This window comes from Ursus arctos, unplaced genomic scaffold (genome assembly GCF_023065955.2).
Source record: "Ursus arctos isolate Adak ecotype North America unplaced genomic scaffold, UrsArc2.0 scaffold_12, whole genome shotgun sequence".
NCBI classification, from domain to species: domain Eukaryota; kingdom Metazoa; phylum Chordata; class Mammalia; order Carnivora; family Ursidae; genus Ursus; species Ursus arctos.
Window position 1 is genome coordinate 15657944 of NW_026622786.1, and position 69811 is coordinate 15727754.

Genomic DNA, 69811 nt, shown 5'->3' on the forward strand with positions numbered 1-69811 from the left:
TCTTTATGTCTCTCTGTCTCTCCCTCCCTTCCCCATCCCCTCTTCCTCCAAGGATGGCCTTTACTCTGCATCTCCCAGAACACTTCATAGTTCAAATATTTCGCTCCACAATCCCTACATTAGAATGTGCTAGAAATGCAAATATTTTGACGACCAAGCAACAGCTTCCGAAATACTTTTGTATCCCCCAAATAATAAAAACAGCAAACACTTGCCTAGTGCTATTTGCCAGGACAGTTTAGAGATAGGTACTATTGTCATCCCTGCTTTACAGATGAGGAAACTGAGGCACAGGGCTATTCGATGACTTGCCCGGGTCAGCAGATCTTGCGGACCAATTTCCAGCTCAGAAAATGTGGTCTCCACAGTCACCCATCCTGTCTCTTCCATTCCTCCCTGGCCTTGTCTGAAAGTTCTGCACATCTGCGTCATCATGGACAGATACGCCGTTATGGTCTGGTCCCTTTGAATACTCCACCACGTCTATCTTGTCCATAGCGGATGTTCAGTAAATAATTGTGGATTAGGTGAATCAGCTCAAAAAAATATAGAAGCTAAAAGAATAAAAGAATACCTGTAAAAGTTGTAATGATGTAGGAAACATTTCACGATTATAATATTAAGGATAAAATTGATATAACACAGAAGACACATTATGATATTAACTATATAAAAATATAAACATAGTACTAGTCCTCTACCGGAAGGAAATACAAAAGAATGTTGGCAGTAGTTGTCACAGAATGGTGTGGCTAAGAGTGTTTTTTTATTTTCTTATGTATACTTTTTGTCTTTTCCCGTTTATGTATAATCTTGGCTTATGCGAACTTCATAAACAGAAAAATGAAAGTTTTCAAATGTATCATCCACTTAGAGGAGAGCAAGAACAACGTGGCTGGCAGTTTGCCCTGGTGATCTGTGGTCTCCCTGGGGGGTTGAGTGGAATTTGGGTTGTGGTGTGGATTTCATAGCCTCTGTGTGTGTGTGTCTGTGACATCTGTGTCACAATCTGATGGTATACACACGAGGACATAGTGAAGTGATTACTTATGAATGAGAAAGTGAAAGATCTCTCCCTTTAATATAGTTCAAATGGCCCATAGGCTCTGGAGGAAACTGGTCCTAGAAGAGACTAGAGTGTCAGAGCTGGAAAAGGCCATAGAGATCCTAAAATCTAATCTCTTCCTCTTATACATCAGTATCCAATGCCTGCTTTGTTCAGGGAATTGATCTGGGTTAACCTAGACGGGAAGGAGAAGGTGGAAATCATACATGGAATTCTCCCTTCTTTCTCTGTCGGGTCACCCTGCAGCCTGGTCCTGCTGTCCTGGCCGAGGGCCGCTCAGGCTCACCTCCGACAGTGGGCTGCAGCACTGGTCCAGCCCTGCTCCAGGCACCTGTAGCTGCCCCCACTTATCTTTGCTGCTGGGGCCATCGTGATCGTGTCTCTGTGGCTGTGTGTGAGAGGGCTTGTGAGTAATTTGGAGGAGGGCCCAGGGCGGTGGGACCGGGCTCTCTGAAAACTCAGGCCCACCAGCCCAGCGGGCTAAGCTAAAGGACCAGGTCGGTTGGCCTTTCCGATGAGATGTTCTCTACTTTTCCTAGGCCCGTGCACACCAACCAGCAGACTGCTGTCTGTGACCAAAATGACCATTCAGAGACATCAAACAACCAGTCACCAGCCAGAAACTGACCAGTAATTTGTTCAACTGGTCAAACTGCTTTTGTTTGTTTAGACCTCGCCTCGGAAGGTAACAGTTTGTGGTCTGGTGAATGGCTTCAGGGAGATCACGACTTTGCACACGGACGTAGAAGTTCTACAAAAGTTTTTGAATTATTTTTTCTGAGTATAAAAGCCATATGAACATTTTATTGAAAATTAGAAAATGAAGAAAAAAGAGAGAAAAGAAATCCCCCATAATCCTACCCTTTACTAACAGCCTCTATTACCATAATACAGAGATATAGCATACTGTATGTATTTTTTACCCCTGCTTCTTTCCCTTAAAATGATATGATAAGCTTTTCTCCTATCACTCAATATTTTTTGAAAACTGTGATTTGCCAAGGACTGCATAAAATTCCACAGTAACAATGAACCACCATCATGTAACTATTCTCCGGGTATCAGACATTGAAGCTGTTTCTGCATTTTAAAAATAAAAATGTCATGGAAAGGGGCGTCTGGGTGGCACAGCGGTTAAGCGTCTGCCTTCAGCTCAGGGCGTGATCCCGGAGTTGTGGGATCAAGCCCCGCATCGGGCTCCTCTGCTGTGAGCCTGCTTCTTCCTCTCCCACTCCCCCCGCTTGTGTTCCCTCTCTCGCTGGCTGTCTCTATCTCTGTCGAATAAATAAATAAAATCTTTAAAAAAAAATGTCATGAAAAAAAAAGGAGACAGTCCGCCCTGGGTACTCCTGACCAAAGTCCACACCAGCAGCTGTGAAGGATGCTTGTCAAAAAAATTGGACGTGAATCTGATAGAGTCTGTAGATCTAACCTCCAATCTATATGAAATGAGTGACAGAGAAACACGTGAGTGACACTATGACACCACATTCAGAAACATCTGGATTCCGGGAAACTCTTAGGACAAATGAAGCAAATTTTTCAGGAAGGAAACTGCCAGGGTCGGGGGGAGAGATGAGGGAAGGGAAATCTATGACGGAAAGAGGCTTCAGAGACGTATCAACCGATTGCAGTGTATGAATGATATTTGGGTTTATATGCAAACGAACTCCAAAAAAATATTTATGAGACAGAAAATTGAAACGCTAACTTAGATATTTGATAGTATTAAGGAATTAATAATTTTTCAGAAGCAATGAGTCTTCGTGGTTATGTTTTAAAAACAAATCTTTACTTTTTAAAGACACATGCTAAATATTTCATATTTGAAGGATATATTTGGGATTTGCTTCCAAATAATGGGAAGGGGGCAGGGGATAGTGAGTCAGGATATAGGTGGGTCAAGCTTGGCCATAGTTGTTAAAGCTGAGCGATGGGCACGTTAAGGTTCATTTTACTATCTCTTTACTTGGGTGTATGTTTGATATTTTCTAGAACTAAAAGTTAGAAAAGGGACAAAGGGAAAGGAAGCGAGTATCTCTGATGGCCAAGTGCTGAGCTGAGCTCTGGAGGAAAGAGTCCTGTGCTTGAATAAGACAGACCTCATTTTAGTCCCACCTTTCCCACACTGGCTGTGTGTCCCTCGTAACCTCTCTGAGCCCCAGAGCCCTCACTTATAAAACTAATATTATAAAGTCTGCCTTATAAGGTTGTTGTGAGGAGGAAACATGATCGTATCTGGGAAAGTGCTTGGAAAACTAAATAACATTGAGTATTTTATCTCAAGGGATGAGTACAGCATGAGGTCCAGGAGCATCTGCCCCTTTCCCCTCCTCAGGGGGTAAAGGCTCCCCAGTTTTTCCTTGACAGCTGAGAGTGAGCCTTTCATAGAAAAACACTCAGGTACACCATTTTAATTTCCTTGTGGTTTCTTTTATTACATATTTTTGAATTATTTTCTTTTTGTTTTTGGGGGGGATTGAATTTTTGTTTTGTTTTGTTTTTCTTTTGTTTTTCTTTTGTGTGTGTGTGTGTGAGTGTGTTTTCAATTGTTTTCTTAGTGGTTGTCCTGGGGATTACCACTAGCATTTTAGAACAATCTGGCTTGGATTACACCAACTTAATTTTTGAAATATTTGTGATGTTTAATTTTTCTCAAGCATTGTGATGTGAACAGTGAATTGAGTGTACTATTTATATTAAAATATTGTTCTGGAAATTTTCAAAAATCTGCAAAAGCAGAGATTAGAGAAAAACCAACTCCCATACATCTATCGTTTTGCCTTGAAAATTGTCAGCTCATAGATGATTTGGGTTCTATTCCCATGGAATGAACCTGCAGCAGATTCCTGAGAGTGCACAATGGGTTTTTTTAAGATTTTATTTGTTTGTTTGTTTATTTATTTATTTAGAAAGCGAGTGGGGGAGGGGCAGAAGGAGAGGGAGAGAATCTTAAGCAGACTCTGTGTTGGGCGGGGATGCCCATGCCGGGCTGGAGCTCATGACCCTGAGATCATGACCTGAGCTGAAACCAAATACGGGAAGCTTAACCAACCGACCATGATGTTATCTGTGAATATTCTGGTATCTCTTAAAGACCCAACATGGAAGAGTTCCAGAGATTGAAAGAGACTTCATATACACAGGGCACCTGGGCAGCTCAGTGGGTTGACCGTCCAACTCTTGATTTCAGCTCAGCTCATGATCTCGGGGTGGTGAAATCAAGCCCCGTGTTGATTCTCTCTCTCCCTCTGCCCCTCCCCCCACTCATGCTCCCTCTCTCTCTCTCTTTCTCTCAAATAATAAATATATAAAATCTTAAAAAAAAAAGAAAGAAAAAAAGGGAGTTCACATACAGATCAACCAGTTGCAAATTATGGATCTTACAAAGATCTTGAATCCAGTGAAATGACAAACCAGGAAACAAACAAATGAGGCAATCAGGGAAATACACTAACTTATTTTGACAGTACACCAGAACTCTGCTCCTATATTGTTCCCATACTCCCCCTCCTTAATGCTGTTATATTCACAAATGACATCTTTACACATTTTTTGCCCATTGACATAGATCGATAATTATTGCTTTATGCAGTTTTCTTTTAAATCAGGTAGGAAAAAATTATGCTGTCTTTTGTATTTACCTACATGTTTACCTTTATACATTCTTTATTTCTTCATGTGGATTCAGGTTACTATGAAGTATATTTTCTTTTTTAAGATTTAATTCTTTATTAGAAAGAGGGAGAGACAGCCTGTATGGATGGGGGGAGGGGCAGAAGGAGAGGGAGAAACAGACTCCCTGCTGAGTGGGGAGCCTGCCGCAGGGCTAGATCCCAGGATTCCAGGATCATGACCTGAGCTGAAGGCAGACACTTAGCCAACGGAGCCACCCAGGTGCCCTACTATGTAGTATATTTTCATTTTAGCCCTAGAACTCCATTGGTATTTCTCATGGGTCATATCTGCTCAGTGACAAACTCTCAGTTCTCATTTATCTGGAAAAGTCTTAATTTCGCCTTTTGAAGGCTGCGTATAGAATTTTTGCTGGATATAGAATTCCTAGGATTATTGGTAGGCAGGTATTTTTCCCCTCTGCACTCTGTATACATCATCTCACTGCGCTCTAGCCTCCACGGTTTCCGATGAAAACTCAGCTGCTAACTTTATCGAGGGGTCCTTGCACTGTGTGAGTCGTTTCTCTCCTAACTGCTTTCCAAGGTCTCCTTGTCTTTTGAAAGTTTGATTATGATGCGTGTAGGTGTGGGTGTCTTTCAGTTTTCCTACTTGGAGTTCATTGAGCTTCTTGAATGTGTAGTTTAATGTTTTTCATTAAATTTGGAAAGTGTTAAACTATTTCTTCAAATATTCTTTCTACTGCTTTGTCTTTCCTCTCCTTTTTAAAAAAAGATTGTATTTACTTACTTGAAAGAGAGACAGAGAGTAGGAGTGGTGGCGGGGGTGGGGGGAGTGCAGAGGGAAAGAGAGAACCAGACTCCCTGCTAAGCTGGGAGTTCGACATGAGACTCGATCCCAGGACCCCAAGATCATGACCTGAGTGAAGTCAAATGCTTGACAGACTAAGTCACCCAGGCACCCCATCCTCTCCTTCTTGGACTCCTATGATGCATATGTTGGTGTGGCTTGTTGTTACCCTGTGGATCTCTGAGGTTCATTGGTTTTTCTCCATTCTTTCTGTTATTCAGGCAGGATCATCGCAATGGGTTTATCTTCAAATTCACTGATTCTTCCTCTGGCTGTTCAAGCCTACTGTTGAGTCTCTCTGGTGAAATTCTCCTTTCAGTTATTGTACTTTTCAACTCCGGAGTTTCTATTTGGGTCCTTTTTTATAATGTCTATATCTTTGTTGACAGTCTCTCTTTGGTGAGATATTATTCTCATATTTTCCTTTAGTTCTTTATCTTTTTTAGGAATTTCTTTTTAAGAAATCTCTATACCCAGCATGGGGCTCAAACTCACAACCCTGAGACCAAGAGTTGCATGTCCCACCAACTGAGCCAGCCAGGAACGCCTTTCTTTAGTTCTTTAGAACTGGTTTCCTGTAGTCTTTGAACACACTTACAATACTTGATTTAATGTCTTTGCCTAATAAGTCCAATGTCTGTGCTTCCTCGGGGACAATTTCTACTGATTGCTTTTTTTTGGTATGAACCAACTTTCTTGCATCTTTACACACCTTGTAATTTGCTGCTGTTGTTGTTAGAACCAGGTTTTCAAAGGAATATAATGCAACAATTCTGGAAATCAGATTTCTACTCCCTCCCCAGGGTTTGTTGTTGTCGCTGCTGTAGTTAAATACTCCACACAGCACAGGCCTTGGGCCAAATTCTCTTCAAGACTAAAGCTGTTCTTTGGGAGAGTGGAGAGAGCCTCTTGCATGTAGGCATGGAGCTCATCTGAGGAAAACCAACGTGGATTGAGTGTCCACAATGCACTCTGATAAGGATGCCTCTTTGAGGCCCCCCAGATACCGCAGGCAGACGGAGGGTTATGTCCTCAGCCTTTTCCCTGTCTCCCCAGAATGACTAGAGTGTGTCAAACCTGCAGGTGTCACACTCAGTGATTCTGATTCAGCCTTGCTCATGCAATCCCAGCCTATGACAACCTCCTTTGGAGATCTGGCTGGTTGTATGGTGAGTATATTTCCAGTCTCTTCTCCCAAGAAGATCATGATCAGGCAAAATAAGAATAATGTCAAAGCCTGTTGCCAGTTAAAGCGATCAGTGCCCGGATGTCACTTGGGCCAATAATTAGCCAGGGGCCTGCGCGATGCCCAAAGGGTGGGTGGGGAGAAAACACAAGGGTCACAAAGGATCCAGCCAAAGGAAGTCAGAGGAGGGGTTGGCAGTCAAGAAGGGCCTTTCCCAGAGGCTCAGGTGGGGGGCACATCACCCTGGAAGGCCCCTCCTCTTTTCCTGGTAGATGGAGGCTTAGCAGCGGGGCCAAATATGAATCTGAGTAGGAATCTGTCATTGGTACCCCTGCCCAGTGCCCGACGAAACAATCCTTCTGAGGGGAAGAAGAAGGAGGATGTTAAGACCCTGGGGACCCTCAAAGCCTGCCAGACGGGCATGAAGTGTCCATTTGTTGTGACAGATGTAAGAAGCATCTGGTAAACGCCTACTAGAGTGTGATCTGACAAGACTTGGAAAACAGGCAGGCTGGGGTTCCAAGCTAGGCTCCGCCACTTCCCACCTGCTGTGACCTTGGCCAAATTTAAAGTGTCGTTAAACTTTAGTTTCTACATCTATAAAAGAGCATTTGACCACCCACTCGTGGGGCTATAGTAGGGTGGAATGCATTGCATGTGTCTAGAGTGCCTCACTCACACCAGGCAATTAGTCAGTGCAAGTTGTTCATCTTGTCAGCAGTGGTGGATAAGGAAGAAGAAGAGACCACACTGCTTGAAACCCTCTATGGCTTCCTCTGCCTTGACTTTCCTGGAGGCCTGCTCGGCCCTGCGTCCTTGGTCGGGTCCTCTCTTATACGCTCTCCCAGCACCTGTGTCTTCCAACCTCCGTTTCAGTCTCCGGTTGGATACTTATTCATGTGTCTAATACTCGCCATTTTGTGCTCAGTGTCTAGCAATACATGGGGACGAATGAGTAGGTGAAGGTGAGGCTCTGGCCTCCACAGACCTCATTAGGCGCGCACACTTGAAGGGACCAAGAGCACAGTGGCTCGGGGCAGGTGTCCAGGACCTCAGAGCAGTGCTGGGACCTGGAGGCCAGAGCGGCTGGAGCCCAGCCTGGGGCTCTCACCCAGCTCTCCTCCAGGAGTTGTCTGGGCCATTCCCTTGCCCCAGTCTCCTCCATCTCCCCCGTCTGTAACCTCTCCTGCCCCGCTGCCCCCCCAGTCCCAGGGCTGCATCAGTGCGGACTCCGGACAGGGTCATGGGGGTCCACGTATGGGCCTTCCTGTGGTCTCAGACAGGGCCACAGCAGCCACAGTCCCTGCGGGCCTCAGAGTGAGCCTGTCTGTGGGTCAGTCACTTTGCCACGGGGATTTCCCGGCTGGTGTGGTCCACCTTGTTCCCTCAGCAGCCCCAGCATCCAGGCCCGCAGAGCCTGGTCATTCTCCCTTCCCAGAAGCTCAAGTGGGAAGCCAGGGCCAAATGTGCTGCTCCTGCAGGGGGGGATTCACTGGAGGAGGGGAAGGTGGGCTCTTTCCCCATGGCTGCCCAGCAGCTGACCTGGGCACTGCCCGTGCCTTAATCACCTTAGCACCTTGTTCAAGGGGTCGTCAGACGCCCAGCCAGACCCCAGGCCCCCACCAGCCCCTTCCTGACCAGGGCCCGCAGTCTGCACGAGGTTAACCTCAGGCTTCTTCCTGGTCATCGCTGATTCACTTTCCTGCCTCTGGCCGGATAATGGTTTGGGGTTTGGCTGGGCCCTGCTGCTGGCATGCTTGAAGACAGAGTTCCTGACCCTTCCTGCCGATGGGCACCCACTGCCTCCCAGGGCCACTTTCCCCTGGGTCTCCTACCTGCCTCCTGCCTCCGCTCAGAAATGCCTGAGCTCTGAAGTGTCTGAAGCCTCACCCAGTCGGGAAACACCCAGCTCTGCCACTTGCAGCTGAGACGAGACAGGCCGTGGCAGCCTCCCGGCTCCCCGGTACCTGCCCAGAAGGGAGCTGTGTTTAGCCCGGGCTCCACTTGGCAAGGGCAGACCAGAACCTGCTTTTTTGAGGGGCAGCCCTTTAGAGTCCACATGGTCCTTGCCGGTGTGTCCCCTCAGACACACAGGTAGACCTGGCCTGTATTCTGAAACCAGTTCTAAGGATGAGGAGAAACCTGAGGTTCAGGGAGGTTACTCGCCCAAGTCCACACCACTCAGCAGTCGGAGAGCCAAGCCAACTACCTACCTACATTCTCTTGCTCTGAATCCAAAGTAACTATCGTTCCATAGATACGACACTCCTCAAGCAGCTGCTTGCAACCTGGGGAACCCAGGAGAGGCCTGCTGAGATTCTCTGGTCTTTTTTTCTGGATGCCTCCTGAGGCTTCTGGAAAGGCAGGTGAGGGACGGGGGTGTTTTTTCTTGTTTGATTGGTTTTTTTCGTCAATCCTTGCTTTGAAATATCCAGTCCATCCATAGCCCAGTGATTAGTTAGGGTTCTAACCTAAGCCCATGTCCATCAGAAGTCAGCGAGAACCTTCCGCTGAATGTCCCTCCTCTGCTTGGTTAAAGAATGAACATAGTTATTCAATATGCATTCTATTGGTTAATACCAAGTAAGGCCCTAGAAAAGGACACCCACAAACTCTGGTCAGAGCTTGCATTGTAATGCCTTCGTCCACTCATTCCATATTAACCTTTTGACACGCATTTATTGAACACTTACTGTATGCTGGGTACTCTTAAGAACAGTTCCTGCTACAGTTCATGGCCCAGTGGGACAGACAGACAAATTAACGGACTCTCAGTCTGTGGGAGCACTGAGGAGAAAGGCACTAAGCCCATGTCAGGCTGGGAAGGCTTCTCAGAGGAGGTGACTTTTAAGTTGGGCCTTGAAGGAAAAACTGCAAGTAAGTTTCTTCAAAAATCTCTTCCGAGGGGCTTTTCATGAATGATGGGAAACGCTTAAGGGAATAGGATGGTAGTTGGGGGTTAAGGGTACAAAGAGGGATGACGGCGGTACCTGGGCCCTTAGTCCCTGGCCAGGTGTGTTTAGGGCCAGTCCTGGCCCTATAACCTTGGTCCCCTAAGTGCAGGGACCCAACCTTTTGAGTCAGCCCGGTCCAACGAGATTTCTGTGGTGGTGCGAATGTTCTGTTTCTGTGCCCTCCAACATGGTAGCCACACGGGTGGCTAGGGAGCCTTTGAAATGTGGCCAGCGTGACTGGATGTTGACTTTCATTTCGTTTTAATCCATTTCAGCTTAAATAGTCACCATGTCAGACAATGCCCGTCTATGTGCTTCTCACCCTGGATGGCATTGGAATCACTTAAGATGTCTTTTAAAATTTCCGATGCCTGGTGCCTGAGCCTTCCCCCTGAGATTCTGATTTTGTTGGTCTAGGGCGGGGCTTGGGTCTCAGTATGTTTTTAAACAACTCAAGTGATTTTCAGGTGAGCCGGTTGAGAACCACTGATCTGAATCTCTGTCCACCACACTCTCACGGGTGGGGAGGCCCTTGTTTCACAGGGCTGCTTGGGGTAAGTGTCTGGGCTGTGCTGGGCCTGTCGTCTCCCTGGCCTTCCCCAACACCTGTCTGCCCCTCCAGGCCACAATGGCCAGTGGGAGGATGAGGCCTAAAGGCCCTTCAGGAAGCCTGCTGGCTGTCCCCCTGCCAGCCTCACCCACTCCCCAGCCGAGGCAGCACTCATTCACCTGAGCCCTGCTAGGACGCAGCCACCTGCGCCCGCACAGCAGGGGACAGCTGGGGTCCGGGGCCAGGAGCCTGGTCCTTGCAGGCCTGGGGCCCTTGGACAGAGCCCAACCAGCCATTTTCCCAGGCTGGGCGAGGCTGGGCAGCAGCAGGGGCCACGGGCCAGGCCTGAGGTTTGGCTGGTTTCTGTCGACTTTCCCATTAGACAGATATGCCAGTGAATGTGTTTGGGACGGCAATGCTGCAGGAGGTTTTGGTAACAAGACTGGAACTTGGAGAGAACCCTCCTGCCCCATGTATCCCGGAAAAAGCTTTCTGAGCTGGGGCTCACCCAGGAGCTGCTGCCTGCCCACCCCCCTTTTTGCCCCCCGCGCCCCAAAAGCACTTTTCCCCAGACTCACACGTGGCACCTTGTGCACTTCTTTTATTATTAAATATATAAGGAGCTTCCTATTTTTTTAAATAGATATTTCAATGACTTTATATAAAATAATTCAACACTTCCAAGTATAAAAACAAAATCTCACAGTGTGTGAGCCAACGTTCCCTCTCAGCTTTCTCAACGAAGGGATTCCTGTGCAGGTAGCCGGGGAGCCACCCAGAGGTTTGGGGGCCCTCCCACACCTGTGTCACCAAGCGCCCACAAAGAGCTTCAGCAATGGGTTGGTTTTGCTTTCTTGACTTTTAAAATACTATACGTTTGGGGTGGGGGAGGAATGCCTTTTTTCTGGGTTTTTTTTCCCTTTCAAATACATATTTTCTAGCAACAAATAATAAAGTCTGTGACTAGGAGGTGCCCCCACAGGGCAAGTTGCCCACTGCCCTTCCTTCAGCTGACAGCAGCAGGGCAGGGGCGGCGGGAGCCAGGAGAGCCCCACTTTTGAGGGCAGGAAGAAAAGTTCATGGGCCCCGGCCCAGCAGCCAGGAAAGGTGGGAATCTCTCGGTGGAGGGCCCAGGGCTACAGGAGAGGAGGGGCACAACAGCACAAAGGGACCAAGGGGGGTCATCAATGGCCCCCCCAACACCTACTGCCAGCTCTCAGAGCAGCGGCCATGGGCTGGCCAGGAAGCTGAGGCCCTCAAGGCAGACTTGGAAGCGGATGCCTGGTCCCTCTCCCATCCTGGCTGGCCTGGTCAGAGAGATTGGGGGGGGGGGGGGGCGTGGGCGAGAGCTGGGGGGATCACTGCCTACCTGGGTGGAGGAAGAGAGGGTGGGAAGAGGATGGGAGCTGGGTGCCGTGCTGTGATGGGGCCGGGGCCTGGTAGGGGGAAGGAGACCAGGCTGCGGGGTGGGGGTGAAGATGCCCTCCCCCAACCTCGGGGGCATACCCATAATTGTGAAGGCCCAGTTTCAGTGGGAGCTCACCTTGCAGCCTCCCTCTGTGTCTGCCTCTGCCCTCCCCGCCCTCCCTCCCGCTAGTCACTTCCCTCTTGGGAATGTCAAAGTGCAAGATGCAGAAACCTGCGAACAACGGACGACCACGACGACACAGCCTAAAGACCAGCTCCGGCTGGCGGCCCAGGCGCTTCTCCCACCCCATCCGCCCTGGGGAGGCGAAGCCTGCGTCAGCAGAAGGTCAGGGCTTAGGGGCTCCCTCAGTCGACAGGCAAGGCGAGCTCGGGCTCTCGGCGCAGGACGCTGGCGAGAGGCTGGACGGGCGGAAGGATGGACAGACGTTCGCTCACAGGGACGGACGGGGCTGTTCAGCAGGCAGGTTCAGGATTCACAGTGCAATGGCCTCCTTCATGAGGGGAGCCTCTGTGCGGCCTCCCGGAGAAGCCCTGGCGAGCTGGAGGGAAGGGGGGGCAGACGCCAGAGCCGGCTCTTCCCCTTGGCATCGGAGCCAAGCCAGACAGGTCCTGAGGGCAGGGGTGACCTCCCCTCTCCGCCTGGCAACCCGCAGAGGGCACTTGGGCAGGCGGAGAGGGTGTCGGCCCGCTCCGGGCTGTCAGCGCCCACCCGCAGGCCCAGAGGCCTTCTCTTCCCGGCTTTCGGGCTGCACACCTTTACGGGAAATCCAGCCGACGCTGGCCTGCCCTGCAGATCTCAGGCTTCTCTCTCCGGAGACAAGTCCCTGCTTGTCGGTGTTGGGATCCCTTGGCACCAGGCGGTCCTCTGGGCACAAGGGCTCTTCCATTCCTCAGTGCCCATCCTACGCTCCCACATCCTACGGGCATCTGGGTCCCTGGCCCGGGTGTGGTGTGGAGGGGAGTGGGAGGAGGACATAGCCCCTGAGGCGCAGAGGGTCCTCAGCTGGGCTTCCCAGCCTTCCTCCAGTGGATGGGAGCCTCCAGGGCCCACGATAAATATCAGCAGCGTGTGGGGGCATCCTCCAGCCCTCTCCTAGTCAGTCCAGAGTCTGAGGGTCAAGGGCGGAGGGACCCCAGCCTCGCTGCTCTGGTCTAGTCCCGGCAGCCAGGAGCTCTGTGGTGGGCAGGTCACATTCCCAGGAGAACGGCTGGGGAGGGTGCTGGTGGACCCTCCCATCGTGTCTCCTCCCGTGGAGAGACTGTCCTGTGTGCCCAGCTGTAGGGGAGAGAACGAAAGGCTGGTCAGCCGAGTGGGAGTGGAGGGAGGGGTCGCTGAGGACATGAGTGGGGGAGGCATGGCGTTCCTGTGGGCTGTCGGTGGTGCTGCAGGCAGGACTTCCTCCCGTCCTCTCCCTCGCCTCCCCAGCCGCCCCAGACACCGCAAGGGACCAGGCGGCTTTTCCTGGCAGCGGCCCAGGCCTCTGGCCAGACTGGCCTCACCTCCTACCTCCTCCTGGGGAACTAGAGACCACAGGGGGTGGTAACGGGGCCTGGTAGAGGCCTAAGCAGGGCTGGGAGAGGGGGTTGGCCACTGCCCAAGTGGCAGAGTCTGATAGGGAGGGAAGGCGGCACTTGAGTGTCCTTAGACCCCTCCTCAGGTAAGACCATCTCACTGGCCTTGGGCCAATGAACCAAGGGTGATTCTTGCTAACTCTAGCAAAGAAGCATTTCTTATTCCCACCCCTACACCATTCATCACAGAGGGTCTTCACACATGATACTCGGGACAGCAGGTCATAGGTAACGAAGAGGAAGAATCAGAGGCAGTTCCGGAACAAGGAAACTCGTATCCTGCCACTTGGCGGGCTAACCCTTAAGCCACCCAGCCTCCTTCCCGATGGGCCAAGGGACTTGCCCCCCTGCATCAGCCACGGGAGTCAGGGCCCCGCTCTCTCCAACCCCACCCCCACCCTCATCCCTTGCCCAGCATCCTTGGAACGCTTTGTTCCGAGAGTAGAAATCCCCTGGACTCCATCCAACAGTTTGACTTTGGATCCCATGTGAAGCTCCCCTCCCTGACCATCCATAGGCCCCACTGGCGAAGTCCGTGATGGACGAGGAGGGCAGATGGGACCACAGCTTCTGGCTCCCAGCCCATTCCCATGCTCTGGAGAGGGAAGAAGGGAGAACCATAAACTGGACATGAGCCATGCTGGGTACAGCTGGGCCACAGGCCCTGCTGGGGCTAGGAGGGAAGAAGGACCAAGTGGGTGAGCTCCACTGCCCCTAGGTCCTCATTGCTTGGAGGGGAGGGGCTGGGGCCTGTGTTTTCTTTCTGAGCGTCCCTCTATCAGTCTCTCTGCCTCTGTGTTTTTCCTCTCTCTTGTCAGAATGGTAGGTAGTCTGGGGGCTGGCCCTGAATCTCCTGAGCTCCTGGGGCCTGGCCTGGACCCATTGATCTATGCAGGGTCTGGATGTGACCCCTGGCCTGGGTTCCCTCTCGACGTGGAATCTTGAGGGGAGGAAGAGGAAAGCTCGTCAGGGCCCGAGAACAGGCAGGCAGGGAAAGCAGAGGAGGAGTGTAAAGGAGATGGGGCAGAGGGCCAAGACCAAGGGGGGAAGCCGGCAACCGGTCTGAGGGTGGTGCAGCACTGAGCCACGAAGGCCCCAGGGACCTCGGTCCCTCCTCTGCTTTACCAGTCCTGAGGGGGTCTGGGTCACCCTCACTTCCCTGCCCATGTCCCATCTGATCCGCTCACCCATCTTAGCCCACCCCACCAACAAGGGGGACCCCAGGGTTCCAGATGTGTGGTTTCACGCTCTTTTCTAGATAGGCTCCTCTGATTTTGAGTGTTTGTTAGGTCCCTTTTCTGTCGAGGAGTGGCCCAGACCTGTCACTGTACACATGGAAAGGTCCTAAGGCGCTCACTTGCTTTTGGCATGGGGTGGGACTGGAAGCTCGAAAGGGTTACCCCAGCTAGTCGGTCAGCCAGCCAGTCCACAAATCAGGCCATTAGCCAGCTAGCTAGTCAGTTAGCCAGTCAGCTCACCCATCAACAACCAGCCAGTTAAGCCGTTACCAGCTGGTCATTGGGTCACCGACAAAGTCACCTAGCCAGCTGGTCAGCCAGTCGGTCAGTCAGGGTCGCTTAGTTACCTGGCTAACGGGTCACCCAGGAGGCTGGTCGCTTAGAGACAGCCGGCCAGGCTCAGGTGGTTAGTCAACCCTTAAGCCAATCAGGCCACATTTATTGAGTTTTGGCAAGTACGAGAGGCCCTCCCCGTATTAGAACATGGGATGGGAGAAAATGCCCAAAAAAGTGGAAGACATAGTCCCTGCCCTCCAGGGGCTTACAGCCCTCTTAGGGATGCGGAACGGACGTGTACACCCAGAGGAAGGCCTGGAAACGTATAAAAACAACATTCAAGTAAGCGAACGTTGATAGAGTATTAACCAAATACGCCAGAGGGGAGGGGTAGGAACTGAAGAGCAAGTAGGGGGTGGCGGAGTCAATCTGGAAGCACGGGATGTGGGAGGAGGGGCTGCCTAGAATTGGGGAGCCAGGGCTGAGGAACGAGAAGGGTCACATCTTGACCAACAACATGCATGACGACAATAGAAGGCACGGCTCAATGAGCAGGGGACACACTTGGGGGGGCTAGGAAGACAGAATGAGGGGTTAAACCAGCTCTACAGGCTCAGGCGACACGGGCAGAAACGAACAAGGTGATTCCGACAAGGACACACACAAACTCCTACACCCGGGTTAAAAAACGAAGTTATTTCCGTACGAGAGAGAAGGCCAGGCCCGACGGAGGTGAACGGGAAATGGAATTCGGGGTTTTAACAGATCACAAGTTCAACATATGACGACAGTACGATACGCAGCTGTTAAAAACAAACAAAACCACGAATGCAATCTGAATCTTCATAGAAGAGAACTGCCCCGATCAAGGAAGGTAACAGTCACTCTGTGCTCTGAGCTGGGGGACAACATCTGGAACACTGGGTCCAGGGTTGCGCGCCCCATTTTCAGAGGGATATTGACAAACGAGTGTGTCCAAAGGAGGGCGACCCCTATGGTGAGGGGTCTGACAACCATATCATATAAGGAATGTTTGAGGGACTTGGCCACACTTAGCGGGGAGAATTCTTAAAGGGGATATGGATAGCTGACCGGAGCCACCGGAGGCCTCTCATGAGAAGCGGAGGGAGGACCATGGTGGAGGGGGGAGGGAAGCTCCTTCGAGAAAGGACTTCCTCACGGCGCTCCTGGGAGATGACAGGGAGCTTGCCTGGGACTCGGAGGACGGGCTCACCAGCGGGCTGAACCCCTGTCCGGGATGTAGAGAGACCCCTATAGGGTAGGACGCTGGCCAAATGACCTCTAAGAGCCTTTCCAAGACTAAGGGTCTATGGATCCATGAATCTAAAAGCAGGGATGTAGAAACGACCTTGGCTGGGGAGATGGGTCAAATAGGACGCAAGAGGTGGGTGTTAGGGCCAGCTGCTGGAGGAGCCTGGGAACCCAGCTAAGAATGTTGGGTTTGAAGTGGTTGGTGATGCAAATTCCCCAGGAAGGTAAAGACTTTATACAAGATTTGGTTGCTCTGGGATGGAAGGTGGCAGCAAGACTAGAAACCAAAAACAAAAATAATAACCTGATGCATGGGTAATAGAGCCTGGCCTCAGACTGGGCTGGGGGGAGGGGAATGGGGGGGCGGAGACCTGAGGATCCTGAAAGGAGACAGTTGGCAGGATCTGGTGATGGATGGAAAAGAGAGCAGGAGGAGAGGAAGTCAAGTGTGGGCCAGCCTCGGGGGAGTTGCTGGTATCACCAAGGTTGGATGATTGGAAAAGGGGGTAACTCATTTTAAGGGGTGGAGAGAGATCCAAATCAGAGTCTTACCTTAGAAACCCCTCTACACTGGCAGTTCCACCTGTCTGTCCTCATCCTGGGTCAGGGGGCTGCAGGCAGAGCAGAGGGCTGGCATAAGACCTCAGCAGAGGCTGAGGAGTGAGGGAACCCCTTAAGTCTGTCCCCCAACCCCCCACACATGTGCTCCAGCCCTCTCAGATTTAGAAGACCCAGAACTGCCTAACCCTAAGGAGAAATCCGGAAAAATCCCAGATATCTAGGAAGAAGAAACGCCCTTCCTCCTTTCCACCTCCCCTCCTGTTCTGAGCTCCACTTCCTCAGAGCAAGTGAAAGAAAGTCTCCCCCAGATCTAGAAGAGAGACAGACGCCAAGACAGCACCCCCCCATGCCTTTCAGAGCATCCCCACCCCCCATAAACTCTCACCTGCCCTCTGGTTTCTCCATGGGAGAATCCGCTGTCTGAGGCTCTCGGTGGCTCTGGGGACAGACGGTAAAGAGCAGGCTCACTGAGGAGCTGGGGAACGGTGTGGGGACAGTGGCCTCACCCGAAGTCAGGACTGCCCAGAGGAGTAGATGAGAGAGTTATCCAAGTCTCCCCCAGCTACCCAGATGTGGGGATGAGCCACAGGGCCAGGAGAGCTTCCTGAGGCTTCCCTGCTGGTGACGCCCCCTCGCCTCTCCCCATGCGGGCTGCTTCCTATCCCTGGGGCCCTGGGCCCAGGCTTCCACAGAACTCCCAGTGAACGCCCTGCCCCGATGCTGGCAGAGCAGCACTTTCCTCGGCCAGCTCCCCTCATGTGTGGCTTTTTTTCCCACTCTCGGCCCAAGAATATTCTCGCCTGGTCCCTTCCCATTGACCTTATAAGCCTGGGTCTCCCGCATTTTTGAAGAAACCCTCCATTTCAACCTCCTATCTTCTGTGTTCAGTTGGGGCCCCCATCTTGGCGTCCGAAGAACCCAGGCAGAGCCCAAGTAATCCTGCGGTCTGCTTGACCTCCTCTACCCAGGCTGTGCTGCTGTCCCCATGAGCTGCCCTCCTCTCTCGGGGGCTCTCCTTACCCGCCGTCTCCACCTGTAGAACAGGAGGCCGCCGACGGCCAGCAGGAGCAGGGTGATGCTGGGCACCAGCAGGTGGAAGGTAAACCCGCGGAGCTGAGGGTCAGAGGGTCCCTCCTGCTGCCTCTCATGGCCTGTGTCAGTCAAAGGAACGGAGTTAAAAGGGGCCGGGGCCCCGGCCGCCCCCTCACTTGCTCGTCTTCCTTCCAGCTCTGTGGGGCTCCTTCGATCCCTGGTGCTCCTTCTGCCCTCCAGCTCCCCGAGGGGCAGCACATGGCCCCAGGAGTGCCTTCTGGGAAGGTTTGGCTGTGCAGAGAGGGCTGAGGGACTCCTGAGGCCTCGTGGGGGCCGCGACGGGGTCCTGGCAGAGCTTGGCTCCTGGTGGTCTCTGGGCGGGGCAGATGGACGGTCTGTCTTCTCAGGTGTGTGACTCTGGGCCTGGCCAGTGGGTCTTGCGGGGCCCACTGTGGGCAGGGGTACGCCCGTCATGTCCTCTGGCTGCTCGCCCCTGGCTGAGTAGGACTGTGGAAAAGGTGCTGACGAGAGGTCACTGGGCCCGGCGGTCGTCTCGGCCTGGACTCTGCCTCCTCCCAGCCTGGAGGAAGAAAGCGCTGCCCCTTGGGGTACGGGAACCTCACTAGCCTCTCCGGAGGCCTCTTCTAGGGTCCAGTTAGTGCCCAATGCAGAGTCAAGAATGTCTTCCATCCCAGGGACGGGGGCCCCGACAGAGGGCCGGGGCTGAGGTGAATCTCCGACGACGGGGCTGGCCTCCACCCCTGGGGGCTCAGGGGATTCAAAGCTCTGGCAGGTGCTCCTGGGTGGTCGCTGCTTGGCACTTCGCGGGTCCAGGTCCACTGTGCGGAGGGGCTGCTCACTGGGCAAGAGGGAGCTGCCTTCTGTCCCCTCAGAGTCAGCCCAGGTCAAGCCAGCCATAGGGGCCATGGAGGGGGCAAGGGGCTGCTGAGGGGAGACAGAGGCCAGGTCACTGCTAGGGGTGGCTTTGGGGTACAGGCAGTTGCAATCAGGCTTGGTCACCACATCTGAAAGAACCACAGAGAGAGGGAGAGAGAAAGACGGGCAGGAGATAGAGTCACCAGCCTCCAGCACAGCTTTCCCAGGGGGAGGGGTGGAGAGGGGGATATGGGTCTGGGGGGTCCCTCACCCCCTAATTCAGCGCCGGGGCTGAGGAGAGGACAGGACTGGAGCCAGTGCTCAGGACACAGGCCTCAGGCAGTGAAGGTACAGACTGCAGAGAGCAAAGAGTGGGGTTTAGAGGCACAGACTGGGGGGCTGGGGGTCAGGGAAGACCAGGGAACAGCCTTTCCTGGAGCTCCAGCTGGCTGGGTGCCAAGCCAGGGTTGAGCAGCGGCCTCCAGGGCTAACACAAGTCACCCTCAAGTCCCATAGACAGTGTTGGTTGGAAAGCAGCAAGGTGGTTTCATGCACAGCCAGGGGCCACACAGCCACAGCCACGGGCGGGAACAAGCTGGGGCTGGAACGTGGCCAAGACTTGAGGCCTTGGGATTGAAGCAACGAGACTGGACTCGGCCATTGGCAGGTCGCGGGGCCTCGGCCCCTGCCTCGGGGAGCAAGGTTGAAGATAGGAGGGCACACGTGGCATGGGACGCAGAGACGAGGACACGCAGGGTACACATGTGTGCGGCTGGGCCTGCACTGGGAGCTTTTGAACGATGCTCAGACTTCAAATCCAGCCTTTTCCCTTGAGGGGACTTTTAAGGCATCCTGGGGACTTCTGGAGCCAGGGAATCCTGGTGGTTCACAGCAGGGCTCCTGGCGCAAGGGCCCTGGCTCCCAGATGGAGCCTCGCTCTCTCCACGGAACCCCCTGTACGTTCAGCCAGCCTGCAGAGCCGGTGGGGAAAGCCTCCATGCCTACAGGGCTCTCCGAGAGAGGCCCCTTTCCCCTTCCCTAATCTCACAGCCACCAGCATGATCCTTCTTGATGCCTCCACATGCAGACATATTTGGTATGCATGCACACACATGTCAGAAGAGACATGTGCCCGGGACCACCCAGAGGTACATGAAGCCACATATGTACACGAGAAAAGCACATCTGCACACAGAGGAGCACGAGTAGCAGCCAGGCTGCCTCCCCAGGGTCCCTCCGGCCTCCCTCCGGCCCCTGCTCTGTTCCCTACACCCTCCCCTGGTCCTGCGCTCGCTGGCCCGTTTGGTGCTTACCTTGGCTGGAGCACTTAGCAAAGCTGTTGTTGCAGTTCTTGCTGAAAACGTTCCAGTCCTTTTTCAGGAGATTCTTTGTTTCATTAAAGACATTCTTGATCTTTTCCAGCAACTGCAGGGGTGTCTCATAGTAAGTTCGGACACAGGCCTGGAAAGACAGCAGGGCCCCCCTTGGTGAGGATGAGCATTGGTCCATGTCTCTAGCTTGTTTGCCAAACTCCCTAGGCCTTTCTCACATCTGTCTTCTTTTTCTCTTTCATTTTCTCCCTCCACTCACCCCGATCTACGGTGGGATCACTTCTGAGACCTTGAGCTATGTCGTTTATTTGCAAATCTATTGAGCACATATCTAGGTGCCAGGCATATGGCAATTACCTGGGAATCATGCAATGAACACAAAAGACATGGTCGCTGGCCGAGCTGGACACCGAGTCCAGCAAGGCATTGGCCTTAGACACACCATTACAAGTGCGGTGAGTCACACGGAGAAGTGCGGAATGATCTGAGAATGTATAACAAGGGGAACTAAATGAGGGCTCAGGGGGAATTTCCCCGTGGAACCAAAGGAAAGATGATCAAGAGTCAACCAGGAAAGGAGGTGGGGTTGGAGAGAGCTGTCCGGGTGGTGGGAACAGACTGTGCAAAGGTCCTGAGGCAGGAAAGAGCCTGAAATGTCAAAAGACTGAAAGACGGCTACAGTGGTTACAGTAGTGCCACCTAGGAAGAAGGTAACAAGAGATGCAACTGAGAATGGTCAGCAAGGGCCAGGTGTGGCAGGCCCTTGATGGCCATGTTGAAAACTGTTACTTGATCCACAGACCAAAGACAAGACATCAGAGGGGTTGTTGGGGAGATGGGTGGTGGCACGATAAGACTCAAGCTTTAGAAGGGTCATCCTGCGGTGTGGAGAAGGTCACAAGGCCTTGGGTCCTTCTCTGGCATCGGTATGCCTTGGAAGGAGGGCTGAAGCTACTGCCAGTCCTGTCTGTTGAGCTGTTCTTTTCTCTTCCACTCATAGCACCCAGGCTCCCCACACTCACCGGAGCTCTGAGAAGCCTCTCGCACTCCTGTTCCTCCCACCTCTTGAGCTGCTCCTCAGTCTCCTTACCAGGCTCCCCTCCTCCACCTGATTTATAAATTCTGGCACTCCTCGGGGCTGTCCTAGACCCACCTCTTGTTTCACACCAGATGATGCCACGCACGCCCATGGCTTCATCGGTGGCCTACTTGCTGATGACTTCCAAATACCCAGTTTTTCCTTACACTGAGCTGCACAGGGAAGGACTGTAAGCTTTACTAGGCTGTGAGGTCCTCGAAGCCATCTCCGAATGCCCACGGACTGTGCATAGTAGGCCCTGGAGAAATGTGGACCCGACAGATGAATGAATGAACGTAGGCATGAGAAGATCTGTGCTCGGCTCCACCACTCACCAGCTAGATGACACTGGCCAAGTGGACTGCCCAGTTTGGGCTTCTTTCCTCTTCTGTAAAGTCAGAACCACCACCCCTTCCAGCCTCCCCAGCAGGGCTGTTGTAAGAAAGAGGGACACTGGCACTCTCTCGCCTTTCTTCATAAAGCTCCATCTCCTTCATACCTCACCTCGTACTTCATGGAGAAGATAGCATCCATCAGACACAAGGTCCCACTGCCCGCCTATGACACAGAGGCAGTGCCTTCTCTCCTCAGGGACTCTGAACCCCCCAGGAGACCGGTTCCTCTAGCCTCAAAGGCTCCCTCCCTCCTCGACTCCACCCCGCTGCTTCCACACGGGATCTAGGCCGTGTGCAGGGTGGGTGGCTGGTGAAAATACAGATCCCCAGGCCCACCCACAGACCCAGTGAATTAGACTTTCTAGGGGTGCCTCCTGGGAATCTGGAATTGAAACAAGCTCCCCAAGGGATACGTGTGAACCTTAACAGTGGAACACCCCAGGTTTAATACCTTTCGGTAAAAATGGTTTGTCCCGCAATCCCACACTCCCTCTGGCGACCTCTCCCTTTTTCTGTGCCCCTGTGGATCTGAGCTCCTCCACAGCGTGGCCTCCGCTCACCCCCATCGGGCACCCGCCTCCAGCAGCAGCTGTCCGGTGACCCATCGGACACCTTCCACCCCTGTCTTGCTTGACTTCTCAACCCCCGGTGATAACGGTGACTACTCTTTCCATCTTGAGCCACTCTTCTCCGTGCACCCAGCGAAATCAGACCCCTCGTTCTCCTCCCGCCCCTCAGGCTGCTCCTTCCCCGTCGCCTGGCTTCCGAGGGCTGGGGTTCCGGGGCCCTGTGCTACTACCGTCTCCTGGCTTCACACATGACATCCTTGCTGCCTCGTCTTACGTGTGCGTCTCGCCGGTCCAACTCAAGACCCGCGTGGCCAGCTGCCCGCGCCGCATTTCCGCTCGGCTGTTTCCCAAGCATCTCGGGGGTCACGTACCCCCAACTGAGCTCCTGCTCCCCCACCGAGCCTGCTCCGCCTGCTGATCTCCCCCATGTCAGAAGTTCAGCGGCTCATGGGAACGTCTGTGTGCTCCAGACACAAGCGTCCTGGAGCCGTCCCTTCCCTCCGCTGCTCCACCAAGTCCTGCCGGTCCTTCCTCCAAACTGGTTCCTAGAGCACAGCCACTTGCTCCCTTTGCAGCACCCTAGTCCAAGCCTCTAGGATCTCCTGACCCGACTTGCGCCCCCTGCTGGCCTCCCAGCCTCCATTCCTGCCCCCCCCCCCACCCCCCGCAGTTCACGCTCCGCGTGGCTACCAAACCCGTCTCACGGTTAAGTTCCATTAGGTCACTGCCCTGTTCACCAGGGCGTCCCTCACACTTCAGACAACATCCCACGTCTTTAAGAACCCCGGTGCACCCCCGCTGGCTTCGGCCTCCTCCCCTCTCTCTGTCTCTTCCAAGTCTTGGCCCTGGTGACCACCTTTTGGGCTCCTGAACGTGCATGTAGCCCCCCTCAGGGCTTTGTGCGTAGCCTTCCCTGTTCTGGAATGCTCTGACCAGCCTCACTGCTTCCTAACTCTTACTCCTCTTTGGAGCTCAAATGAATATTCTCTTACTTGGGAGCCTCCTCCTTCCCTTCTTTCCCACCCCCCCCTTTTCAAATGAGAGTGCCGTTTGTCTCTCAGAGCCTTGTCACTGCCACCTTCTGTCCCCCATATTTTACTCATGTGTTATGTGAACTGTCTCACCCCCGCCCCAAATGTAAGTTCTCTGCGCGCGGGTTTCTGGCTGGTTTGATCCGAGCTGTTTCGTAGCGTCCAGACCAGTACCTGGCACACAGTAGGCACTCAGTAACTATTTGTTGAATGAACGAATAGTCCTCAAGCTTCGTAATGCTACTTATTTGTGTCATTGTTTGTTTAATGGTTGCCAGCCTCCCCTAACCAGAAGCCCCGTGAGGGTGGCAGCCACGCCGTTCTTGCTCACGGTGACATCGATGACATCGTCATCGCCTAGCACTGTGTCTCCTGCCTGGCAAGTCCTTAGCAGAGGTGCGCGGGGTGAATCCGTGAATGAGAGCATGAGTGAACAATGACATGGGGTGGGGGGCGAGGTGAGGCATGGGAACACACTCTGTGTGTAGGGGCAGGCATGGGATCCCCCAAAGCCACCCTCTGCTCTCACTCCCTGCTCCCAGCTCCAGAACATTCCTACCTTGTCCTGCTCGTCATAGTCCTTGGTGAAGCAGCTCTTCAGCCTCAGAGAGAGTTCCTGGAGCTTCACGATGACAATGGCGTTGGGAGTATTGTCTTTGAAGCGCATGGTGTCTTCCATTATGTCTTGTACCAGGAGAAACGCCTTCTTCAGGTAGCACACGGGATCTTTCTGAAAAACGAGAACCTGGAGTTTATGGTCTGGCTAATGTGGTCTGGGAACCCAGGCTCTGTGACAGGTGCCCACATCCCCGGCGGTCGGAGGGCTGCAGCCTGCCTTAAGCCTGCCCCTGAGGGGGGTGCCGTGCCCCTCCAGTAAGAAGGGGGGCGCTGACCCTAGCTGCTCTTTCACGCTCTCTGTCTCTGGGATCTGGAACTGCTGGGAATTGGGGTAGACGGAAAGACATGGGGGTTCCGATCAGAGACATCCTCAGATTTCTGGAAGATGAGGCTTTAATCAGAACGGGGGCGCATGGGTAGGGTGGGTTCTGGGGAACTGCTCTCTATCTCTGTCTCTCTTTTGCCTTACCACGTGGCTCCTTCTAATCCTCCAGGCCACAGGGGAACTAAAGACCACCTGAGGGTCCAAAGAATAACCTCAGTGTTTTGTCGCCCTGAGAGATGGTGGTTGCCTCAACGGAGCATTCGCTCTGTATTCCTAGTACCCAGTCCCGCCGTTCCCTGGTGAAGGAAACTTGCTATGCTTGTTAGGGTGTGAGCGAGTGAGTGAAATATTGAGGTTATTCTTTGGGCCGTGAGGTGGTCTCCAGTTCTCACAGACGTGTGTAGGGGTCAGGTGTGCAAATGCTCAGAGATGGGAGCAACTTCCGGGCACGTCGCGGTGATATTGTATGAGGCACAAATACAAGCGGGTGTGGAATAAGGGGTGGGGTGGGGGCAGTTGAAAAGGCCTCACAGGCACAGGAAGAGCTTGTGCAAAGGCTGGGAGGCAGGGAGGGGCAGGCAACGGGGGGGTGGGGGTGGGCGGGACTGTGCGTGGTAACCCCAAGCTGACCAACCTGGGCTTTCTCCTGGAACGAGGGGGGGCCCTGCCAGGTTTGGGAGAGAGAAATGAAGGTAATGGGTTGGAGTTCCGAGAGCTCCCCCTACTGGCGGGATGATAGGTGCCTTAGAAGCAGGGAGGCTCTTGAAACTGTCCAAGCAACTGATTGGGTGAGGCTGGGGCAGAACCCAAGCTGCTGGGAGGCCCAACCAGCAGCCCTTGGTGGCTGGCTGGGTGTGGGGTAGGAGGCAGAGGGAAAGGGCTGGACCGACTCCCTGGCTGCTGCTCTGTCTGTTGGATGGAAATGACATCCTTAAGCAAAACATGTGACCCAGAAGTCATATTGGTTTGCCTTAGGCTCTTAAAGCCAGCCTGCCTGGGTTCAAATCAGGGCCTCCACCACTTAGTAGCTATGCTCCCTTCACCTCCCTGAGGACAATAACCAAGATTAGCATATCACATAGTTGTACCGTCAGGATTAAATTAGAAAGTGCCTGGCACATAGTTAAGACCTTGATAGGTGCCAGGGCCGAGAGAAGGGCGCAGCAGGGGACTCGAGGACCTTGCTCAGCCCTGGACCCTGACACCCCAGGATGGAGCACCAGCGATCCTCCCACCCTCACCCTGCCCGGTTATAGGATTTCTCCTCCTTTCACGCTCCCACATGTATCCACCTTGGGGAGCACATAGACAGCCGGCCCATGGGCCTTGTAAATAACCATAACTCACCAGCTGTTCCTGGTCTACAAACTCATAGGCGATCTGGCAGGAAGTCTCCATCTGACTATCGATCTGTAAGAGAGAGCAGGCCAGTGGCGTCAGGGTATCTGCAGCTCGACCGAGGCTGCCTAAGAATGAGAACTAGAGTTTCTGGGTGGACCAGGTTTTGATCCTCCTCAAACTCCCCACCAACCATACTGGGAAAGACAGAGCCAAGAGAAAGACTCGTGCCTCCCACATGCCCAGGATGGGCTGTAGAAGACCAAGAAGTCTCCTTCTTCCACCTCCCACTCCATGAAATCCGACAAAGAGCCGCTAGTTACAAGGAAGAACTATCTAAGAGGATACAGGGCATAATCTTCCGTGAAGGGTAGTGAGCTCCCTATGGTGGCAGGAATTTGAGCATAGGCTAGACAAGCTCTGGGGATTCAGGATCTATAGGGGCTGGGGTGAGACGTCCTTAAAGGCCTCCTTGGGCCCCAGAGCAGTGTTCTGTGATTCCAAGCCTCAGAGAATGCTGTGGCTCTTGGTCTAGCTGGGACAGTTGCAGCAGCTACAAGAGGGAAAGTGTGGAGGTAGGAGAGGTAGCAGGCCCAGCCTATAGGCCCCAAGCTCAGGGCCCTGGAGCTGGCCTCAGCCAGCGGTGCTCTACCCTGCCTGGCTGGCCAGAGGAATGGTAAACTGTCTTCTGAGCAGGACAGCGGCCATGATGGTAACCTCATTCTGCCTGGCTGAACCACATTTGGAATTGTTGACCTCTCCGCCAGCCCGATTAGAATAAGGCACAGGGTCCTCCATGGCGGCCTGGGTAAGCAGTCCTTCCCAGCCCCAGGGCTCACGCAAGAGCCAGGAAAGGGAGGGTGGAGGGGTGGGAGTGAGGCAGGCGCCTCCTCTCCAGATCTGGCGGTGGCCCTGGTGCCAGGCTGGCAGCATGTGTGGGAGTCCAGGAGTTAGAATCAACATCTGGACGTAGCAGGCCGACCGGGCGGGCTTCCTGGAGGAAGCATCTCACTGAGGAAAAGCAGGCCTCACCAGCCTCTTCTGAGTCCAAGGTTGACCTTCCAGGCAATCATTAACCCAGGCAACCGGCTGGAAGCCCACCCTGTCCACTGTCTGCAGCGGAGTCACCGAAGGCTCAGGGTTGGTGTGGGTCAGAGGCCCTGACCCCGAGAAGGTCCATGAGGAGAGCATCAGTGGAGCCATGAATCAGGGCCTGCACAGCCGTACTTCTCCGCCTGCAACCCTTGCCTTGGACCCTGCTCCCTGGCTCCTGCCTCAGTTTCCCCAGCGGGGAGAAGGTGGATAGGCACGGCCGCACACTCACCAGCTCCTGGAGGAACTGCAGGTGTCCGTTCCCAATCATGTGGCTACAGCGCTCTGACACCTCCTCGGTAATGCTCCCGCTCGCCAGGAGACAGACCAGCAGCAGCAGGGGCTTCAGCCATGTCTGTAATAGAGAGTGCCTCATTACTCCCAGCTCTCCGTCTCCCTAGGAGCCCCCATGCCCTGCCGGGAGAGGAAAAACAAGGATCTCATCCCTACAATGCTCCAGGCTCTGCCCCTTACGCCAGGATGCAGCGTATCCCAAATCCAGCAAGACCGGCGTGCACAGTCTTGCTCTCCCTTGATAACTCCCCACATGTCATCTCCTCCTAGAAGCTTTCCCAGATTCACGTAGGCCAAGCCTGACTACGCACTGAGCATTTCACGACGACATGGGAAGTGTTCCTACCAGTCTAAATTTCAATTACACAGGAAAGTCCTTGAGTGCAGGACTTGCATCTGCTCACTGTTGTGTCTTTGCAACATCAAACACGAGCCAGACATCTTGCGGGCTGCCCGATCCTCTCAAGTTCATGTTCACGCACCCACTTCCAGACTTCAAGCCAGAGACGTTTTCCCTGGGCCCAGCCCTTCCTCCCACCTGATTCCACACAGGTCTGGCTCTGTTACTGGAAAAACCAGGGCCCCAAACTCAGTTTCACTGGGAACTTATCCCATGCTGGAGACTTTTTGGGAGCCCTGGGTGTGTGTGTCAAAAGGAGTCCAACTGCTTAATCAGAGGCAGCAGTGCCAGCCCTAGGCCATCCCTGCCTATCGGAGCCCCATCAGGCTCTGCGTCCAGCCAGCCAGCTCTTATCATGACCAGGAAGTTCTCTGAGATCTCGCCCTCCTTCAGCTTCCACCTGGCCCGGGAGCTCTCACCCTCAGAGTGACGGGACTGGCCCCTGACACCCCATCATTCCCCTTCCTTCTTCTCTCCCTCCTCCTCACCGAGGTCCCCTCCACCCTCTCCCTGGCCCAGGTCTCCCCTTCTCCAGCCGGAGGCAGAGGGACTCTCGAGCCTTCTTTCCCCAGCTCAAGGTTGCCTCCTAGCAGCTGATGTCCCCACATTCAGGGAAACGCTGTCAGGGTGGGGTGAGAGCTGGCACCTTCCTGGGCTCTGGGCTCTGTCTCTAACCCAGATGATGAGACAAATACTGCAAATAAACAGCACATTGGAAAAACAAGGAGGCTCTGAAATCGGCCTGCACAACATGCTGATTTACATATAACTAAAAGCCCCAAATGTGTGTTAGCTCCTACCAGGGAGGAGACGCCCTGGCTGGGCCACCAGGGAGGGTGCAGGGAGGAGTGGCCTCAGTGAGGCCTTGGAAAATGGGGAGAACTTGATGGCAGAGAGAGGGAAGGGGAGGTCTGGAGGGAAGAGGCATGGGATGGCCCAATGCCATTCAGGAAAGGGGTCTGGGGAGGGTCCTGGCCTGATGGTGGGTGGGGGGGAGGAAGAGTGGAGAAGAGGGACGACCATCATGCGGGGACCTCTGGCTCTGTTGGGCAGTTGAAGAGGTAGCCCTGGATGGGAACGGCTGCCCAGGCCCTCCGGAACTTTAAGTTAGGGACCCATTGGAAACGGGGCCATGCAGAAGGTATGTCTCTGTTTGCTGCCACTGAGGCTCTGAGCCCCCAGTTTTAGACAGTATGGAGGAAAGAGTCCACGGGAAAGGGGATACTCAGGAAGACAACCTTGCCACAGGTGCTTCAAGGTGTCGATGTGTGAGGACAGCTTCACCCCAAGGGCTGCCCGGCTTTCAGAGCTCTTTCAGGCATTGGTGTGGGGGAAATGCAGCCACCACATGGGAAGCTGACTTCGAGGGTGGCCAAAAAGGACCCCCACCCCTGCCCCTGGGGTCCCAGTTTTGCCTCAGAGGAGAAGCTGAATGGGCACCCAAGGGTTAACACTCTGGTTCTGCACGCCTGTGGCTGGGCTGGCTCTTCTCCCCCTCTGTTCTTCCTCCCACCCCTCGGCCTCAGCCTCTGGGACAGCCACGAAAGCACCCCTACCCAAGGCCACAGACATCTCAGCCCACCGTCCAGCCTCACCTGTCCCTTCCTCCTCATCAACAAGAGCCCTGGAGGGACCTCAGCAGGACCAGCGGGACCGGACCTCCGGCTGCTCCTGCCTAAACCCAGCCCCCTGTTCTCCCCACCTTTGCTTTCCTCATGGTCTCCCTCTAGCCCTTATCTTTGCCTTGTTGCCTATCAGCTCCCCCTCCTCGAGTTCCCCTCCCAGCCCTGTCTCCTCTCTCTCAGCTGGGTTCTTCCTCCCCTGGGGATCTACCGGCTCTTCTCCTTCCATCTCAACCCCACCTGCAATCCCCTTCCATTCCCCTCCAAATACCTGTCTGCTTCTCTCCCAGCCAAGTTTCTCCTCCCATTCTGCTCTAGGGCTGCTAAGAAGTGAACCTACTGGTTGACTACCCTACTGTTCATTGATAGTGCCACCCTGCACTTTCTAGGAGCCGCCCCAGCTAGTGCCTGCAGCTGGGTCCGGACCTTCCCCCATGCAGCCCTAAGCAGCCCCTAGCGCACCCACCAAACCCTTCTTCCATCTTCCTCTGCCACTGCTAAGCCCAGGATCTCCCCAGCTGACTGAACCAGATTTTGCAATAAAAAGATTCAGAACTAGTCCCAGGCAGCTCTGGAGTCCCGTGCCCTGCAAAACAGACTTGATCCAGCCACCCAAGTCCCCAGTAGATCCTGCCCTCCTGCTGGAACAAGTAGAGGCTTGCCCGGTTCCTTCCTTCTGCCAGCAGGTTCCTGGGCACAGGCCCTGGCATTCTGTAAGCTGGATGACCCCTGAACTTCTCCCACCCAGAAGCGCCCACTCCCCAGCAGGGCCTGGAAGCCTGTGTGGGGCCCACGGGGAAGGTGCCCACTGGGAAGAAGCCACACTCAGCGCACAGCCACTGCGCTGGTCTCTTGGCGGTGTCGAGTCAGAAGAGAGAGAGGCAGGGGCTCCCACAGAGCTGGCACAGAGCCTCTGCCCGTGGCTTCGGACCCCTCTCTCCTGCCAGCGGATGCCTCAGTGTGCGCCTCCGTGCAATGGGGTGAGCAGCCTCCCCTTCCCAGGGAAGTACCGCAGTCCCAGGAGCAGCTGCAGGGCGCCTCAGGCGGCCGGCACGCAAAGATGGGAAGGACACCGGAGCCCGCGGTCTCCGCGGGGGAGTGTCGCCGGCCGGCGCGCCGGGGCAGTCGGTTCCGAGGAGCCGCGCCGCCCGCTCCCGCCGCAGCCCTGCCGGCCCCCCGCCGCCCAGCGGCCGCCGCTTACCGTGGGAGGGCAGCGCCCGGCGGCGCCCCGCGCGGTCATACGGGCAGCTGGGTCCCGGCCGGGCGCGTCGGCCGCCCTCGCTCGCTCGCTCGCTCGCTGGCCGCCGCAGAGCCCGCGCCCCGGCCAAGAGCCGCGCTGCCGTCCCGGGGGTGCGGAGAGCGGGCGGCGGCGCCGAGAGCACCCAGGCAACTTTCACTTTCCACCAGCCGGGCTCCACTGGCCAGCTCCTCGGCACAGCCTTTTAAGCAGACTTGTGGGGCATGTGGTTTATGGGAAATCACCTTGGATAGGCGCCAAACACACAGACACACATACACACACACACACACACACACAGACACACACCCGCGCGCGCGGGCGCGCGCGCGCGCACTGCCACAGAACCCAGACACAGACACACTCCAGAGCCCCACTGATCCGCCTCCCCTCCCCCGCCCCTGGGGCTGGTCTTCCCCGTGGTCCTCCCAGTCGCCCTGTTTTCTGTGCTCGGCTCCGGAGCCCTCCGCAGAGTAACACGGGCTCCACCGCCTCCCGTCGTTCTGCGCGCCCGTTCGGACCGAGCCTTTCCTTTTCTTTCCTTCCGCGCTCTCCAGGCAGATCCGGTGCTCTCTCTCTCTCTTTCTAATATTCCTCTCGAGGGACTTTCCCTCCAGGCCTGAAAATTCCCAAATCTGAGCAGGAAATGGGCTGAGAGCAGGGGCAAACACTGGAGCCTGGGGCCTCCCCGGGCTGCGCACGCGGCAGCACCTGGTGGCGCTTGAGTCAGCGGTTCACAGCGGCCCCCTTCTTCCCGGGCAGCTCGCCCAGCCTCGGCTCTCTCATTCCGGGGGCACGGTACAGGCGGGGAGGCTAGCTACCTGGCCGGGAGGGAAGGGACTGTGTTCCGTGGCACAGAGCCGGGAGGCTCCGCTCAGTGCCAGGAGACACTCCGGTCACTTGACCTGCCGGTGATGTAAATGCTGGCTGATACCTGCGCTCCTTCCTGACCGCCAAAACCTGGGGTGATGGGCACCTGGGCCCTAGATTTCCGTTGATGCTTTTGGAAATGCATTTTTCCGAGATCCTTAATCACATTTTGTCTCTCCATGAGAGCGAATCTCAATGAAGCCTAATAGGATGAGCCTATTAATTATAATGCCAACCTCAGGCTTTTTTTCTTTCTTCCATTCATTACGATTCAATGTTTCAATCCCTCTGGGAGGCCACCCACCCTCACCCCCTGGGAAGGACATGATATGTGGCCTGGTCCCAAAGGGGCATCTTTTGTCCCTTGCTCCAGCCCCAAGCAGTAATTTTACACCCTCATGCCCTTGCTCACACTGGTCCCTCTGCTTGGAATGTTCCTCTCCCCCCTTGTCTTCAAGGCAAACTCCTCATCCTTCAAAAGTGAAATAATACCACATCTTCCGCCAGCAAAGCCTTCTTTGACTCCCCAGGCAGATCAGTGGTTCCTATTTCTGTATTCCCACCGGACCTGGCTCCTTCCTTCATGGTGGCCCTGATAAGTTGTTATTCATTCATTCTCCACATTATTCTGAGAAGTGTCTACGGGGGTACTGACAGTTTCATTGGGCCCCCACTCTCACCGAGACTTCCTTCAGGCTGGTCCTTCGCTCACTTACTTGGAACAACAGTGCCTAACACATCCTCAGTACCCAGTTAACCGTGATTGAGTCAAATGTGGCCATTAGAAAACAATTCATTCATCGACAGATAAGCACCATGGGGGTCCTCCTGTGTGCCAGGCACTGTGCTGGCCCCCCGGGAGATATGATGACGGACATGCCCACATGTCCCTGCTTTCATGGGCTTGGGAGCAGTCAGAGCTAAGGAGTGTGGACCAGTGATGGGTTCTCAGGGCCTTGCGGAAGGAAGATAAGAGACAGAGCCCAGCCAGAGGAAGGAGGTTAAGGATTTACTTCCCCCAGGCGTGCTTTGTCAAGTGTCCCTGTACAAAAAAACCCCACACAGCACAATAGTGCTTAGGACTGATACGAGGTTAGAGGAAGTAATGTGAGGAGATAAACCTCTTGGCTTGTTGAAAGGAAGTCAAATTTTACCTGCTGCCTCCTTTACCACCCAACGCTTCCTCGGGCTCACCGGAAAGCATCTGTCCTCCCCTTGGGCGCAAAGCCTGGGTCCCTGTCCTCCCTCGACTGAAACTGTTTGCATATCTAGGTTTGAACCCTGACTTTGCCACTTAGACATTAATTTCCCTTTCTTGCCGAAGTGCTGAGGATTGAATGGGACGGCACGCGCAAGTGTCTCCCATGGGGCCTGAAGGGAGTCAGTCCCACTGTTGGAGTTACTCTTGTTATTATTATCATCGTCTGTCTACTCACAGGGGCCATGAGCAATGACACAGCAGTGGCGCAGGGCGCCAGATTTCAGTCCCAGCTCTACCACTCATTTGCAGTGTAACTTTAGACAAGGCCCTTAATTCTTCCGAGCCCTTCTTTTCCTGGTTTGTGCAATGACAATGGCAAGCCCTTTCCCCAAGGAAGGGTTGTGAGGTCAAATGGGCGACATGTGGAGGGAGGTCTCTAGGGCAGGCGACAGCGCAGAACAAATGCTTGGTTATGAAAGAACACTTTGGAATCTGGGGCTGTGGGATGCTGGGAAGCTCTGTCTGCACAGAGCTGCAGAGGGACGAGCAGGGCCCTGGAACACCAGGACTCCGCAGCGGGGACTCACAGCTGTCTCGTGTCTGTTACCTTAAAAGGAGAGGCTCTGAATCTGCTCGACTTCAGATGGGTCTTACCACCTGACAGGGGGAAATCGAGGCTGGAAGAGCTTGAGGCGTGCCTGATGGGCTCCCCTGGGCTGCATTGCCTGTGCTCTTTCCTGCACTTGGGCCAATACTCCTGTCCCTTCTCCCTGCCCATTTGCCTGGGAGACCTTAGGCGAGCAGGCAGGCAGGTCCTCGTCGGATCTCAGAGCTAATCCAGCAGGGTGTTTCCACGTGCACAGAGCTCCTTAGTTGTTCACACCAGTGTGGGCCTGCCTGTGCCCAGCCATGGGCAGGGAGGTTGGAGCCATAGAACTAGAAGCATTTCCATCCCGGAGTGCCTTGAATGAGCAAATGAAGGCTCAGACAGGCAGAGGCACCTGCCCCAGAGTAATGAATCCGTCTCCTGGATGCGGGGCGGTTGGGGGGGGGGGTCTTCAGGAGGGAGGCCTGGAGTGAACCAGCTCCGGGTCCCATGTCCTCTCCCTGGTCAGATTTGCTGCTGTTCTCCACACTGACTTCCGGGGGAGTCATGTCCTGAGCTGGGTCACTGGGGAGGCATAGAGGAATTTGGAACAATCCAAGATCTTGGTTCCGATGATTTCCTAATGTAACATCATCAAGGGGGCAGCACTCAGCTGACCCTGGAGGAGGGCAGAAGGGAGTACGAGAGGGACCCTGCTTACCAGAGGGATGAACCAAGGGTGGGAGGAGAGAGGCTGAAAAGAGAAATGGAGGTCGATGGCAGGAAGTGGGAGGAAAGCCTCATTTGCTGGGCGTTGACATGTCATTTCCTTGAAATTATTTGACAGGCAATATCCCCTTGAGATCCTTTCCAGGGAGTTGACTTCTATCGCAAAGGGCTTCCTTGCTGCTTCTTTCTTCTGTCCCTTTCTTCTCCCCCTCACCTCCTCCTTCCTTCCTTCCTTCTTCCCCCCCACCTTTCTTTCTCCTTTTCTCTCTTTCTCCCTTCCTCCCTTTCTTCCTCCCTCCTTCCCTCCTCCTCCTCTCTCTCCTCTCTTTCCTCCATCAGAGTGGCCCCATGGCTCTTTGGGAACTGGACCCAGCGGGGGTTGGGGGGGTTGGATAGCAGCAGACTTGGTTGCTGGCAGCTACAGAGGGAACACGGCTTTCCTGCCCCAGCGCTCCTAACAAAGTGCTGGCGAGGACCAGAGCGTGTTAAGACCCCTGGCTGACCAGGTTAGGTATCCCATCTCCCGCCTTGCCCCACACAGGCTGCCCTTCTAAACACATCTTCTTCTCTTTTAAGAGGGTGGGTGGAGGACATGAAAGGTGGTAAAGCAGCCATAACCGAGGGATCTTTGGCAGGATTTCTCATCAATTCCGTGGGAATGGAAGCTCCCTGCCAGCCACTTTCCCAGGGCTGCTGTGGAGACTTCGTATTTGATAAATGAACAAATGATCGAGCCCTCTTCTATCCCGTGGAAGACTACCAAGGTAGGTGTTAAGAGCACTCTTCACCTGGCTGGGGGGATAGTCCCCTTGTCCCTGGAGCTGGGGAAATACCCATGCTGATGTCACGGCATGCCACTGGGAGTCTCACCCCTGGATGCAGGCATTGTTAGGAGGCTGTCTGGGTCAGGGGCCCAGCTCTGCCCTCTGCTTCCTGCCCCCAGCGGGCTGGGCACAGTCTCCTGGATGTGGGCAGGAATGGGTCCTCCCAGGTTGCTCTCAGGAGCTCCTCAGAGCTGATCAGTGAAGCCTAGAAATAAAGCAACTTACCCACGGTGAGTTTCGACATCCCAAGTGCCCCTCGCTACCCCCTAGAGTCACAATCCCTCTACTGAGGAAACGTCTAGAATGAAATTTTGTTCCAATCTTCATTGGAAAAAGAGAATCACAAGGAGGATGAGGTGTCTGCTGGTGTCCAGGCAGCACACAGGCCCACTTCCTATCTTTGGTCCTGTGTGACTTCAGGGCAAATGAGGCAGAGAATTACCTGGAAACAGGAAGTAAAAACCTACGCTCTCTGTATTCATCTGTTAATGCAATAAGCTTATGTTCACTGTTGAGTGCTTGTTGGAAGCTGGGTCCTGTGCTCATCCAGGCCAGCTGAATTACATGCCCCCCCACTCCTAGAACACCAGGGACATTCCAACACGAGTCAGGGAGAGGAATGATGGGAAAGTTCGAGATGCCCCAAGGGCCAAAGTGGCCTGGCTTCTGGAAGTCATTGAAGGGAGTCAGAAACCTGGAGAGAGAAGAGCCTGAGGGTTGGAAGAGTTCAGTTCCCATATACCACTGACTACAGACCCCTTTCTTCCACTCCATGTGATTTAAGGGGATTGCTTGCCTGGGTTTTCTGTGTTGGTTTGCCTGAGGCCCACTGGGAAATCCAAGAGGGGCCTTCCTCACTGGAGAGCCAGGCTGGGCTGGATGGGGCCGCCCGGAGCAGGGGCGTGAGTGCGGGAGGGAAAGCCTTTTTCCAGGGTTCTCCTGTGTGAGGGAAGGAGAGGTAGGCCTGACTCCCACTCCAGCCTGCAGCACTCATCACTGTGGCTGCCCTAAACTCCAGGCCCGGGGCCTGGCCCAGCCATAGGCCCTCCAGCCGGGTGGCAAGCCTTCCTGTTGGCAGGTGCCGTGCGCTTTTCCCCAGGGCAGAAGAAGAGTCAGCGTGGCCATCACCCGGGGAGCCGTGGAGGACGGCGAGCAAGAGGTTACTTCTGCAACCTTCCCTCTTGGGTAGAAACTTGGCTCTGCCTCCTGCTAGTTCTATGACCCTGCGCAGGTTACTTAACCTTTCTGTGCCTCAGTTTCCTCATCTGTAAAATGGGGGTAATAATGGCATCTTCCTCAGAGGGCTTCTATAAAGTTGTTATTATGTGTAAGGTGCTTAGAACCTTGCCTGGAATACGGTATGCTCTATAGGGGGCAGAATCCTGAGGCCAGGGGGGCCCTGCGTCTGCTGACCAGTCAGCGCTACCCCATGCTCAATTAAAAGAGGACTCCGGGGCGGCTGTGCTAATGCCTTCTCAGTGGTGCCCTGGCCTAGGGAACTGGGGGGGGGGGTTAGGGAGGCTCAAGGCCAAGGCTGCTTCCACCTCAGGAAAGCCGCTCTCCTGCTGTGACGTTCCTCTGGACCCTGTGGTGGCCAGAGCCCTGCTCTGGAGGCAAGGAGGGCACGGGACACGCGCTTCACCCTGGAGCCCGGAGGGGTGGATGGGCCTGTGTTCCTGCCGGGTCCGGAGCACTCCGAGTTGCTGACAGGAGCAGGAATGCAGCGTTCCTCGGGAGCCTCTTCCCTCTCCTAACCACAATTGGCCCACGAAACCGCAACCACCAATGGTCCATTCATTGGAAAGCCTCCTGCTTGTCGGGAGCCCGGCGCAGCTCCCTCCCCCTCCCTCACATTCCTGTTCCCAGCTGGGCTCCTGGCCCTAGAGCAGCCCAGCCATCAGGCCTGGAGGCCCTTAATCTCTCTCCTTCCCGGGACAGGCATGTGGAGCAGAGTCCAGGCGGGGCCACCGTGTGGCACGAGGGCTCTTTGGGGCTGTTAGGTGAGAAGTCTCTTCCTAGAATGAAATTCTCTTCCTAGAATTCTAGAACTCTGCTAGAAGCTCGGCCGGGCCCAAACTCGATGATCCAGTCCTCCATTCCGTGTAGCAGAAGGAACACAGGGTTTGGCCACAGCTCAAGTCCTACGTATGTAATTTACCCAGAGGGACTTCGGCAGGTTGCTAGAGCCCCTGAGCCTCTGTTTGCTCATCTCTCAAACGGGCATTATAATCACCGTGACCTCGCATGATGTAGCGATAGGAGCCAATTCGACATTTCCTGGAAAAGACTCTGTACCCTTGGAAGCCTCCGGCAGATGCTGGCTATCGTTACTAAGGACTTTGGGTCTGAAACCGGAGAAACCACATTCAGATCCCAGATCTGCTACTCTGTGGCGGGGAGATCAGAGGCAATGTAGAACCCTCTTTGGAGCCTCAGTTTCTCTCATCTGGTAAGTAGAAATAATGCCACCTACCCTAGAGAGTTTATGAAAAGTCAATAGAGGTTAAAAAGCAGACCCTGGTCTCAGGGACGAGGGTTGCACTGAATGGTAGTTACAATTTTCCATAGGAGTAGAAGTGATGACACGGACAAGGAACTTGCCACGGAAAGTAACCCAGGCTCGCAGGCGTCTTCTGTTCCACTCAGCTGCAGCTCCCCATGCTGTAATCACTCAATAAATATTTGCTGATTGATTGAGGGTGACTGATCCTGGACTCTGGGGCCGACATCCCTGGAAAAGCTGGAAACTCCAAGCCTCCCGGTGGCGCCAGGCCCTGGGCCGCTCTACAGCGGATGCAACCATCTTGCCTGGAGACCCCCCCCCCCCGCCGCACCCCCGCCTTAGGTCAGATACTTGCTTCCCTGAAATCACACGAAACACTATTTCACGAAATTGTATTTTCACTTACGCAAGAACACTGTCATGCCAAAAGCTATTTTATTGTGAAGCAGCAAAAACACCATAGAAAATGTATTTTTAGAACAGAACAATAAAAATCATATTCCAGTTCTCCCTTGGATGTTAAAAATAAGACCATGGACTCTACGCCTGATTTTTTTTAAGCCAGCTTCATAGAGGGTTCTTCTTAGAGTTGAGTTTTAGGGGGATCCTGGACTGGGGGCTCATGTCATCCTGGATACTGTGTCTTTAGGGAGTATCCCCTCCCTTTCTGCCGGCAGGAACCGGGACCAGAGAGAAAAATTAGACAGGTGCCTTTGAAATCACTAGCATTTCTTCAGACATTAATTAACGCGTTCAATTAATGAACATCTAGGGAGCACCTACCAGCTGTCTGGGCCCTTGGCACTAAGGCTAAAATCATCGAACAAGACTCGTGCCTACCCTCAAAGAGCTTGTAAACACACTGTTCCTACACAGAACAGCAGCGCCTGACAGTGTTGGGGAAGGCGTGGGTGGGAAGAGAGCCAGGAAGGCTTCTAGGAGGAGGAGACCTTTAAGCTGCATTGAGAGCAAAAGTGCACCCGGTGCAGCAATGGGGAAAGGACATTCCAGAGGGAAGAGCATGAACAAAGGTCAAGAAAGGTGAGCAACAGTGCAGCGGGCTTTGGACAGAATAATTATTCTGGAATGACTGGAGCTAAGGAGGAAGAATGCAGTGGGAGAGAGGCAGACTGGCCCCATTCCTCAGGTGCCCGTAGGTCACACGTGACACTTGACTTTGCCTTGAGAAGCCACTGAGGAAGCTGGGGTGGGTGACAGGACCAGATCCATCCATTCGATGAACGGTGTCTGAGCTTAGGGCGCTGTTCCTAGTTCTGAGGGGCCCAGGAAGAGGCGCACATTGTACTACAGAGACATCCTTAGGACTCGCAGCCTCCAATCAGGAAGCGAAGGGATTTGGGGGTGCAAGGACTTAATCACATTTATTATCAGCTAAAGGGCCGGAGCCCAGGAGCAAAACAGATAGAGAGAGCCAAGGCCACTGAAGGAGCCAGGTCCTAGGGGCGGGCAGGAGTGAGATCAAGGACGCAAGGAAAAGTTTGAGGGGTCAGGAGAAGGGATGTTTCACCTTCGAGGTCGAAGACGTGGCTCTGGCAGAAGAAAAGGGGCTCAGGAGACTAAGTGCTGCGGAGAGAGAAGTTCAAGTGACCAGTGGTGGGTCCAGATGGGGAGGGGAGGAAGAGAGGCAGAAGTTCACTGCCTTATTCAACAAGGAAAACGATTATTGAGCATTACCGGGGACCGCTGTGGGCTGTGGTTCTCGCCTCTGCCAGCTCCTGGTCTCTTTCTGCCCAGCCTGCTGCCCCCGGCGCAGCCCTCCCAGGTCCTCTTGTTGAAATCACCTGTCTGAAGGTGTCTGAAATGTCCCCTCCTCAGGAAACCTTCCCTTTTGTTGTCAGCGACAATGCTTTCTCCCTCTGCTGGGCCCCATGGCGCTTTGATCTCTGTCTCTCCCTTTTGCGTGTATACTTCCCATCCTTCTTCCAACTAAACTGTGAGCGTCTTAAGGATGGAGACAGCTTTCTATCTCCTGTAGGACCCAAATATACGAGGTGCTCGATAGAAGTTTGTTGAATGCATGAATTAATGAATGAACGAAGGAATGGACTTCAAGAACCCAGGTCACTCCTCATCTGGAAAAGACCACAGCCCTTGCTAGTCCCCAGCCCCCTGCCCTGCTCCGCCCCCCCCCCTTTAGCTGAGTTCCTCCCTTCCGTTCCTGCTGCTGCTGCTTGTCCCAGGGCTGGCTGCTGGGTCACATGCTTGTCACAGACCCTCCGCACTAGGGTGAGGTCAGGGCTCTGGCAGGATGCCCAGCTGCTGGGTTTGAACTCACTCTGTCAGTGAGCCCATGTGAGCAGAACCTGGGGGGCTCCTGAGACGTGCTGACCAGGATGCTGGAACAGCCCTCCGGCCTTCCTCCCTCGTGGGCTCTCCTTTCCCTGCTCCAGCCCCCATGTCCCTGTGGGGCCATGTGTCGGAGGGCACCGTCAGCTACCGTGGTCTCACCTGGTGCTGCCGTGGCTCCTTGCGCCACCCATCCCTCCGCCCCCACCTGGCCGACGGCAGGCCTTCCTCCGGTTGGTCCCAACATTCTGCCTCAGCCTTAGCTTTCATTATCCACCTGCAGGCCCCACAAAAATTGGATACCCATCCACTCGATGAATCTTTTTTTTTTAAGTTTTATTTATTTAAGTAATCTCTACACCCAACGTGGGGCTCAAACTCATGACCCCGAGACATCAAGGGTCCCGTGTTCCTTTGACTAAGCCAGCCGGGCGCCCCCACTCGATGAATCTTTATTCAATGTTTACCCTGGCCCGGCTGAAGGTTAGTTGATGGAATTTCCAAAATAAACGACAGTCCACTCTCAGGGAGCTTTACAGGCCGGCAGGGCTGGAGGGGGTGAGGCAAGGAAGCCGCCAGCCCCAGGGCCCCGCCCCATCCCATAGTTAGGGCCAAAGGCGAGGAGCCCAGGTTGGTTGCCATGGGAGCTAGGAGGAGGGGGTCAGAAGGGCTAATAGGGAGGGGAGGGGCACTCGGAGGGAAGAAGTGAAGGGAGGGGAAGGGAAGGGTGTTCCAGCCAGTGCAAGCCGTGAGGGCAGAGGGGCGGAGGCGACACTGGTTTGGCGTGGCTGGGTATGGGCAATACGGGGTTTGATAGTCAGGTGAGCAGGGGCTGGGCCACAGACCTGTCACTATGCACCCATGCCCACCTGCGGAAAGGAACCCCTCCTTCAAGAACATTCTACACTCCTCTAAAAATTCATGTTTCCCCAGCCCACATGGTTTCCTTCTTTTCAGCCGCCAATGGCATCGTGTATCCCTCCGAGGGCCCTTTTCACGTTCTAGTTTATTTTAGTCTTATATGTGCACCTGCCCTACCCCTTTCCCCGGACTGGGCACCCCGCCAGAGTATGTCATTTTAATACTCTCCACAAAACGTTTAGAGAGGACCTACTCTGGGCCAGCTCTAGGGCCCCGGGAATGCCGCAGAGACCTCCACAGACAAATTGAATAGAACTACCTAAGTCCCCACCCAGAGCACCTCTGTCCCTTTCTCAGGCTCACCGGTAGGTAAGTCATCAGGAGGTTGTTTGATGAGCAAGGAGCCCACCCAAACGAAGGGCAGTCATCTGATGCCGCTTGCTGTGTGACTCTTGGCAAATCCTGTGGCCTCTCTGATAGGCATCAGAGCAACTCCTCCCTCGGGGACTTGTCAGGAGCAGGTGCCCCTAGGAAGAGCTAGGTGAACTTCAAAGCAGCTTCCAGAGGCCACGAGTTTGGGGTAGAGTGCTTTTCCACTGTTCCTGGCCCAAGCGCACCTTCCGAGAGACGCTCTGTGCGGATCAGGTGGTCCTGCCTGGACAAAGCCCACCAGCTCGGCTCAGCTTGGCTCACTCCTCTCCGGTTTGCCCCCTCCTTCCTTTTCTTTTCTTTCTTTTCTTTTCTTTTCTTTTTTCCTTCTCTTTTCTCTCTTTTTTCTTTTCTTTCTTTTCTTTTCCTTTTCTTCTCTTTTCTTTCTTTTCTTTTTCTTTTCTTTTCTTTGCATTTCTTATCAGCAAGGAGAAGCTTCCAGCTCTGCTGGGGGGCCTCCTCCTGGGTAAGGCTGTGATTCCCAAGGCCACAGAGCATCCTCTGATTCTAGAAAATTCGCTTCTCAGTTTCTTTAGCCTCTGGGTTGAATGGTATCCAAATGTCAACATCAGAAGAATGGGGAGCTTTCAAACATGTTCACATGGTGGAGCCTTTGGAACCAAAGCCTTTCTCTGTGGAACTTAAAAAAAAAGGAAAGTAGTATGTGCCACCTGAAATCATCCTTCACCGTGCTAAACCAGAGACCATGGGATCTTTGGTTCTTCTGGAGACAAGAAGTAGCAGGGGCCACAGGTTTAGGGTTGAAGAAGAATGTCAGACTCTCAAGTCCTAAGTGGAGAACATTCTACTCTCAGCCTTCGGATGCGTCTTGATGTCTACTGGGGGGACTCCTGCTCCAGGGAACAGAATTTGAGAGCTCTGGGTCTCAGAGTCAGGTCAGACCTTAAAAGAGATGGCCCAGGGGCGCCTGGGTGGCTCAGTTGTTAAGCGTCTGCCTTCAGCTCAGGGCGTGATCCCAGGGTCCTGGGATCGAGCCCCACATCGGGCTCCCTGCTCCGCTGGGAGCCTGCTTCTTCCTCTCCCACTCCCCCTGCTTGTGTTCCCTGTCTCACTGGCTGTCTCTGTCACATAAATAAATAAAATCTTAAAAAGAAAGAAAGAAAAAGAGAAAGAAAGAAAGAAAGAAAGAAAGAAAGAAAGAAAGAAAGAAAGAAAGAAAGAAAGGGCCCAGTGTCCTAAGGGCTCTGCTGGCCTCCCAGCTGCCCTAGCTTTCCTTACTTTTCATTTTCCTTTCCTTTCTTATGTGCTGACCCCATAATGCCTAGGACTGTCCTGATCTTCCCTCTTTCTGGTCTCTTCCTAGAAGGGTAATGGCACATGGCAGCTACCTAAGAATATGGGCCTCAGAGCAAGTCTGTCTGGATTCAAATCCATCCTCTGTACTCACTGTGTAACCTGGGACAAGCTCTGTGTGCCTCAGTTGCCCTATTTGTAAAATGTCAATAATTATAGTACGGACTTCACTGGTGCTGGTGAAGATTGAATGAGTTAACACGGGGGCCAGCAGGCCCTTTCTGTAAAGGGCCAGCTAGTAAATATTTCCGGTTTGCTGGCCATACTGTTTGGGTCACAACTATTCAACTCCACCATTGTATTTGAAAATCGGCCGTAGACAATACATACTTGATTCGTCAAGTGGGGCAATGACACTTTATTTATAAAAGTAGGCAGAGAGCCAACTTTGCCCTGAAGCCTATAGTCTGCTGAGCCCGAGTTAATGCATGAAGAAAGTGTTTGGTATATAGGAGGCCCTCAGTAAGTGTTCGCAATGATTTTCTTTAAGATTTTTCTATTTGAGAGAGAGAGAGAGAGCAGGGGGAGGGCAAAGGGAGAGACAGAGAGAGAATCCTAAGCAGGCTCCAGGCTCAGTGGAGCCCGACACGGGGCTTGATCTCAGGACCCTGAGATCATGACCCGAGTAGAGATCACGAGTCAGATGCTTAACTGACTGAGTCACCCAGGCGTCCCAGTGTTAGCAATCATTATTCGTTCATGAATAAATTAAATCTTTGAGGACTAACTCTGTGCCAGGCCCTGTTCTAGGTGCTGGGGCCATAGCCCTGAGCAACCGAGCCCAGGTCCCTGAGCGGGCAGAGTCGCATCGTGGGGGGGGGGAGATGGAAGAAATGAGGAAACACATCAGGAGGAACAGCAGGTGGTGGTCAGGGCTATGACAAGAATTGAGTAGGGGCTGGGAGAGGGATGTCAGGGCGACCTCCATGAGAGGTGCAGTGGGGGTGGCCTCCCTGAGCGCGGGACATTTAGGCCAAGACCCCTGTGACAAGGAAACCCCCCCTCATGAGCAGCTTCTCTCTCTCTTTTTATTTATTTATTTATTTATTTATTTATAAAGATTTTATTTATTTATTTGACAGAGACAGCCGGCGAGAGAGGGAACACAAGCAGGGGGAATGGGAGAGGAAGAAGCAGGCGCTCAGCGGAGGAGCCTGATGTGGGGCTCGATCCCAGAACGCTGGGATCACGCCCTGAGCCGAAGGCAGACACTTAACCACTGTGCCACCCAGGCGCCCCCTCTCTCTTTTTAAAAACATTTTAACTGAAGAATTATTGATATAGAAAAAAACTGTACATATTTAACGCATACAACGTGATGGGTTTGGACATGCGCATGCCCGTGAAACCATCACCACAATTAAGGTGGCAGACATACGCACCACTTCCAAGAGTTTCTTTGTGTCCCTTTGTGTTTTGTTTTGCTTTGTTTCACTCAAGAACACTTACCACGAGATCTACCCTCTTAACAAAATTTTAAGGGCACCGCGTAGCGTCGTTCACTACAGACACCGCGGCCTTCTCCCATTAAACATTATGGCTCACACAGAATTCCGTGGCATGGCCGAGTCCAGGAACGAGGCGACGGGACATCACTCTTCTGTGGAGAACACCTTCTCAACTCCAACAACTTTCGGAGTTGGAGCCAGCCTGCCATGGCGACAGCTATGCTAGTTTTGCTCTTGCCAACCTCTATGTCAGAGGGATGGGTTTCCTGACCTGGTCCCGGTTCCAGGTTACACCCTTCTGGGGGCCTGGAGGCCTCCGTCTCCTCCTTCCGGGCTCACTTCCTTAAAAAGCATGGCCAGACGTGGTCCCCGACTCTGATGTCCTCAGTGGTTCTAGCATCTTCCTCAGAGGGCGTGCCTCAGAGCCAGCCCTGGCCGGTGTACCCCCTCTCACCCTGACAGGCCTGGGAGGGCCCGAAGGGTGCCTCCTCTCTCCTTCATGGCCTTCACTACCTCCCCAGCTGGCTGAAGAGGGTTTCTCGAACCGCCTGACTCACCCACAACTGGTGTTGTCAGGCTGGCCGTCATGTGGCGCGGTGGGTCCCAAGCGGGTAGGCGGGCAGCACGGGTTGGGGTGGGTGTGCTCCTAGCCTATTTGGGGACCTCCCTCCCCACTCTGTGTTGTCCTGTGTTGCTATCTTGGTACCCAGGAGGCTGGCTGGGGAAGGGAAAGTCTGACCCCTCTTCCTGTCAACAATGACTTTCTGCTCAGAGCCGACCCCTCTGGGGTGAGTCACCGGGAAGGGCAATCAGCTTCTGCCAATGGAGGAGGAAGCACCAGGGTGTGCGCTTTCCTTCCACAGCCCAAGACTGCCAGGGGCCTGCGGCTAGGTGAGGGCCTTCCACCGGAGAGAGGGGCTCACAACAGCCCCCCCCCCCAAATGGGGCTGGTCTCTAGTCCGTCTGGCGTTCTTAAACATGTCAAGCTTGCCTACAATCTTTGGAGGCACTTCACTTCCTCTAGAATAAAGCCCAAATGCCTTAAGCTGGCCCCAACCTCCCTTTTTGACCTCATGGCCCTTCACTGCCCTCATGCCCTCGGCTCCTCTACTCCTGAATGTGAGAGTGCCCACGGCCACCTCCACACCTTTGCCTTTGGCGTGCCCCTTCTGTGCCTGAATGTCTTTTCCTCTCCAGATGTGCCCCTACTTTAAACCCCACTTGCACTCTCTCATCATCCATTCGTTCAGAAAATATTTGTGGGACGCCTCGATGTGTCAAGCCCTGTGCCAAGGGCTGAGGTTTCTACCACCAAGAAGCTAGACAAGGTGAGCGCTCACGGACCTGCCAGGCTTGTGGACGGTACAGAGACACACAGACACGTGCAACGTAGCAAGGGGGGTTCAGCGTGCTAGGGCAATGCGTGGTGCCACCTTGAGAAGATCACAGAGGACTTGCTGGAGGAGGTGACACTGCTGATTTCGCGAGGGGTGAGGAGGAGTTAGGTAGGCAAGGGAAAGAAGGGGAAGCAGCAGAAGAGGAAAGTAGGATGGTACATTCTAGGAACTGAGCGTTGGTCATAAAGTCCGGAGTCGAGGGTGCAGGGAGGTATGGTGGGAGAAGAGGCTGAGAGCTTCCCAGTGGCTCTGCACGGTTTGGACTTTATCCTCAGAGCCACGAGAATGCTGCAAGGTCCATTATAGCAGAGGTTCCCACTGAGCAGACTTGCACCGTAGAGGGTCCAGAGTGACTTCGTGAAGGCCTCAGATTGGAGGAGGGCCAGCAGGAGGCCCCGGACACCGGCTAGGAGGCAGTGGGTTGCCCCTGGGCTAGAGGCTTGGTGGCTAGCACCGAGTGTTGGCCCCGGGAGCTGAGGCATGGAAGGAGGGTCCAGAACTCCTTGCAGCTAACAGGACTAGCTGATTGCCTAGCTGGGGGTGGCGGGGAAAGCAGTCAGCCTGGCTGCCAGGTTTCCGATGAAGCAGGGGGGAATTTGGCTGCAAGGAGCAGAGTGTGGGTAGGAGGACGAGCACAAACTTGAACATGTTCAGTTTGGACTCTCCGAGGGGCAGTCGAGGGCCAGCAGGTGCCCCAGCGGTGGACAGAGCAAGCTCTCCGGAGAGAGGTCCGTGTGGAGGGGTAGACTTGGAGGCCCTGGATGTATAGGGTCATCGAACTGGGAGACGATGAGATGCCCCTCTCCCATGGAGCCTGCGCTCGCCCTCCAGTTTACCGTACCCAGCCCTAGCCCTCCCTTGACGTTGTACGTGCTGCCTTGTAAGATCAGTTGTTCTCTCAGTATGTTCCATCTTGCTGATCAGAGAGTTCTCAGAGGTCAGCCGGTTACGAGACCCTTGCAAAGTCCTCATAGCAGGGGTGAAAGCCTGATCCAGAGGGAGAGGGGACAGATACAAGAAATGTGTTAAAAGGCGTTTCAGTGGGGCTCATGATTGGCTGGGTGTGTGGGGTGTGGGAGAAAGAGGAGTCCCAGCTACTCCCAGTTTACTGGCATGGGGGTTAGTTTAGAGGACAGGAAGAGGGACAGGTTTCAGGAGGAAGAAAACAGGTTCCATTTTGGAACCATTGATTTTGTAGCAATGCTTGCAGAAGGAACCTCTAACTGGAGAAGTCCAGAAGGTCACCAGGACACTGGAGTCTGAGGCTAGGAGGGGAGTCTGGAGTTATACATGAAGCAGCCTCACCCACCACCCCCCTCCCTGCTCCAGCCACATGGCCTTTCTTTACAAGCTCATTTCTCACCTCAGGGCCTTTGCACTTGCTCTCTGCTCAACCCGAACACTCTTTGCTCACACATTCACATGGCTTGTGCCCACAGATAATTTGGATCCCTCTGGAGTAGCCCCTTACCCCATCCCTTGCTATCTGCTTACTCTGCCTCAATTTTCCCACAGCATGGATCCCTCTCCAACCTTCTGTTGTGAATCATTTATGTGTTTTTTTCTGTCTCTATACCTGGAACTTAACTTCTTTCAGTGCAGGGGTTCCATCTGTCTGGTTCACCCTCACCTCGAAGGCCCCTGAGAGCTGTTCAGTGCAGGCAGCTGGTGAACACAGGGGACAGAAGAGCTCGCCGGGGAGGGGACAGCTATGCCAGCAGCAGTGGCCGAGTCGAGTGGACGCAGAGTGGGAGAAGGGGCTGGGGCAGAGGCTGACACCTCAGGCTGGGGAGCGGAGCCCCAGATAGTGCGTGCAGAGCCAAGATGCCCAGGGAGTGCGGAGTCCCAGCAGGAGGAGGGGACCCCGAGAGTTCTCTGCTGGAAAAGCCCCCGGGAGCAGGCGAGCGGAGGGGAGGCAGGCTCTGTGGAGTGTGGGGGGCCAGACCCCAGACACAGTGAGGAATGAGCTGGGAGACTGGCAGGGAAGGGGAGGAGAGACTGGGGGGGGGGGGTGCTAGACACTGGGCCAGCTCCACTGATGGAAACGGGGAGGGGGTGGCGGTACAGGGGCATCAGTGGTCATGAATGACGATCACGGCCTCCTGACTGCTTTCCTGGCCCCACTTTGGCAGTGAACTCCCCATGCAGAGTAATCTCAAAAGCATAAATCAGATCATGTCACTCCCCTGCTCAAAAACATTACTTAGAATAAAACCCAAACTCCCTAATGTGATAAACAAGGCCCTCCAGGCCCTGGCCCCGCCTTCTCCTCTGACCTCATCGCCCCATGCTGGCCCCCGCTCACTCCACTCCAGCCACATGGGCTCCATGCTGGTCCTGGGGCCAAGAAACTCCCTGCCTCGGGGCACTGGCACTGTTGTTCCCTCTGCCTGGAATGCTCTCCCCCAGATTGTCACCTGGCCCTCTCCCACCGTATAGTCAGCTCTCTGTCCAAATGTCACTTCCTCCGAGAGGCTTTTCTTGAGCACCCTAAGATGGAGCTATCCCATGGTCTGTCGCCTTACTCTGCTTTATTTTTCTGCATGGCAGAACGTTCTATCTCCTATATATTAAATCTGTATTTATTTGTCAGTTTCTTGTTCACCTTCCCTACTAAAGTGTAAGCTCCAGGAGGACACGAATTTTTGCCTGTTTTCTTCACTGCTACATCCTACTTTTTTTTCTTTTTTTAAGATTTTATGTATTTATTTGAGAGAAAGAGCAAGGGAACACAAGCAGGGGGAGCCACAGAGGGAGAGGGAGAAGCAGGCTCCCTGCTGAACAAGGAACCCGACGTGGGGTTGGATCCCAGGACCCTGGGTTCACGACCTGAGCCAAAGGCAGACACTTAACGACTGAGCCACCCAGGCACCCCTGCCTGCTACATCCTTAGCATATAGAAGAGGGCCTGGCACGTAGTAGGCACAGATAAATACTGTGTGGGATAGCTGTTTGAATAAATGAGTAACTGAATATTGAAAGCAAATTGTCAGAGTCTTTACATGCAGTGGCCTTTCACAGCCGCTTTGCAAAGGGTGGGGGGGCGGGTATTCTCCTTGGACAGAGAAGCAAGCCTAGGCTCAGAGCAGTTGAGTGGTTGCCCAGACGGAGCCAGAGCCCAGGGAAGTGAGCGCAGCAGGTGAGCACAGACCAGACCCTAGGCTCTTCTCACGGTGCCCTGTGGACCTTCTACAGAGAGAACTAGCCAAGCCTCCTTGGTTTCTCTTGGTTTAGGTGGGGCGATGGGAGGAAGACTGTGAGGGGAATGAAGAAGGGCCAGGGAGAAGCGCTGGGAGGGGAAGAGGAGGAGGAACCCAGAAGGAGCCAGAAAGGGCAGGGAATGCCTGGGAGGGGAGGGGGTGGGGCAGCCTGCCCTGTGTGGGAACCGTGGGAACCGTGGGAACCATGCACCGTGGGCCCCAAGACCTGAAGGGACACCTTGGATCCCCGAAGCCCAATTCTACTTCCAGGGGACAAACAGGGATTTGCCTCAGGAAGGAATGCCCCTGCTACTGCAGGGCTGACCTGCTAGCACTTTCTTTCCTCCACACCTCCCCTCAGAGCTGCTGGGAATTTCCCACTTCCTGGTAGGAACCCTAGGACCCTTGGGGGAGGGGGGAATTTCCTCTGCCCGGGAATGTGGGACACCTTCCAGCTTTTATTAAAACTTCTTCACACTCTGCATAACAACTTCTTCCTGCTCCCTGCAGATAAATTTGGAGAGGGTGGGTTGAGGGGAGAGGACAGAGTCTCCTGGGGACCTTTGTACCTGCTCTTTGCCCTTATATCTCCCCACACTTAGGGAATGGGGTCCCCCCCCCCCGCCCCGGTCCATCCGTACTCTCCTCAAGGTGACTCAGTGGCTACAGCCATAACTGCAAATACACACCTCTAAAACCAAGATGGGGCCCAATCCCAGCTGGGGGAGGAGGCTTCTGCTGGTGCCTCGTAGGACTCCCATCCGCTTTCCCAGTGAGTCACTCTAGCCGGCTCCCCGTAGTTCCTGACCCTGCCTCCACTTGCTGGAAGCTTCCCTTCCCTGTGCCCGGGGCCACATGCAGGAGAGAGTGGCCAGAGGGTGGGCTGGGAGGTGGCGCCAGTCAGCCAGATCTCAGGGGGCTCCCCAGGACAAACCGTGACCCACTGGTGCCTGGGTCTAGACAGCAGTCACATGAATCGTGAGCACTCGTCTGGTCTGAGACAACTCCCAGGCCAACTGTTTACTCACAGGTCCCCAGAGCACTAGCTACTTGGGAGCAAGTGTTTCTCTCAGTGCATTTCAGCAAATGTCGACGCTGCCAGGCCTCGTGCAAGGTGCCGGAGGGAAGAAGAAGGAAAGAAGACACAGCTCCTGCCTTTAGGGAGCCCGAGGTTCACGAGAACAGATCACCTAGGGGGCTTTTATGACACACCAGGCTCTGGGCAGGGGCGGGGGGCTCAGATGAATAAAACAGCTTTCTGATCTCAAGCAACATTGGCTCTGCCCCGGGGAGGCAGGTGTACGATGGTAACTCCACTACACGGTGGTCTCTCCCCCGTCTCCGCATGCGCCTCAAGGCTCTGTCATGGCCTGGCAGCTAGCCAGCACCCCCACCAGGACAGGAGCGCCTCGAAGGCAGGGACTAGTGTTCTCTCTTGGTATCCTCAGAGTCTCACGCCACGAAACATATTTGCAAGGTAAGTGACACAAAGGACTTCTCAACAGTTGACTCTATCACAAAGCGGAAAATACATGCTCCGTAGAGATCTTGGCAGGTTGCTGCCTTTGCTGCCGAGGAAGGAGTTAATTCTGAATGTGAGGCTCAGATAGGGTGTGATCAGCTAAGCCCTACAGGCTGGAGGTGGAGAATGAACGGGAAGAAGGCCATTCCAGGCCGAGGGGACAGCAGGTACAAAGCCCCAGAGTCAGAAGGAATACGGCTTATTACAGCAAACGTAAACTAGCCCAGAGGGAGTGGTACGCAGTGCATGGAGAGAGGAGCCGAAGATGCGGGGGGCAAGGAGCACGGGGCAAGGTCAAGAGGAATCATGATGGCCGTGCCAAGGAGTTTGATCTTTGTTCTGTAGACACAGAGATCCTCTGGGAAATATTAAGAACAGGAGTCATGGAGACTAAGCAGTGTTTTGGGAAGATTGTACTGCTGACTGTGAAGGGTCTATGGGGCGAAAGCATTGCTAGGAGTGTCTTCTCTTTAGCCTTGGCCTCTTGAAGAGGGGGAGAAGCTGGGGAAAGTCAGGATGGGGGATGTGCAGGGAAATTACTTGGGAAGCAATGTTGGGAGACAGATGACAATGATATGAATCAGAATGGGGGTACTGGCGACAGAAGAGACAGAACGAGTGACCAGTTTGATACGGGAAGTCAAGCTGAATTTTCTAGCCAGAGCGCCCAAAAGAACACAAGAGAAGGCCCAGGCTTTCGGGGTTGGAAAGATGAGGCATGCCGTTCTGGGTTGTTACCCATACTGGCTCCTTGGGCTCCTTAAGTAACACTGAGAAGAGAAGGACTCTTAGAAGATTCTCTTAGTCTTGCTGCCTATTTATTGCCAACAGGCCGGATGCCTTCAGCCTAGAAGGACATGGAGGAATCCATTTTGTTCAAAGCTCACACAAAATCTCCCAGTCCCCTCCTAGTTTTAGCCGCCGCCACCTCCCGTCTTCCCACCCACCACCATAGCAACCCACGTGGCCTGACAAACAGGGACGCGTTGCCAAGAAGCAAGATGTGTGGAGGACCCAAGAAGCAAGATGTGTACCGTCACTGTGGATGATGTCAGCCTCCATGATATGACCCAGCCCACACCCGAGTCTCTTAGTCGCTCAGCTTCTCTATCTCTGACAACCTTCTGTCCTACTGTGTCATGGCCACCCACTCCCATAACCACTCCCCAGACTTAGTCACTACCCAGAACTCCCCCACCTCTGAAATTACTAATTCTGACATCCTTCTATCCTCTCCGCATAGTCACTCAATCATTAGCCTGCACCTGTCTTCTCACTCCATCCAAAGCACCTGTCCACGCGCCCCCTCCCCCGCCCCCGCTTCCTCCCTATCCTTCCTCTTTCTTCACCCTCCTCTCTCATGGCTTAGATTGTGCGACTCAGAATTTCATTCATCCTTCCCTTGTATGTAAATTCCCCTTTGTTGCACCACCTGGCAAAAACCCAACTGTGGATCAACGAGCTCTGCTTTTCCTCTGAACTGCACCTATGTCGAGGGTGATTTCTGCTGGGGAAGACCACAACAGCAAGCTCACTGGGTCCACATCACTGGGGGTCACCCAGCTTGACTGGGTCCTCAGTACTGCCTGCTGGGTTTTCCCTGGTCAACACCTATTCAAGTCCTTGCACAACCACATTTTTAAACCTTATCCCCTGATTCTCAGTGGATGATATCACCTCTTCCTTCAAAGACAAAATAGGAACCTCGAGGCCGGAAATCTTTCGACATCTTGCCATCCGTTCTATCAACCCCCCTGTACCCTCCATGTGCCTCCTGGTGTAATGGAAGTTGTATATCCTGTTTAATCTGGCTACTTATTTTCTGGATCTCGACCCTTTCTTTATGCCATCTCAGGGATCCTGCCTGTTGCCTTTTTCCCCTTATCTTCAGCATCTCCCTATCTACTCCTGTCTTCCCATCAACATTTAAACAAGTTCAAGTTTCTAATATTAAATTAAGCTTTTAGCCTAGGTGCATTTGATTTTTCGGTTCTGAGTCATTTCTACCACTCTTAGTTCTGTAACATTCTCTTTTTTTCCCTTCTTTTTTCTCTGCTACCCAAACCCTAAATGTTGGAGTTCATCAGATTCTGTCCGAGCCCTTGTCTCCTCTATGTATTGACCCTAAGCACCTCTACATTTCCAATGCTTCAAGTGCTTCTCTAGGCTGGCAATTGTCAAGCATATATCTCTGTCTAGACCTCTCTCCTGAGCCTCAGATCCGTGCATACAATGGCCTGTAGGGTGATCAGGTTTAACAAATAAAAATATAGGATGCCCAGTTAAATTTGAATTCCAGCTAAACCATGAAAAAATGTTTTAGTATGAGTATGCCTCCTGTAATATTTAGGACAGATTTATTCTAAAAATTTATTTGTTGTTTTTCTGAAATTCAGATTTATTCTTTGTTTTGTCTGCAAGCCAGCATGACTTGGCATCTTTATCGAGGCCCCACAATAACCTTCACTCTACATACCCGCAACTGAACTTCCCGTGAGACAAACTCGACCGTACACTGCATGATATAAGTGAAAACCAGCAAAGCTGTCCCTGGCTCCACTGCTCTTCTTTAGCTCCTGAATCCTCCTAAAGATCCCTAAAATCTGGTCACTCCTTTCCAGTGACAGCCATCACCCTAAAGAGGCCACCATCATCTTCTACCCACCACAATGCCCTCTCTGGGCCCTAATATGTGGTTGCCACATAGCAACCCAAAATATCTTATTGAAATGCACATTTTTATCACGGCTTTCACTGGTTTAACTTCTAAAGTTTGAAATCCTTACCACCATCATCCCTTGTGCCCTGCATGTCACGGCCTTTGCCCACCTCTCCCTCTTCTTTATGGGCCACTTACTCTACACTCTACAGCCATTCTGAGCTTCTTTTGGAAGTCTTGAGCCCCCTCTTGACTTGGGCCTTCCCACATGCTGTCACCTCTGCCTGGAACAATCTTTTCTCCCTCTTTTTCTCTTAGCCATTCATCATCCCTTAGGTCTCAGAGCCTGTCCTTCACTCCCTGTATTCAATCATGTGCTTCTCTTTTGGAACATGCAGCACTCTCTCCTCACCTGTTTGTTCTTGGTCCTTCATTAGACTGTGAGCTCCCCGAGAGCAGGACCTTGTCTGTCTTCTCCATTGTGTCCCAAACCCCTAACACAGTCCCTAGCCCAGAGAAGGAGCTCAATTAATATTTCAGGGGTGAATGAGAGAGTAATCTGTCTCCCCATTCAGCCTGGGACATCTCCTCTTATCTTCCTGTGAGGTCTCAGTAGAGACCACTCTCCAGGACTGAAATGGTTTCCAGTGGATTTAGAGTTTACCCAGCACTACGACTCCCAGTGGAACATCTTGGTCCTCTAGGTCCAACATCAGTAACCCAGACCCGGCCAGAGTTGTCTCAACCCTGCATGTCAATGGCGGAAAGCAGAAGGCAGATTGGCCAGAGACAAGGAAGAGCAGGTAGCCTCCCGCAGGATGATGGCAGACCCGATGCTGGTAAACTGAGGCTAAGACCCAGCCACGAGGGCAGCCTTGTCTCCAGGCCCGGCTCCTGAAGTGTGGCCTCCAGCATGGTGACCCAAGTGTCCTGGAAGCCCCAACAACAGATGTGTTGAGCTTGGGGATTGCAGAGGGCTTCCAATTACACCTGTCCAGCAGGCTCTTGCAATTGAGGGCCTAGAACTGAAGGAGCAATCGAGGCTGTATTTGCCAATCGAGGTTCACCAACAAGCAAGTGACCATCAAAGCTGCATGAGCGGTGAGAATCCCCCACGGAGACCATGCCAGTGTCCAAGGAGACGAGATCAATGACAGAATTTGGGAGACGCCTGGCTTAAGGGATTCAGAAAGAAAAGTAAACTATAGATGAAGTCGAAGAAGAGGAACTAGAGCTGTAGAGAGAGAATCACGAAGGTGGACGGGCTGGGAGCCCCAGAGATAACATTTAAAGAAGCAAAGATTGAGCAACAGTCAACTGCCCTAGAGAGGGGGAGCTCTGAGAAGTGGAAACTGGGGTTGGAAAATGGGACGTCAGTGGTGACCTTTGAAGAGAAAAAGTTAGCTTCTCTCTCTGGGTCCAGCCCCTTCTACCTTCACTCTGAATGCTTTCCCCTCCGTGTCCCTTTCTACAAGTGAGAGAACTGTTTAGGATTTGGTGAGTAGTCAAGAAGAGGAAGAAAGTTAACCCCAGTCGAGCAAGCTCACAGCTTCTGTGTCTGGTCTCCAGAGCCTGTGACTGCTGAGGAAGGTGGTGGGATGGCCGCCACTTTTCAGAGGCCAGCGGTCTGGTGGAGGTTCCAGCGCTGCTGCTCCGCTCTGCCCCTGCTGAGGCCGGGGGGGCTTCCTGGACGGCCCCCCTTTCATGAGCAGGCTCCTGCACGCTGCATCCTTCTCTGTGTTTCTCCTCCCCAGCGCCCACTCTTTGGCCTGGAGTTCGCCTTCTAGCTCCCCCTTCTCAGAGTCCCAGAACCTGCCTGCAGAAAGGGCCACCATCTCCCCAGTTTTCCACTTTGTTCTATCCCCCAAGACAAGCCTACAACATCCTCCTCTACTTCATCTACTTCCGGGAAACAAGTGACCAATCAATCCAACCTGGGGGTGGGATTTAGGAAGTCTGACAGCCGACCAAAGCTCTTACAGCTGTGTGTGGGTCCTGGTGTCTGCTCCTGCCCCTCCTCGGAGCCTCCAGGGGCCTTGACCTCATGGCTTTGTTCCTGAGGGGAAGGCCTCCTTCTCCTCTCCACCCCAACTCAGGTATGCAGACCCTGCTTCCCAGCCTTCCTCCCTTCACTTCAGTGGGTACTCTGTCCCTTGGAGCCCTCAGGCTTGGGGGACCCCCATTCTACAGAACCTCAGGCTCATTTGGGAATGTCCCAACGGAAAGCATTCTCTCTTAGAAGAACACAGGGCAGATTCACCTTTCATACTAATATCTTATAATTAACACTTTTATCATGACACTGCCAAGAAACTTCCAGTGGCTCCCTGTGGCCTGGGATCTAAGTGGGAAAGCCTTCACTGATGCTTCACTCCTTTGGGGCAGGCCTAGGGGGAGAAAGTACCTTCTTTTGGGAGGAGAGCAGTGAGAGAGAGTCCACTGATTTCTCTGCCCCCAAGGCCCCACTGAACCTGGGCATGTCCCCTCCCCAACACAGCCCCACCATGGGCCTCCAGCGTACAAGGAATGGGTATTTGGACAAGGTAGGAGAGAAGGTGCGCTGGAGTAAGGAATCAGCTGCCTTGGGCTCCTGCGTGGCCAACTCCAGATGGCTTCTGCTCCAGCCTGACCCGTTTTCTTAGGCCTCTGAACACTCTAGGCCACAAAGGGCCAGCAGACTTATTTCCATTGCCAGCTTTAACCAATAAGTGATGGTGACACTGAGAATGACTATGCATTCAGAGGCTGTGGGAAGTGGTATGACCATCAGTTCACAATGTCTTCTGTGGACAAGGGATGGAAGAGAGGTGTCATGTGTGCCCTGTATTTGCCAAACTTGATCTCTGCTCTTTCAGCCTTCCGTCCTTGACTCAAGCAATTCCTCCTTCCTGGGAGCCCCACCCTTCTTCTTCCCCTGTACAAATTCTTTTAAGAGCCAGATTCTTCAGGGGCATCCGGGTGGCTCAGTCAGTTAGGCGTCTGCCTTCGGCTCAGGTCATGATCCCAGAGTCCTGGGATCGAGCCCCGGGTTGGGCTGCCTGCTCAGCGGGGAGCCTGCTTCTCCCTCTCCCTCTGCCTGCAGCTCTCCCTGCTTGTGCTCTCTCTCTCTCTCTCTCACTCACTCTCTCTCAAATAAATAAAATCTTAAAAAAAAAAAGATTCTTCAAGAAGCAGGGGTGTCTTCCCACCCTCAGAAGAAGCCTCTTTCTCATCTGCACTATTTAAAAGTAATGACTGTTGAGGGACATCTGGTTTGTTTTTAGTTTCCAGAGGGGTGAATAGAGCAATAAATACATAAGCAAATAAATAAATAAAACCCGGAAAGGGTAATGACTCTTATGCTCATTTGACATTCAACCCAGGCTGCCTTGTCAGGGGAAGTGCATTCTGGAGGGTTTATGTGTTCTCTCCCTAACGAGACTGGAAGCTTCTGGGGGGCAAGGCTCCCTGGTACCACTTTCTCTCTTGCTGAGGAGTGAGGCACAGAGCTCAGAGAGTTTGCTGAGTGGAAAACGTGTTTCTACACAGGAGAGACCAGAGAGATCCTGGCCCAGTTGGGGCGGGGGGGGGGGGATTGAATACATGGAGGGGGCCAGACCCTTGAGTTTAGTCAGACAGGAGGCCTTTCCCTAGAAGTCAAGTTTCAAAATTGGGGCGGGACCTGTCTGGGGAGAGGAGGTGGGGAAGTTCCAGCTCTGGGGAAAGTGTGAAGGTTCAGAAGTGGGAACCATAGCATCTGCTGGAGAAATCTCACTAGAGAACAATTCTAGTCCTTATTCTTTCTCGTGCCGGAGACCATATGCACATCCCCACGTCGCTTTCCAGGTTTTCCTGCCTCTGCACCGTATTGCCCCAAACCACGTGTCCTGGCTGCCCCCACGCTGATAGTCAGTCCATTGGTGGAGAAATGGAAGATGTCAGGGGTGCCCTGGGGTGGCGGCCAGCAGTGGGAGTGCCCTGAGAGCTGTCAATTCAGGGATGGAGCTGAGGTGTCACCAAGGCCTCACGGAGTCCTGATTTACGGGAAGATATTGTCCAGCATCTCTGCTGGCCCTGTGATGTAGGGGCGCTGTGTGGGGGGTGGGGTGGAGGAGGAGGGCAGGGGGGAAAGGAGGAGTGGTAGAAGGAAAGAATGGAAATAAAAGACCAGATGCCTGCTGTCAGCTGCGCTAGGACCTTCCCCCACGGCCTCCTATTGTATTCGGTCACCCACGTTTGCTAGTTAACCATTCCCACTGTGATCTGATTTGTGTGCTTGTTTACCCTCCCCTCCTATTTTACAGGCCCCTGGAAAGCAGACACTGGCTTCTATTTCTGCTGTCTGCCTCCCCCACCCCAGCCCAGCTCCTAGCCCCACACTGGGCTCATGGGAAGCCTGGAGACGTGCCAGTTGCTGAGACCCGCTGGCTGAGCGGAGAGTAGCAGGGGTTAATTAATCCTAGAAGGAAGGCCTCCTAGAAAAGTCCCAGCTGCCTGCTCCCCGAGGGCCCACAAAACTCTCCGTGGCACCCTCTGCCAGCCCAGTGCCTCCGGTGCGGGATCCTGCCTCTGCTGGCTCTGGCTGGCCTTTCCCCTCCAGCCTCTCTGGGGACACGTCACTGGCCTGCAGTTCGGAGTATGTCAGCGGGTTCTGTGAACCGGGTTCTGTGAACCGGCTGCTCCACGGCCCATCTGAATGAATCTGGCCACTCCCAGTTTTACAAGTCCCATTCCTGCAAACATTTCCCGCCTTGCCTTCCTGCACAGCCCGGGCCTCTGCGCCCTCCCTGGGGGGCAAAGCCTGAGGCCTCAGCTTGCTCCTTCTCCAGGCCTTCCCACACCCCACTCTCTCACTGAGCAGAATTTGCTGGGGCCTGGCTCTGGGCACGGGTGTGGCAATGACCTGGGTAGCAGCAAGAAGACTGCAAGGAGGGCCCGTGTCCTCCTGCAGCTCCAAGTCCGCCGGGGTGACCAGAACGCATTGCGAAACCCTGCGAGGCATGCCTGCTTGCTTGATAAGCACCACATGTGCACAGAGAGCGCTGGTCCCGGCCCAGCCTGGGCTCTCCTGGGTGGGCTGGGGTCTGGGAGGGACCCATATTAAAAAATGGGAAGAGGATTCTTGCAAGAGCATGGAGAGTCAACCAGTTCAGCTACTCACCAGCTGTGTGACGTTGGACAAGTCACCTAACCTCTCTGGATTTGGGTTCTTTTTTTTTTTTTTTTTTCTTAAAGATGTATTTATTTATTTCAGAGGCAGGGGGAGGGGAAGAAGGAGAGGGAAAGAGAGTCTCAAGCAGACTCCATGCTGAGCACGGGACCCGACACGGGGCTCCATCCCAGGACCCCGAGATCATGACCTGAGCAAAAATCAAGGGCCTGGCGCTTAACCGTCTGAGCCACCCAGACGCCCCTGGATTCCGGTTCTTTATCCACAGGCCAAGGCTCCCTGATCTAGGATTCTGACAGTGCGTGGCACAGAGCTGCGGCCCCGCTGCTGGAAGGGAGAAGGTCTTGGAGCACTCACTGAGGTGGCCGAGGTCCAGGCCAACGGGGACGGGCAGGGGGCCCGTGATCCAAAGTCAGCTTCCCACGATCACGAGGTGCAAAGGGTCACTCCTGAGAGACAGTGGGTGCTAGAACCGCACCCTCAAGTCTAGAGACCAGGTGCCTCAGGCCTGAGGGTCACCTCAGTGCTGTGTCCCAGACCCCAGTTCCCCAGTGGCAGTAGACAGAGGACGGAGGAACCCTGGCTGGGCAGGAGGTGGGCGGCTGCAGGAGTCACATCAGCCCCAAGCAGTTCAAACAAAGATGAGCTGTTTCCCCCCAGCTTGAGGTTGTTTATTTGCAAACAACAGTGTTTGCACTAGCTCGGGTCCTCCTGCCGCCTGGGCCAACAGAGGCTGTCTGTGTGCCGGCCCCGCCCCCTTCCCGGGCTCTGTCTCTGGCCTCCACCGGGGCCTCCCGCGTGTGCAAATCCCCTGGCTCTTTGTAGCAGCTCTCCACACATGGGATCTGAGCGACGGAGTGGTCAGCGGCCATTTAGGAGACAGGGTAGAAGGGTGGGATTTGGGGACAGCCAACAGCATGGTAAGCAGGCAAAGTGTGTGTCCTGTCACACCCTGGAGGCCTGCCTCTGACCTCGCTCAGCATCTCCCCGCCCCCACCCCCCATCTCAGGCTCGGAGCACCTCCGAATTGGCCTCCTGAGGTCCAAAAGCCCTGAACCTAGATCAAACCTCCCTGAAGCTTTGGCAAGGTCAGGGGCAGACTCTGTGCAGTGTCCCTCTGGGAGGTCAGACAAGCCCTTTCTAGCAATTCTGCCCTTTGGGATAAGCACTTTCTGTACAGGGCCTCATCAAGCAGGTGCCTACCCCACCAGTCCCAGCAACCCAAGAAGAGAGTGTTTTCTTCTCCACCAGGAGAAACTGGGTAGGTCCAGGGGCCTGCACAGAGGGGAGACACTCAGAGAAAGGGGGAACGGAGGTGGGAGAGGTGGAGTCTCAGCAGCAGGGCCAGTAGAAATATCTAGGCTCCCCCTTGCTGTGGAGAGGCTTTGGGGTGGGACAGGGAGAGGACGGTCTAAGAGTATCAGAGGGGATCGAGGTTGCCCCGTTCAGCCCCAGGACCACCTCCTTACGAGAGAGGTACTCTTTCTTGCTCGCATGCCCAGTCCTGGTCTGCTCTCCCCCAAAGGACAGGGACATCAAAAACATCCCAAAGCTGTGTGAGCACGGCACCCCCTTTCCCATTCCCAAGGCTTAGGTCAGCCCTGCAGGCTTGCCCCCATCCCAAGACGGGCTGGGAGGCTCCAGAGAGGGTGCGGCCTCTGGTGAGAAAGCCAGGTTGACCCAGAGCTGCCCCTCAGCAGACTTGTGGGCCCAGTGAGGAAGGAGGTGTCGTGGGGGCTGAGGAATGGGCGCTGGGCATGTCAAAGACCTTGGGCCTCGGGAGCCTTGAAGTCGGGCAGCGGAGGGTACAATCAGGGACCCCAGCTGTGCAGGGGACAGGTTCAGGACCTCTCTTGACCTCTCTGAACTTCAGTTTTGTTCAACTGGGGATAATCCCTATGAGAAAGCAGGGTGTGTGTGTGTGTGTGTGTGTGTGCGCGAAAGTGTCTACCACAGAATAAGTGTTCATACATGTTTAAAGCCTCCCTCGTGACTCAGGCAGGCGGCGGGGTTTGCTTCTGACTCCTCAGCACGACTTCAGCAAGGAACCCAGAATCCGTCCAGGAGCTCCTGGCCTGGGCTTGCTACTAGGTCGGCTCTTGGCAGCCTTGGACCCAGCCCTGGACGCGCAGAGCTCGGCACTGATATGTGGGAGAAGCACCTCTATGTCTTATTTGAAGTCACCCTTAAAAGGAGGTCCGTGGGGGCGCCTGGCTGGCTCAGTCCATTAAGCGTCTGCCTTCGGCTCAGGTCATGATCCCAGGGTCCTGGGATCGAGTCCCACATCAGGATCTTTGCTCAGCAGGGAGCCTGCTTCTCCCTCTGCCTGCCACTCCCTCTGCTCATGCGAGCTCCCTCCCTCTCTCTCTCTCTGACAAATAAGTAAATAAAACCTTAAAAAAAATAAAAAGAATGAGTCCAGAGTCTGGCTCCCTGCTCAGGGGGAGTCTGCTTCTCCCTTTCCCTCTCCCGCTACCCCTGCTCGTGTTCTCTTTCTCTCTCTCTCACTCTCTCTCAAATAAATAAATAAATAAATAAATAAATAAATAAATAAATAATTTTTGAAAAAAAAAAAAAAAAAAGGAGGTCCGGGGCATCACAGGGCTGAGGTGGCAGTGTTCTGACCTCTGAAGTGAGTGGTGCAGGGCTTGTGGATTTCCACCCTCTCAATCCCCCTCCCTCCCTACACACACACACACACACACACACACACACACACACACACGCTGCCCCCAGCTCTGAGGGAGATCAGGGTCTGATCTCTGAGCCCACGTGTTTTGCCTAGGAACTGTGAGAACAGTGGTCTGGAAGGGCAAAGGAAGTCGTGAGGGTGGGAAAGCAGCACCCCGGCGTGGGCGCAGGGATGGTGGCGAGGGGCGTTTCAGAGCTGACTGTGTTCGTAGGAATTCCAGATTTTGACTGTGGCAGCTGCTGAGCCTTCCTTCTCTTCCCCACCACCTGTTCCCTCCCTGACTCAGCCCACCTGTCCGCCCGAGGCCTCTGACGAAGTCCCCAAACATCCTAGTCCTGGCCACCCCCTGCTTAATTTCAGATACCCAAATACGTCTTGAGGTGTATCCAAAAGAAGTCCCCAGCACATAGAAAACATCAGGCCTGGGGAGCTCTGTAGCTCTGAGCCGGATCGGTGTGAGGGGGAGAGGGGGTGAAGTACCAGGCCAGACGAAGTCAGGCGAGGTGAAGGAACTGCTGTCTCGAGCCCTGGGGACAGATGTGCACGTCTGCCTCATGGGTCAGACCAGCCTGAGGCTTTGCCACTTCTGTGCTGAGGGACCATGGTCAGTTTGTCACTCTCTCTGGGCTGAGGGGACCAGTTCCCACCTCCTGGGCTTATAAGGATGGAATGGGACCAGGGTGCAAAGTGGGTGACCCAGGTCCCGGCCTGGAGTAGGTGGTCAGTAGCTATAATAACACGCGTGATCTCAGGGAATGGCAACTCCATCCTTCCAGGAGCTCAGGCCAAAGCTCAGTCAAAGGAAACAGTCAACAAAACTAAAACACAGCCTACGGAATGGGAGAAGATATTTGCAAATGACATATCTGATCAAGGGTTGGTATCCCAAATCTACAAAGAACTTATCAAACTCAACCCCCCAAAAACGAACCCAGTTAAGAAGGGCAGAAGACATGAACTAATGAGTCATCGAACTTTATATCGGAAACCGGGGATGTACTGTATGGTGACTAACATAATATAATAAAAAATCATTTAAAAAAAAAAAAAGAAGGGCAGAAGACATGAATAGGCACTTTTCCAAAGAAGGCATCCGGATGGCTAACAGGCAGATAAAAAGATACCGAACGTCACTCAGCATCAGGGAAATACAAATCGAAACCACAAGGAGACACCATCTCACACCTGTCAGGATGGCTCCAATTAACAACACAAGAAACAACAGGCGTTGACAAGGACGTGGAGAAAGGGGACCCTCTTACACTGTGGGTGGGAATGCAAACCGGTGCAGCCACTCTGGAAAACAGGACGGAGGTTCCTCAAAAGGTTAAAAATAGAGCCACCCTACGACCCAGTAATTGTACCACTAGGTATTTACCCAAAAGATACAAAAATACAGATTTGAAGGGGTAAACGCACCCCGATGTTTATAGCAGCATTATCAACAATAGCCCAACTGTGGAGAGAGCCCAAGTGCCCATCGGCTGGTAAACAGATAAAGAAGATGTGGTATTTAGACAATGGAATACCACTCAGCCATGAAAAGAATGAAATCCTGCCATTTGCAACAACATGGATGGAGCTAGAGGGTATCACGCTCAGTGAAATAAGTCAGAGAAACACCGATACCATATGATCTCACTCTTATGTGGAATTTAAGAAAGAAAACAGATGAACATATGGGAAGGGGGGAAAGAAAAAAAAAAAGGAGAGCGGGAAACAAGCCATAAGAAACTCTGGACAGAGAACAAACTGCGGGTTGTGGGGGGCGGGGGAGGGGATGGGCTAGACGGGTGATGGGGACTGAGGAGGACACTTGTGGTGATGAGCACTGCGTGTTGTGTGTAAGGGATGAGTCACTGAACTCTACTCCTGAAACCAATATTGCACTGTGTTAACTATCTAAAATTTAAATTAAAAATAAAATAAAATAAACACACACACACAAAGACTGCAGAGTCAGCCTTGACTCCTTTTTCTCCCACACCCCCCGTGAAAACTACCAGCAAGTCCTTTTGTCTCTCCCTGTAGCCAGCACCCTGCCTCTTCTCACCACCTCCCCAGGTCTTTCCTCAGCCTAGTAGCTAGAGGGATCAAACCCTCCCTGGCTCCGTTTGTCTAATGGCCTACAAAGGCGCCGTTGACCTGCCCACCCTCGCCCCTCTGACCTCTGCTCCCACCGCTCTCCCATCACGCCCCCTGCCTGAGCCTCACTGGCCAACTCCTGGTCCTCGGGGCGCGCAGGGCACGGGCTCCCCCCTGCCCGTGGTGCGGGGTGCCCGACACCTGCAGCTCCGTCTCCCCTGCCCTCTGAGGCCCACCTTGATCACTGAGGTTAACGTCGCCCCCACCCAAGCCCAGAGCCCATCACCCCCTCACCCTGTTCCCACAGTAGTATTTCATGCCTCCTAGCATACCATGGAATGGACTGATCTGTTCAGTGTCTGTGGTCTGTCGCTCTTGCTAGAACGGAAGGCGAAGGAGGACAGAGATTTTCATTTGACGTCCCAGGTACCTAGAACTCAATCAGTACTCGTTGTGTGAGTGATGGGATCTCATGACAACCCTGTGAGGTGGTAAAGGCAACCGATTTCTTTTAATGGCAGAAACCCCGGGTTTTTTACAGTTGACTTCTGATTCTTCCCAAGTGCCTGGTGTCAGGGTGGGGGTCACTGCCCTGTCGCCCCAGGCCCCTCCCCTTTTTGATTGAGGGGGTGCCCTGGGGCACCCTCCTGCCCTGGGATTCCTGCCCCTTTCACCATTCTGGCACAAGCACAGAGGCAAAACCATTCCTTTGTCGCCCCTCTGCACAGCCAAAGCCAACTGGAAATTTCCTGAGTTTCTCCTGCTATGGGAAAAAAATGAGGGAAATTAACAGAAAACACAAGAAACATAAAAATGGTCTGGTTGACAACGTGCAGGATTCTGGTCCAGTCTTCAGAGCACATAGGTTCTATCTGGTTTCCAGCACCTTCTGAGATGTCTGCATTCTCGCCTCCAGTACCTGGCCTGGATTCCCTCCTTCCTGGGTGCCAACTTCCCAGTCTCTTCCTGCTTCCCTCCTTCTCCCTCCTGCCCCTAGAGCTAGAAACTGAACCCCAAGAGTTCCCAGTCATGACCTAGAGAAGGCCACTTTTGGGGGACAGTTTCTTCTTCTGTAAAATGGGAAGACGAATGCCTTGACCTCTGCATCCTGTTGGGAGGCGCAGTTACAGTAGCGGTGTAATGGGCTTTGGGAGCTTTCAGACTTCGCACTAACCTAAGATAAATGGAGTCAGGCCCTGCCCCAGAGCCAGGATGACAAAGGAACCTGAAATAGGGGCAATGTGCGCTGTTGACACAGCTGGGATCTGCAACGGTCACCCTTGCCAGGTCAGTCACCCTTGCTGGGGGACTTGCAATCTGATCACAGACAAAAGAACTTTTTTTTTTTTTTACATTTTTATTTAATTTCCAGTTAGTTAACATACAGTGTACTTTCAACTAAACAAAGAACCTTTGGTCTCCTCACTGACCGGTTGTAGACGAGGCTGAGAGGGGGGAGCTGGAGCCCAGGCAAACAAAGGCTCAAAGTGGGGTCCTGCTATAATTGGTGGAAATGAAATTCATAAAATACCTACTATGTGTTGGGTACTGTGCTCAGTACTGGGGAATACAGCAGCGAACAAGGGAGACAGGACTCTTGCCCTCATGGGGCAGACTGTCTGTGGGGGACACGGACATGCATTAAGCAAATAAATTAGTCATTTTGATTAACCACAGAGGCAAGAGCTTCGAAGGAGAGACACACAGGGTGCCACGAAAGTATATAACAAAGATTCGAGGGGGATGGGCTGTGAGTCCCAGAAAGGCTTCCCAGAAGGGCTGCTTGCTCTGAGAGCTAGTGATGTAGTTCAGGGATGTTGGTGAGGTCCGGAGCCAACAGCCAAGATAGAATTCTTGAGACGTCTTCGGTGCAAAAAGGTGAGTTTATTAAAGCACGGGGACAGGACCTGGGGGCAGAAAGAGCTGCTGCCCCAGGTTGTGAGGGGTGGCTGGTTATATACTAGGGACTTGGAGGACATCAGGAGAAAGGGAGGTGTCTAGAAGGACTTTCGGATACTCAAGAAGGCCCTCGGGCTACTGGAGGCCTGGCATTGTCATTCACAGGAAGACAGAGGGAGCTTCCAGGAGGGAAGTCCTTCTCTTTGGAGGACTCTTGTCAGTGGGCGGCAGGTCCTGAAGAAACTGAACTTTCTTTTCATTTCCTTCTGCCTGTTTCCCAGGTCAACTCATGGAAGGGAGGGGGGTTGTTAGGGCTCCAGGAAATCGAGGTGTGGGTCTCTGAAAGTTAGGCTTTTGATGAGAATGCTTTTTCTTTGTTAATCACGAAGGTATCCAGCAGGACCGTGATCTCTCTCTCAGTTAACCATTTGTTTTTCCCTCCCATTACTCTTGGGGCAGTCAGGAGTGTCCGAGGAATGCCACACCTCTCCCAGGGCGGGTGTGTGTTGGGGGAGGGGAGCCAGCTTGCACTTTATCCTCAGCTTGCCTTCTGCTCCCTCATCATTTGCAAGACGCTGTTCAGTTCCTTCCAGCAAGTCAAACCTGGGCTCGCCACACGTTCCCGTAGCCTCCGGGAAGCTGGGCAGAGCGTGGCCAGGAGGCCCTTGGCAGGGGCCAGGCCCTGGAATAGGGGCTAGGACCCGTCCGCGATGCGGCAGGGAGGTCCTGCGGGGTGCAGACGGGGCTCGGCCCCACGGTCCTTCCAGACCCCACCCGTCCCCCCGCACAGCGAACCAGCGGGGACGGCGAGATCCTGGCTGCTCCGCCAGCCGTGGACGCAACGGGGCAGGGCTCCATGACCTCACTGTAATGGTGTCCTACAGCCCCGCCAGCAGGAGGAGAAAACAAACACTGAAAAGTCCCCCAGCGCTCCCAGATGTCTGCTCAGGAAGACTCAGGGCTCCAGGCTACGGGCAGCCTGCCCAGCTCAGGAGGCCTGAGCGGAATTCAAAAGTGCTTGTTTCTCGCTGAAAAATTCCAAAGATTGCTCAACATTCCTTTGACCCCAGGAGCTGGGGTTTGGCGGGAGGTGCTGGAAGCTGGGGACCCAGCGCCTGTGGGCCTGCCATATGGCTCAGGACTGTCAGGGAATAGCCCCTCCGGCCTGCTCCCCCAGGGGCAGGGGAGGGGCGTGCAGGAGGGGCTATGGAGACCCCTCCCCCTCCCACAGGCACAGGGGCACTGATGGTAGCGCGAGCTCCGGTGGGGCTAGAAGGAGGAATGGGAAACCTGCAGACTGGGGCCCAAGTTCTCGGGCTCTGGTGCAAAGCCTGTTTTTTCGGCTCTCAGGTGCCACCGAGGTAACCCATTAAGGTCAACTTTCTGTGGCCACTGGGAAGACAGGCTCCCTCTTCCTAGCTGTCTGTCTGAGAAGCTTGGCTCAAATGCCCCCTCTTCCAGGCAGCCTGCTCCTTGCCTGGATTGGAATCTCCGCCTCCCACAATAAGTTACTTACCACCCTTTGTCTCACATTATAGTTGTTTCTCTAAGTATCTGCTCTTCTTTACTAAGGAGGAAAGGCTCTGGAAGGCAGGAGCCTTCTCGGTTCACGTCGGTAGAATTCTGCAGGACTCCGCTGGCACAGAGATGGAGATACCAAGGTGTTCACCCCAGCGCTGCTTACCCTAGTGGAGAATGACCAGTGATCTAAATGATTAAGAATAGGGGTTGATTGACTACTTTAGAGAGTGCCCCTGCGTGGGAATGCTAAGCAGCCCTTAGCAATTGCATATCTGGAAGTATTTAAATATCAAAATCCACCAACTTCCGTCACCAATGAACCGCTATTGACGTTTTAGTGTGCTTCCTTCACCTGTTTTTTTCTAGGTAAGTCTACAAACACAGTAAAATCCTACCAAAAAGTGGTGCATGCGGGATAAAAATTCAATTGTATTGAGGGTGGGGTTGCATTTAGGAAAACAATAATGGGGGGAGCTCATCTTATCACAAAAGGCACAATATGAAAATGTTGAAAATTATACTGCGCTCAGCAGTCTACACTGAACTGAGCCACGCCCCCGAATGACCCTGAGGCTATCAGTCCCTAACCTCAGCCATCTCATCCTCGGAAGGGAAGGGCAGCGGACGGCCAGTTAGAGAGTGAGGCCGGGGAGAAAGGAAGCCTACTGATTACATCCAATTTTGCATACTCACTGAATTTGACATGTATTTTTAATAAAATGAGAATCGTACGGTATATAAATATGTGTTTCATATCCTTTCTTATTCAGTATTGTATCTTAAGCAACAGTCCATCTTATGAACTATTATTTTCAAACCGGACATTATTGTAAATGTCCTTGTTTTTTAAAAAGTCTTATCTTTGACTTCCCCTCCTTATCCATGGGGTGCAATTCCTGGGTCAAAAGGTATAAATATAGGGGCGCCTGGGTGGCTCCATCAGTTAAGCATCCGACCCTTGATTTCGGCTCAGGTCATGACCCCGGAGTCATGAAATCGAGCCCCTTGTCGGGCTCTGCGCTTCGCACGGAGTCTGCTTAAGATTCTCTCTCCCTCTCCCTCTGTTGCTCACTCTCTCTCTCTCTCTCAAATAAAGAAGTAAAATCTTTAACAAGGGTATAAATACTGTAAGGATTACTGAAATATATTTCCAAATCTTCCTCCAGAAAAGTTGTGCCAAATTACACTCAGCAGCCAATGAGTGTTGCCTGCGGCCCTGTCCATGGGTGGCTTAGTTGTTGTTCAAGTGAGTGGTCAGATCTGAGAACTATTTCCAAAGGTAGAATCGATGGGGTTCGGTGATTGCTGGAGTATGGGGGTGTAAATCAAGAGGAATGGATGGCACTGAGGTTCTTGTCTCAGGTGTGTGTAAAGATGGGAAAGCCTTTAGTAGAGAAAGGGAAAGAAGGAGGGGGAATTGGGGTCCAGAGAATAGAAATTCGATTTGGGAATATTGCATGGTCATACAAAAAAACCAAAAGCACGCGCAAGACCCAGAAGATAAACAAGCAAAAACATTTCCCCCAAAGAAAACATGCAAATAGTTGAAGAATAACAAAGTGTCAACCTCATCATTCCATGAACTAAGATTCATTTGGTTGAAAATAATAGAAATGTTAAGTTTTACAAGTTTAGTTAAAGGCAGAAGAGTTTAGGGAAGATTCACAAAGACTGGAAGAGCAGAGATGGAGCTGGCACCAGACCCTCACGCATTGACAAGATTCACTCTCTCTCTCTCTCTCTGTTTTTCTTTACAGGTCAACCTTACTCCCTCTGGGACTGGCATTGGCCTATGTGGCAGGAAGCATGGCTTCCAAGAAGGCCCACAGCTCACCTCTCATAGCTTTGCCTCCAGAAATCTACTAGGACCTGCTCGCACTGGTCCCAAAGTCAAAGATCCCAAGGACGGACACTTATTCACCCAACACAGTCCATTAACCAAGGCCTAGAGTGAGCTGTTGTGACCGGCCGCCTTAGGTCGGGGACCTTCTTTGGGCTAATAAACTGGGGGCAGGATTTGGAGAAGAATGAAGCAGGCACACAAACCACATGATTAGCGGGGAAAGAACTCTGCTCAGAGGAAGGGGGATGCAAAATGATGGATACTCGCTGGATTCCCAGCATATCCACACATGCTTCTTTCCGTACCGATAATGCCCACAAATTGTCTTCTCTTACCATGTGCAACCATCCCCTTCCCAATGGGATGAAACTCGAAGTCATCCTGGCTTCCATGTCCCACTCCACGTCCAAAATCTACAAGATGAAAAATCTCTTTTTCCTCTGGTAGATTTTAAGATTTTCTTGTGTATTTTTGACATTCTGCAGATCTGGAACAGCATGGATAGGTGAGGATTTATTACTTATTCTGCTCAGTGTTCAGTAAGCGCTTTCTGTCCAAGGATTCTGGCAAATGTTCCCAATATCTCTTCAGTCTTTTCCACCATTTGCTCCTTTTTTGGAAACTTTTCTTGGATGGAGCCTCCCAAACTCTCTTCCATGTCTAGTAATCACCTTTTCAGAATTTTCAATTTTTCTTTTTCTTTTTTTTTTCCTTTCCTGTGCTGAGCTCTGGGTGAATTCCTCAGCTCCATCTTCCAAAGCACTAATTGTTTATTCAGCTCTGCTTGGTCCAGAGTGTCCCCCATCTGTTGTTTGTATTTCGAGTACGGGATTTTTTCCTTTCCAGGGTTTCCAATAAATAGTTCCTCTTCCATATCCTCTGACTCTTGGTCGCTTCCTCCCTCATCTTTTGAGGCTTCTAAACACCCTCACTTTACAGTCATTTTCATCTTGCTCTACTGTTTTCTTTTCATCTGGAGGGAGTTCGTCTCCTGCAGATTGCTTTTGTTGGCAGTCTTTCTTCACATTACTTTTTCCTGTTTCTTTTCTGCTCTCTATCCACGGAGATGTTTCTCTTCTCTGGAAATGTGGCTGTGTCTTTCTATCTTCCTCTTTCTCATGTCTCTCTCCCTGGAGGGGCAGCATGGAGTGCTAGGTAAGAGCTCAGGTTCTGGAGGTGGCCTATGTGCAGGTCTCGACACCGTCGTTGGGTGGCTGTGTGACCTCAGACAGGTTTCTTCACTGCTTGGAGCCCTAGTTTCCCCACTTGTAACTGAGGGATAATAATAGTACCAGTTGGGAAGATTGAATGAGCTGGTGCCTAGAAAGTTCTTAAACAATGCCTAGAATGTAGTGAGTGCTTAATACATGTTAGATGTTATTTCTACATGTTTGGAGAAAATGAGTGAGTTTGGGTGTGGATAGAAGTGGTGCTCAAAGCATTAACTCCAAGGACCATCTGACGGCAAGTCCAAGTCCAGGATTCCTGAGCACCTTTGTTCCTCTTGGTCAAGTCTTCTCATGGCTCCTCGTGATCTTGTCCTCTCTGGGCATGTGAGTCCTGTAGTCACCAACTACCTCCAACACACCTCCAGTACAATGCTGGTGGGAAGCAGGGTAACCGTTATAAAGGCCACCATGTGGAACGGGTAAAAAGGAGGTGATGCACAGTGCTCACGGGTCCAGCATTTAAACCACATCCAGCTGGACAGGGATGGCGAGGTCAGAACCATGGTTGGTGACTATCACTGCATCTTGGCAGAGGCTGAGTTCTCTGGTCACCAGTCTGACTGTCCAGGTTTTGCCTGTTGGAGGTATTTCCCTTGCCCACATCCACAAGACCCTTCGTAAGCAGAGCGGTGGAGAGGTTGCCCCCCTCAGGGCTGTACTGCCTCATGAACCACTTCCTGTTGGTCCAGTTACCTGGGAAATACCTCATGATAGAGTTTCCCAAACCTGCTGAAGGAGAGAAATTTCCCGGGGGAATCTGGTGGAAAAAACTGATTCTATATCACACCCCATGGGGCGCCTGGGTGGCTCAGTCGTTAAGCGTCTGCCTTCGGCTCAGGGCGTGATCCCGGCTTTATGGGATCGAGCCCCACATCAGGCTCTTCCGCTGGGAGCCTGCTTCTTCCTCTCCCACTCCCCCTGCCTGTGTTCCCTCTCTCGCTGGTTGTCTCTCTCTCTCTCCGTCAAATAAATAAATAAATAAATAAATAAATAAATAAATCTTAAAAAAAAAATAAAATAAATAAATCACACCCCACATCTACTGACTCTCCAGGGGGAGGTGCTTGGGAATCTGTATTTTTCACAGTCATCCCAGGTAGCTCTCTCATCATGAACATTTGAAAAATGACGGCTTTGGTAGTTGAACAATCACACACTTCAGACTTGGGCTTTGATAGCACTTCGACCCTAAAAACCTTAATCACACGACTTTGAGTCTCATTTTGGGGGTCTCTGTTGGCCAATAACCAATCCCAGGAAGGTGTGAGGGGCATATGAGACCCCACCCACGTGGCTTCCTACCTCTTAGAGCAGCTTTTGCCCTTCCCCCGCAGCTCAGCGGGAGATGCGTGGAGGGAAGGCACAGCTGGTCACCCCACCCTCAACATTGACCCTGCTCGGGGATTTTCACATCACACTAGGACAGGGTGGGGAGAGATTGCCAATTGCTCGTCAGGCAGGGAGTGCACACCATGAGGTGTTTGTCGGTCCCAGGTACCACCATCCCAATTTCTAGGATTCTATAGCTTCTTCCTCAGTGCAGAAGCTGTTAGCATGGGGCAGAGCCCTAGGCTTTGGCTGTTGAACAAAGGGCATGACTCCATGACCTTGGCCATTTGGGACCACTGGTTATCAACAAAAAGACCTCTCTTAAAATGATAACTGTCTCTCCAGCAGCTCCTTGAACGCTTGCTTCTTCTGGGCCGACATGTCATCT

At 53.3% G+C, this 69811-nt stretch overlaps 1 protein-coding gene and 1 long non-coding RNA gene across 3 annotated transcripts; one reads left to right on the forward strand and one right to left on the reverse strand.

Moving 5' to 3' along the window:
* Positions 1-10822: 10822 nt before the first annotated feature.
* Positions 10823-30179, reverse strand: CSF1 (colony stimulating factor 1). 2 transcript variants are annotated; one of them, XM_026484610.4, is made up of 9 exons: positions 29791-30179; positions 26506-26628; positions 25191-25253; positions 23460-23630; positions 19810-19957; positions 17609-18645; positions 16974-17026; positions 16580-16638; positions 10823-12945 (listed from the first exon to the last, which is right to left on the reverse strand). In XM_026484610.4, exons 1-8 carry the CDS (start codon positions 29827-29829, stop codon positions 16593-16595), a joined length of 1680 nt encoding a protein of 559 aa, XP_026340395.3. In that variant the 5' UTR covers positions 29830-30179; the 3' UTR covers positions 10823-12945; positions 16580-16592. The 2 variants fall into 2 exon arrangements, with proteins under 2 accessions (XP_026340395.3, XP_057166370.1); XM_057310387.1 differs by having other exon boundaries at positions 17609-17739; positions 29791-30178.
* A 3202-nt stretch (positions 30180-33381) lies between these two features.
* Positions 33382-37046, forward strand: LOC130543393 (uncharacterized). The gene is made up of 3 exons (XR_008958707.1): positions 33382-33976; positions 36075-36485; positions 36605-37046. It is a non-coding gene; the product is annotated as an uncharacterized LOC130543393 (long non-coding RNA).
* The last annotated feature ends 32765 nt before the right edge of the window (positions 37047-69811 follow it).

What these genes read in the sequence shown, in the direction of transcription:
- CSF1 (XM_026484610.4), bottom strand. Translation starts at nt 29,829, where the DNA reads ATGACCGCGCGGGGCGCCGCCGGGCGCTGCCCTCCCACG. An exon ending in TGCAGTTCCTCCAGGAGCTG is followed by an intron (nt 25,254 to 26,505) that starts GTGAGTGTGCGG and finishes TCTCTCTTACAG; the next exon opens with ATCGATAGTCAGATGGAGAC. An exon ending in TCTACAGGTGGAGACGGCGG is followed by an intron (nt 17,027 to 17,608) that starts GTAAGGAGAGCC and finishes GTCTGTCCCCAG; the next exon opens with AGCCACCGAGAGCCTCAGAC.